Source organism: Bombina bombina, chromosome 5 (assembly GCF_027579735.1).
Source record: "Bombina bombina isolate aBomBom1 chromosome 5, aBomBom1.pri, whole genome shotgun sequence".
Classification (NCBI taxonomy): domain Eukaryota; kingdom Metazoa; phylum Chordata; class Amphibia; order Anura; family Bombinatoridae; genus Bombina; species Bombina bombina.
The window spans coordinates 696,137,794-696,198,741 of NC_069503.1; the positions used below are offsets into that span (position 1 = coordinate 696,137,794).

Here is a 60,948-nt window from a genome sequence, read left to right on the forward strand (position 1 = left end):
CTAAATTACAAAAAATAAAAAAATATTACAAGAATTTTAAACTAATTACACCTAATCTAAGCCCCCTAATAAAATAACAAAGCCCCCCAAAATAAAAAAATGCCCTACCCTATACTAAATTACAAAAGTTAACAGCTCTATTACCTTACCAGCCCTTAAAAGGGCCTTTTGCGGGGCATGCCCCAAAGAAAACAGCTCTTTTGCCTGTAAAAAAAACACAATACCCCCCCCACATTACAACCCACCACCCACATACCCCTACTCTAACCCAAATCCCCCTTAAATAAACCTAACACTACCCCCCTGAAGATCTCCCTACCTTGAGTCGTGTTCACCCAGCCGGGCCGAAGTCTTCATCCGATGGGGCAGAAGAGGACATCCAGACCGGCAATTTTAAACTAATTACAGCTAATCTAAGCCCCCTAATAAAATAACAAAGCCCCCAAAATAAAAAAATGCCCTACCCAATACTAAATTACAAAAGTTAACAGCTCTATTACCTTACCAGCCCTTAAAAGGGCCTTTTGCGGGGCATGCCCCAAAGAAAACAGCTCTTTTGCCTGTAAAAAAAAACACCACCCCCCAACATTACAACCCACCACCCACATACCCCTACTCTAACCCAAACCCCCCTTAAATAAACCTAACACTACCCCCCTGAAGATCTCCCTACCTTGAGTCGTGTTCACCCAGCCGGGCCGAAGTCTTCATCCGATGGGGCAGAAGAGGACATCCAGACCGGCAGAAGTCTTCATCCAAGCGGGGCAAGAAGAGGTCTTCCATCCATCAGAAAAGTACCAAAATACAAACAAACACTAAATTACCAAAAATAATAAAATATTACAAGAATTTTAAACTAATTACACCTAATCTAAGCCCCCTACTAGCTATTAATATAGCTACAATATAACTAATAGTTACATTGTAGCTATTTTAGGATTTATATTTATTTTACAGGCAACTTTGTATTTATTTTAACTAGGTACAATAGTTATTAAATAGTTAATAACTATTTATTAACTACCTAGCTAAAATAAATACAAATTTACCTGTAAAATAATCCTAACCTAAGTTACAATTACACCTAACACTACACTATCATTAAATTAATTAAATAAATGAATCCTATTTAAAACTAAATACTTACCTGTAAAATAAACTCTAATATAGCTGCAATATAACTAATAGTTACATTGTAGCTATTTTAGGATTTATATTTATTTTACAGGCAACTTTGTATTTATTTTAACTAGGTACAATAGCTATTGAATAGTTATTGATTATTTAATAGCTACCTAGTTAAAATAATTACAAAATTACCTGTAAAATAAATCCTAACCTAAGTTACAATTAAACCTAACACTACACTATCATTAAATAAATTAACTACAAGTACCTACAATTAAATACAATTAAATAAACTAAACTAAAGTACAAAACCCCCCCCACTAAATTAAAAAAAAATAAAAAAATATTACAAGAATTTTAAACTAATTACACCTAATCTAAGCCCCCTAATAAAATAACAAAGCCCCCCAAAATAAAAAAATGCCATACCCTATACTAAATTACAAAAGTTAACAGCTCTATTACCTTACCAGCCCTTAAAAGGGCCTTTTGCGGGGCATGCCCCAAAGAAAACAGCTCTTTTGCCTGTAAAAAAAAACACAATACCCCACCCCCCACATTACAACCCACCACCCACATACCCCTACTCTAACCCAAACCCCCCTTAAATAAACCTAACACTACCCCCCTGAAGATCTCCCTACCTTGAGTCGTGTTCACCCAGCCGGGCCGAAGTCTTCATCCGATGGGGTAGAAGAGGACATCCAGACCGGCAGAAGTCTTCATCCAAGCGGGGCAATAAGAGGTCTTCCATCCATCAGAAAAGTACCAAAAAACAAACAAACACTAAATTACCAAAAATATTAAAATATTACAATAATTTTAAACTAATTACACCTAATCTAAGCCCCCTACTAGCTATTAATATAGCTACAATATAACTAATAGTTACATTGTAGCTATTTTAGGATTTATATTTATTTTACAGGCAACTTTGTATTTATTTTAACTAGGTACAATAGTTATTAAATAGTTAATAACTATTTAATAACTACCTAGCTAAAATAAATAAAAATTTACCTGTAAAATAAATCCTAACCTAAGTTACAGTTACACCTAACACTACACTATCATTAAATTAATTAAATAAATGAATCCTATTTAAAACTAAATACTTACCTGTAAAATAAACCCTAATATAGCTACAATATAACTAATAGTTACATTGTAGCTATTTTAGGATTTATAATTATTTTACAGGCAACTTTGTATTTATTTTCACTAGGTAAAATAGCTATTAAATAGATATTTACTGTTTAATAGCTACCTAGTTAAAATAATTACAAAATTACCTGTAAAATAAATCCTAACCTAAGTTACAATTAATCCTAACACTACACTATCATTAAATAAATTAAATAAATTAACTACAAGTACCTACAATTAAATACAATTAAATAAACTAAACTAAAGTACAAAAAAACAAACACTAAATTACAAAAAATAAAAAAATATTACAAGAATTTTAAACTAATTACACCTAATCTAAGCCCCCTAATAAAATAACAAAACCCCCCAAAATAAAAAAATGCCCTACCCTATACTAAATTACAAAAGTTAACAGCTCTATTACCTTACCAGCCCTTAAAAGGGCCTTTTGCGGGGGCATGCCCCAAAGAAAACAGCTCTTTTGCCTGTAAAAAAAAACACAATACCCCCCTCACATTACAACCCACCACCCACATACCCCTACTCTAACCCAAACCCCCCTTAAATAAACCTAACACTACCCCCCTGAAGATCTCCCTACCTTGAGTCGTGTTCACCCAGCCGGGCCGAAGTCTTCATCCGATGGGGCAGAAGAGGACATCCAGACCGGCAGAAGTCAGATTCTTCATCCAAGCGGGGCAAGAAGAGGTCTTCCATCCATCAGAAGTCTTGATCCAGGCGGCATCTTCTATGTTCATCCATCCGGAGCGGAGCGGCAGCATCCTGAAGACATCCGACGCGGAGCATCCTCTTCTTTCTTGATCCGACGACTAAATGACTGTACCTTTAAGTGACGTCATCCAAGATGGCGTCCCTTGAATTCCGATTGGCTGATAGGATTCTATCAGCCAATTGGAATTAAGGTAGGAAAAATCTGATTGGCTGATTCAATCAGCCAATCAGATTCAAGTTCAATCCGATTGGCTGATCCAATCAGCCAATCAGATTGACCTCGCATTCTATTGGCTGATCAGAACATAGGGGTATGTGGGTGGTGGGTTGTAATGTGAGGGGGGGGGGTATTGTGGGGTTTTTTTACAGGCAAAAGAGCTGTTTTCTTTGGGGCATGCCCCCGCAAAAGGCCCTTTTAAGGGCTGGTAAGGTAATAGAGCTGTTAACTTTTGTAATTTAGTATAGGGTAGGGCATTTTTTTATTTTGGGGGGCTTTGTTATTTTATTAGGGGGCTTAGATTACGTGTAATTAGTTTAAAATTCTTGTAATATTTTTTTATTTTTTGTAATTTAGTGTTTGTTTTTTTGTACTTTAGTTTAGTTTATTTAATTGTATTTAATTGTAGGTACTTGTAGTTAATTTATTTAATTTATTTAATGATAGTGTAGTGTTAGGTTTAATTGTAACTTAGGTTAGGATTTATTTTACAGGTAATTTTGTAATTATTTTAACTAGGTAGCTATTAAACAGTAAATATCTATTTAATAGCTATTTTACCTAGTTAAAATAAATACAAAGTTGCCTGTAAAATAAATATAAATCCTAAAATAGCTACAATGTAACTATTAGTTATATTGTAGCTATGTTAGGGTTTATTTTACAGGTAAGTATTTAGTTTTAAATAGGATTCATTTATTTAACTAATTTAATGATAGTGTAGTGTTAGGTGTAATTGTAACTTAGGTTAGGATTTATTTTACAGTTAAATTTGTATTTATTTTAGCTAGGTAGTTATTAAATAGTTATTAACTATTTAATAACTATTGTACCTAGTTAAAATAAATACAAAGTTGCCTGTAAAATAAATATAAATCCTAAAATAGCTACATTGTAACTATTAGTTATATTGTAGCTATATTAATAGCTAGTAGGGGGCTTAGATTAGGTGTAATTAGTTTAAAATTATTGTAATATTTTATTATTTTTGGTAATTTAGTGTTTGTTTGTTTTTTGGTACTTTTCTGATGGATGGAAGACCTCTTCTTGCCCCGCTTGGATGAAGACTTCTGCCGGTCTGGATGTCCTCTTCTGCCCCATCGAATGAAGACTTCGGCCCGGCTGGGTGAACACAACTCAAGGTAGGGAGATCTTCAGGGGGGTAGTGTTAGGTTTATTTAAGGGGGGTTTGAGTTAGAGTAGGGGTATGTGGGTGGTGGGTTGTAATGTGGGGGGGGGTATTGTGTATTTTTTTTACAGGCAAAAGAGCTGTTTTCTTTGGGGCATGCCCCGCAAAAGGCCCTTTTAAGGGCTGGTAAGGTAATAGAGCTGTTAACTTTTGTAATTTAGTATAGGGTAGGGCATTTTTTTTTATTTTGGGGGGCTTTCTTATTTTATTAGGGGGCTTAGATTAGGTGTAATTAGTTTAAAATTCTTGTAATTTTTTTATTTTTTGTAATTTAGTGTTTGTTTTTTTGTACTTTAGTTTAGTTTATTTAATTGTAGGTACTTGTAGTTAATTTATTTAATGATAGTGTAGTGTTAGGTTTAATTGTAACTTAGGTTAGGATTTATTTTACAGGTAAATTTGTATTTATTTTAGCTAGGTAGTTATTAAATAGTTAATAACTATTTAATAGCTATTGTACCTAGTTAAAATAAATGCAAAGTTGCCTGTAAAATAAATATAAATCCTAAATAAGCTACAATGTAACTATTAGTTATATTGTAGCTATATTAATAGCTAGTAGGGGGCTTAGATTAGGTGTAATTAGTTTAAAATTCTTGTAATATTTTATTATTTTTGGTAATTTAGTGTTTGTTTGTTTTTTGGTACTTTTCTGATGGATGGAAGACCTCTTATTGCCCCGCTTGGATGAAGACTTCTGCCGGTATGGATGTCCTCTTCTGCCCCATCGGATGAAGACTTTGGCCCGGCTGGGTGAACACAACTTAAGGTAGGGAGATCTTCAGGGGGGTAGTGTTAGGTTTATTTAAGGGGGGTTTTCATTAGAGTAGGGGTATGTGGGTGGTGGGTTGTAATGTTGGGGGTGGTGGGTTTTTTTTACAGCTGTTTTCTTTGGGGCATGCCCCGCAAAAGGCCCTTTTAAGGGCTGGTAAGGTAATAGAGCTGTTAACTTTTGTAATTTAGTATAGGGTAGGGCATTTTTTTTATTTTGGGGGGCTTTGTTATTTTATTAGGGGGCTTAGATTAGCTGTAATTAGTTTAAAATTGCCGGTCTGGATGTCCTCTTCTGCCCCATCGGATGAAGACTTCGGCCCGGCTGGGTGAACACGACTCAAGGTAGGGAGATCTTCAGGGGGGTAGTGTTAGGTTTATTTAAGGGGGTTTGGGTTAGAGTAGGGGTATGTGGGTGGTGGGTTGTAATGTTGGGGGGTGGTATTGTGGGTTTTTTTTACAGGCAAAAGAGCTGTTTTCTTTGGGGCATGCCCCGCAAAAGGCCCTTTTAAGAGCTGGTAAGGTAATAGAGCTGTTAACTTTTGTAATTTAGTATAGGGTAGGGCATTTTTTTATTTTGGGGGGCTTTGTTATTTTATTAGGGGGCTTAGATTAGGTGTAATTAGTTTAAAATTCTTGTAATATTTTTTTATTTTTGTAATTTAGTGTTTGTTTTTTTGTTGTAATTTAGTGGGGGGGGTTTTTGTACTTTAGTTTAGTTTATTTAATTGTAAATAATTGTAGGTACTTGTAGTTAATTAATTTAATGATAGTGTAGTGTTAGGTTTAATTGTAACTTAGGTTAGGATTTATTTTATAGGTAATTTTGTAATTATTTTAACTAGGTAGCTATTAAACAGTAAATATCTATTTAATAGCTATTGTACCTAGTTAAAATAAATACAAAGTTGCCTGTAAAATAAATATAAATCCTAAAATAGCTACAATGTAACTATTAGTTATATTGTAGCTATATTAGGGTTTATTTTACAGGTAAGTATTTAGTTTTAAATAGGATTCATTTATTTAATTAATTTAATGATAGTGTAGTGTTAGGTGTAATTGTAACTTAGGTTAGGATTTATTTTACAGGTAAATTTGTATTTATTTTAGGTAGGTAGTTATTAAATAGTTATTAACTATTTAATAGCTATTGTACCTAGTTAAAATAAATACAAACTTGCCTGTAAAATAAAAATAAACCCTAAGAGAGCTACAATGTAACTATTAGTTATATTATAGCTATCTTAGGGTTTATTTTACAGGTAAGTATTTAGTTTTAAATAGGATTCATTTATTTAATTATAGTAAATTTATTTAGTTTTATTTAAATTATATTTAAGTTAGGGGGTGTTAGGGTTAGGGTTAGACTTAGGTTTAGGGGTTAATAACCTTATTATAGTAGCGGCGACGTTGGGGTCGGGAGATTAGGGGTTAATAATTGTAGGTAGGTGGCGGCGATGTTAGGGAGGGCAGATTAGGGGTTAATAAAATTTATTATAGTGTTTGCGAGGCGGGAGTGCGGCGGTTTAGGGGTTAATACATTTATTATAGTGGCGGCGATATCCAGTCGGCAGATTAGGGGTTAATACTTGTAGTTAGATTGCGGCGACGTTGGGGGGGGCAGATTAGGGGTTAATAACTATAATGTAGGGGTCGGTGATGTTAGGGACAGCAGATTAGGGGTTAATAGCTATAATGTAGGCGGCGGCGATATCCGGTCGGCAGATTAGGGGTTAATACTTGTAGTTAGATTGCGGCGACGTTGGGGGGGGGGCAGATTAGGGGTTAATAACTATAATGTAGGGGTCTGCGATGTTAGGGACAGCAGATTAGGGGTTAATAGCTATAATGTAGGTGGCGGCGATATCCGGTCGGCAGATTAGGGGTTAATACTTGTAGTTAGATTGCGGTGACGTTGGGGGGGGGGCAGATTAGGGGTTAATAACTATAATGTAGGGGTTGGCGATGTTAGGGACAGCAGATTAGGGGTTAATAGCTATAATGTATGCGGTGGCGATATCCGGTCGGCAGATTAGGGGTTAATACTTGTAGTTAGATTGCGGTGACGTTGGGGGGGGCAGATTAGGGGTTAATAACTATAATGTAGGGGTTGGCGATGTTAGGGACAGCAGATTAGGGGTTAATAGCTATAATTTATGCGGCGGCGATATCCGGTCGGCAGATTAGGGGTTAATACTTGTAGTTAGATTGCGGCGATGTTGGGGGGGGCAGATTAGGGGTTAATAACTATAATGTAGGGGTCGGCGATGTTAGGGACAGCAGATTAGGGGTTCATAGGGATAATGTAGGTTGCGGCGATATCCGGTCGGCAGATTAGGGGTTAAATAATGTTATTATAGGGTTTGCGATGTGGGGGGGCCTCGGTTTAGTGGTTCATAGGTAGTTTATGGGTGTTAGTGACTTAGTGTACTAAATGGGTGTTAGTGTACTAAAACATACCGAATTTCAGAACCGAATAGAACCGAATTCAGCCGAATTTATTCGAATCCGAATAAATCCGAAACAAATTTATTCGAATCCGAATAAATCCAAAACAAATTCATTCAAATTTTGCCGAATTCGATTCGATCCGAACCGAAATTCGAAAAGTCCGAATCGATCCGAACCGAAAACAAACCAAATTTTTTAGCCATGCACATGTCTAATATTTATACAGTACATACATATACATATATTGACATGTATATTTATACAGTACATACATATACATATATAGACATATATATTTATACAGTACATACATATACATATATAGACATATATATTTATACAGTACATACATATATAGACATATATATTTATACAGTACATACATATATAGACATATATATTTATACAGTACATACATATATAGACATATATATTTATACAGTACATACATATACATATATAGACATATATATTTATACAGTACATACATATACATATATAGACATATATATTTATACAGTACATACATATACATATATAGACATATATATATTTATACAGTACATACATATACATATATAGACATATATATGTATACAGTACAAACATATACATATATAGACATATATATGTATACAGTACATACATATACATATATAGACATATATATTTATACAGTACATACATATACATATATAGACATGTATATTTATACAGTACATACATATACATATATAGACATATATATTTATACAGTACATACATATACATATATAGACATATATATTTATACAGTACATACATATACATATATAGACATATATATTTATACAGTACATACATATACATATATAGACATATATATTTATACAGTACATACATATACATATATAGACATATATATTTATACAGTACATACATATACATATATAGACATATATATTTATACAGTACATACATATACATATATAGACATATATATTTATACAGTACATACATATACATATATAGACATATATATTTATACAGTACATACATATACAGACATATATATTTATACAGTACATACATATACATATATAGACATATATATTTATACAGTACATACATATACATATATAGACATATATATTTATACAGTACATACATATACATATATAGACATATATATTTATACAGTAGATACATATATAGACATATATATTTATACAGTACATGCATATACATATATAGACATATATATTTATACAGTACATACATATATAGACATATATATTTATACAGTACATACATATACATATATAGACATATATATTTATACAGTACATACATATACATATATAGACATATATATTTATACAGTACATAGATATACATATATAGACATATATATTTATACAGTACATACATATACATATATAGACATATATATTTATACAGTACATACATATACATATATAGACATATATATTTATACAGTACATACATATACATATATAGACATATATATTTATACAGTACATACATATATAGACATATATATTTATACAGTACATACATATACATATATAGACATATATATTTATACAGTACATACATATACATATATAGACATATATATTTATACAGTACATGCATATACATGTATAGACATATATATTTATACAGTATATACATATACATATATAGACATATATATTTATACAGTAAATACATATACATATATAGACATATATATTTATACAGTACATACATATACATATATAGACATATATATTTATACAGTACATACATATACATATATACAAACACTCTGCTAATCCGCATCTCCAGACCATATGAAAAAGAAAAAAGTGTATCTCAAATTGTTAAAAGTTGAAATATACAGCTTTATTTGATACAAAAAATGTTAAAATCAGTTGCATGTAAAAACATGAAAGAAAAAACAAAAGGGAAAATCAGCTACAGTCCTGTAACTGACATAGAGCAACAGCAGCCAAACATGTTTCGGGCCTGATGTCAGCCCTTGTTCACTGGCATAACTAGTGCTGGGAAACGCCTTAATTTAAAGGTAAAGTTAATTATCAATTACATGCATCTGTTGAATTAACCCATGACTACCTAGATAGTCATGGTTAAAGGTAAATTTTCATTAATTGTTTTTTTGTTTCTTATATTAAATATTTTCATTTTAAAGCAAACATAAATGTTAAGTGTGTTTATTTAAAACTGTCAGATGGCTAGATATATATGAATTTTTTTTTTTATTTTTTATATTACTCTGATTTGATCCTAAATGGATGTAGAACTCAATCTCCACTTAAAGATATTTTTTACTTAAAGATATTTATTTTATACTTTAATTCATTTTCTTTTTTGTTAAAAAAGAGAGAAAATGAAAAAACCAATCATTAATCTATTAGTAAAATAAATCAACATCCATTATGGAATTTAGACCAAAGGGGTGCTTTGTTTTGAGATGGAAAATCCAAAACACTTCCCTTTGGTCCAAAAGTCTCTCTCTATCGCCCCCTCTCCTGTGTCTAGGGACATGGTCAATGCCTTGTACTGTCAAGAGGGTATCATTAGAATTATGTTCCTCTCTAAAGTGCTTAGCTATTGGTGTATTGCAATCCGGGTTGCCAATATCTCTGAGATGTTGTAAGAACCTGTCACGCAGGGCACGTTTAGTGCGCCCCACGTACTGTTTTTTACATCCTTGGCATGTAAGTAAATAAATGACAAATTTGGTGTTACATGAAATGCTGAAGCGTATGTCAAACTCCCTATTTGTTGTACTTGATACAAATTTGGGACCCTGTTGGATGTGTTTGCAGGTTTTACAAATATTTCCTTGACATTTCATGGAACCTATTCTTCTCTTTAACCAAGATTGGTTAGTTTGTGACGGTAGCATTGAGGGAGCTAATAAGCTTCCTAAGGTCTTTGCTTTACGTGCTGAAAAATAACAGCCGTGTTGAACTATTTTACTTAACTTGACATCACTTTTTAAAATTGGCAAACAGTTACGAATAATGTCACAAATTTTGTTGTAGTCTTTACTGTAATTTGTTGTAAAATATGGTTTATTGTTATATCTCTTATTCTGTGTTTTACTCACACATTTGGTAGTAAGAAGATCATCTCTGTTTAATTTATCCACTCTATTCTTGGTTTCCTTTAATAATTTCATATCATAACCTCGGGCTTCCAATCTGTGGCCGGTATTGGCTGCATGTGATTGAAATTTGTCCTCAGTGGTGCAATTCCTTTTAGTCCTAATTATTTGGCCATAGGGTATAGAATTAATGGTGTGTTTTGGGTGACAGGAGGAAGAGTGAAGAATGGTATTACCCGCTGAACTCTTTCTGTATAACTCTACCTCCAAAGAATGTGTGTCAGTATGTGAAGTGAGTGTGATATCCAAAAAATTTAGGCAATCACTACTTTCAAACATGGTGAATTTAAGGTTTAGATTATTGCTGTTGGCGTGTTCAAGGAACAGTTGAACCGAATGACTGTCCCCATCCAACACCAAAAGCAAATCATCTATATACCTACCAAAATACATATATATTTATACAGTACATACATATACATATATAGACATATATATTTATACAGTACATACATATACATATATAGACATATATATTTATACAGTACATACATATACATATATAGACATTTATATTTATACAGTACATACATATACATATATAGACATATATATGTATACAGTACATACATATACATATATAGACATGTATATTTATACAGTACATACATATACATATATAGACATATATATTTATACAGTACATACATATATAGACATATATATTTATACAGTACATACATATACATATATAGACATATATATTTATACAGTACATACATATACATATATAGACATATATATTTATACAGTACATACATATACATATATAGACATATATATTTATACAGTACATACATATACATATATAGACATATATATTTATACAGTACATACATATACATATATAGACATATATATTTATACAGTACATACATATACAGACATATATATTTATACAGTACATACATATACATATATAGACATATATATTTATACAGTACATACATATACATATATAGACATATATATTTATACAGTACATACATATACATATATAGACATATATATTTATACAGTAGATACATATATAGACATATATATTTATACAGTACATGCATATACATATATAGACATATATATTTATACAGTACATACATATATAGACATATATATTTATACAGTACATACATATACATATATAGACATATATATTTATACAGTACATACATATACATATATAGACATATATATTTATACAGTACATAGATATACATATATAGACATATATATTTATACAGTACATACATATACATATATAGACATATATATTTATACAGTACATACATATACATATATAGACATATATATTTATACAGTACATACATATACATATATAGACATATATATTTATACAGTACATACATATATAGACATATATATTTATACAGTACATACATATACATATATAGACATATATATTTATACAGTACATACATATACATATATAGACATATATATTTATACAGTACATGCATATACATGTATAGACATATATATTTATACAGTATATACATATACATATATAGACATATATATTTATACAGTAAATACATATACATATATAGACATATATATTTATACAGTACATACATATACATATATAGACATATATATTTATACAGTACATACATATACATATATACAAACACTCTGCTAATCCGCATCTCCAGACCATATGAAAAAGAAAAAAGTGTATCTCAAATTGTTAAAAGTTGAAATATACAGCTTTATTTGATACAAAAAATGTTAAAATCAGTTGCATGTAAAAACATGAAAGAAAAAACAAAAGGGAAAATCAGCTACAGTCCTGTAACTGACATAGAGCAACAGCAGCCAAACATGTTTCGGGCCTGATGTCAGCCCTTGTTCACTGGCATAACTAGTGCTGGGAAACGCCTTAATTTAAAGGTAAAGTTAATTATCAATTACATGCATCTGTTGAATTAACCCATGACTACCTAGATAGTCATGGTTAAAGGTAAATTTTCATTAATTGTTTTTTTGTTTCTTATATTAAATATTTTCATTTTAAAGCAAACATAAATGTTAAGTGTGTTTATTTAAAACTGTCAGATGGCTAGATATATATGAATTTTTTTTTTTATTTTTTATATTACTCTGATTTGATCCTAAATGGATGTAGAACTCAATCTCCACTTAAAGATATTTTTTACTTAAAGATATTTATTTTATACTTTAATTCATTTTCTTTTTTGTTAAAAAAGAGAGAAAATGAAAAAACCAATCATTAATCTATTAGTAAAATAAATCAACATCCATTATGGAATTTAGACCAAAGGGGTGCTTTGTTTTGAGATGGAAAATCCAAAACACTTCCCTTTGGTCCAAAAGTCTCTCTCTATCGCCCCCTCTCCTGTGTCTAGGGACATGGTCAATGCCTTGTACTGTCAAGAGGGTATCATTAGAATTATGTTCCTCTCTAAAGTGCTTAGCTATTGGTGTATTGCAATCCGGGTTGCCAATATCTCTGAGATGTTGTAAGAACCTGTCACGCAGGGCACGTTTAGTGCGCCCCACGTACTGTTTTTTACATCCTTGGCATGTAAGTAAATAAATGACAAATTTGGTGTTACATGAAATGCTGAAGCGTATGTCAAACTCCCTATTTGTTGTACTTGATACAAATTTGGGACCCTGTTGGATGTGTTTGCAGGTTTTACAAATATTTCCTTGACATTTCATGGAACCTATTCTTCTCTTTAACCAAGATTGGTTAGTTTGTGACGGTAGCATTGAGGGAGCTAATAAGCTTCCTAAGGTCTTTGCTTTACGTGCTGAAAAATAACAGCCGTGTTGAACTATTTTACTTAACTTGACATCACTTTTTAAAATTGGCAAACAGTTACGAATAATGTCACAAATTTTGTTGTAGTCTTTACTGTAATTTGTTGTAAAATATGGTTTATTGTTATATCTCTTATTCTGTGTTTTACTCACACATTTGGTAGTAAGAAGATCATCTCTGTTTAATTTATCCACTCTATTCTTGGTTTCCTTTAATAATTTCATATCATAACCTCGGGCTTCCAATCTGTGGCCGGTATTGGCTGCATGTGATTGAAATTTGTCCTCAGTGGTGCAATTCCTTTTAGTCCTAATTATTTGGCCATAGGGTATAGAATTAATGGTGTGTTTTGGGTGACAGGAGGAAGAGTGAAGAATGGTATTACCCGCTGAACTCTTTCTGTATAACTCTACCTCCAAAGAATGTGTGTCAGTATGTGAAGTGAGTGTGATATCCAAAAAATTTAGGCAATCACTACTTTCAAACATGGTGAATTTAAGGTTTAGATTATTGCTGTTGGCGTGTTCAAGGAACAGTTGAACCGAATGACTGTCCCCATCCAACACCAAAAGCAAATCATCTATATACCTACCAAAATACATATATATTTATACAGTACATACATATACATATATAGACATATATATTTATACAGTACATACATATACATATATAGACATATATATTTATACAGTACATACATATACATATATAGACATTTATATTTATACAGTACATACATATACATATATAGACATATATATGTATACAGTACATACATATACATATATAGACATGTATATTTATACAGTACATACATATACATATATAGACATATATATTTATACAGTACATACATATATAGACATATATATTTATACAGTACATACATATACATATATAGACATATATATTTATACAGTACATACATATACATATATAGACATATATATTTATACAGTACATACATATACATATATAGACATATATATTTATACAGTACATACATATACATATATAGACATATATATTTATACAGTACATACATATACATATATAGACATATATATTTATACAGTACATACATATACAGACATATATATTTATACAGTACATACATATACATATATAGACATATATATTTATACAGTACATACATATACATATATAGACATATATATTTATACAGTACATACATATACATATATAGACATATATATTTATACAGTAGATACATATATAGACATATATATTTATACAGTACATGCATATACATATATAGACATATATATTTATACAGTACATACATATATAGACATATATATTTATACAGTACATACATATACATATATAGACATATATATTTATACAGTACATACATATACATATATAGACATATATATTTATACAGTACATAGATATACATATATAGACATATATATTTATACAGTACATACATATACATATATAGACATATATATTTATACAGTACATACATATACATATATAGACATATATATTTATACAGTACATACATATACATATATAGACATATATATTTATACAGTACATACATATATAGACATATATATTTATACAGTACATACATATACATATATAGACATATATATTTATACAGTACATACATATACATATATAGACATATATATTTATACAGTACATGCATATACATGTATAGACATATATATTTATACAGTATATACATATACATATATAGACATATATATTTATACAGTAAATACATATACATATATAGACATATATATTTATACAGTACATACATATACATATATAGACATATATATTTATACAGTACATACATATACATATATACAAACACTCTGCTAATCCGCATCTCCAGACCATATGAAAAAGAAAAAAGTGTATCTCAAATTGTTAAAAGTTGAAATATACAGCTTTATTTGATACAAAAAATGTTAAAATCAGTTGCATGTAAAAACATGAAAGAAAAAACAAAAGGGAAAATCAGCTACAGTCCTGTAACTGACATAGAGCAACAGCAGCCAAACATGTTTCGGGCCTGATGTCAGCCCTTGTTCACTGGCATAACTAGTGCTGGGAAACGCCTTAATTTAAAGGTAAAGTTAATTATCAATTACATGCATCTGTTGAATTAACCCATGACTACCTAGATAGTCATGGTTAAAGGTAAATTTTCATTAATTGTTTTTTTGTTTCTTATATTAAATATTTTCATTTTAAAGCAAACATAAATGTTAAGTGTGTTTATTTAAAACTGTCAGATGGCTAGATATATATGAATTTTTTTTTTTATTTTTTATATTACTCTGATTTGATCCTAAATGGATGTAGAACTCAATCTCCACTTAAAGATATTTTTTACTTAAAGATATTTATTTTATACTTTAATTCATTTTCTTTTTTGTTAAAAAAGAGAGAAAATGAAAAAACCAATCATTAATCTATTAGTAAAATAAATCAACATCCATTATGGAATTTAGACCAAAGGGGTGCTTTGTTTTGAGATGGAAAATCCAAAACACTTCCCTTTGGTCCAAAAGTCTCTCTCTATCGCCCCCTCTCCTGTGTCTAGGGACATGGTCAATGCCTTGTACTGTCAAGAGGGTATCATTAGAATTATGTTCCTCTCTAAAGTGCTTAGCTATTGGTGTATTGCAATCCGGGTTGCCAATATCTCTGAGATGTTGTAAGAACCTGTCACGCAGGGCACGTTTAGTGCGCCCCACGTACTGTTTTTTACATCCTTGGCATGTAAGTAAATAAATGACAAATTTGGTGTTACATGAAATGCTGAAGCGTATGTCAAACTCCCTATTTGTTGTACTTGATACAAATTTGGGACCCTGTTGGATGTGTTTGCAGGTTTTACAAATATTTCCTTGACATTTCATGGAACCTATTCTTCTCTTTAACCAAGATTGGTTAGTTTGTGACGGTAGCATTGAGGGAGCTAATAAGCTTCCTAAGGTCTTTGCTTTACGTGCTGAAAAATAACAGCCGTGTTGAACTATTTTACTTAACTTGACATCACTTTTTAAAATTGGCAAACAGTTACGAATAATGTCACAAATTTTGTTGTAGTCTTTACTGTAATTTGTTGTAAAATATGGTTTATTGTTATATCTCTTATTCTGTGTTTTACTCACACATTTGGTAGTAAGAAGATCATCTCTGTTTAATTTATCCACTCTATTCTTGGTTTCCTTTAATAATTTCATATCATAACCTCGGGCTTCCAATCTGTGGCCGGTATTGGCTGCATGTGATTGAAATTTGTCCTCAGTGGTGCAATTCCTTTTAGTCCTAATTATTTGGCCATAGGGTATAGAATTAATGGTGTGTTTTGGGTGACAGGAGGAAGAGTGAAGAATGGTATTACCCGCTGAACTCTTTCTGTATAACTCTACCTCCAAAGAATGTGTGTCAGTATGTGAAGTGAGTGTGATATCCAAAAAATTTAGGCAATCACTACTTTCAAACATGGTGAATTTAAGGTTTAGATTATTGCTGTTGGCGTGTTCAAGGAACAGTTGAACCGAATGACTGTCCCCATCCAACACCAAAAGCAAATCATCTATATACCTACCAAAATACATATATATTTATACAGTACATACATATACATATATAGACATATATATTTATACAGTACATACATATACATATATAGACATATATATTTATACAGTACATACATATACATATATAGACATTTATATTTATACAGTACATACATATACATATATAGACATATATATGTATACAGTACATACATATACATATATAGACATGTATATTTATACAGTACATACATATACATATATAGACATATATATTTATACAGTACATACATATATAGACATATATATTTATACAGTACATACATATACATATATAGACATATATATTTATACAGTACATACATATACATATATAGACATATATATTTATACAGTACATACATATACATATATAGACATATATATTTATACAGTACATACATATACATATATAGACATATATATTTATACAGTACATACATATACATATATAGACATATATATTTATACAGTACATACATATACATATATAGACATATATATTTATACAGTACATACATATACATATATAGACATATATATGTATACAGTACATACATATACATATATAGACATGTATATTTATACAGTACATACATATACATATATAGACATATATATTTATACAGTACATACATATATAGACATATATATTTATACAGTACATACATATACATATATAGACATATATATTTTTACAGTACAAACATATACATATATAGACATATATATTTATACAGTACATACATATACATATATAGACATATATATTTATACAGTACATACATATACATATATAGACATGTATATTTATACAGTACATACATATACATATATAGACATGTATATTTATACAGTACATACATATACATATATAGACATGTATATTTATACAGTACATACATATACATATATAGACATGTATATTTATACAGTACATACATATACATATATAGACATATATATTTATACAGTACATACATATATAGACATATATATTTATACAGTACATACATATACATATATAGACATATATATTTTTACAGTACAAACATATACATATATAGACATATATATTTATACAGTACATACATATACATATATAGACATGTATATTTATGTATCTCTATGTTAAAGCCCTTTGCAGCTTTTGTTTCTAACACCTGAGACCTCATATATTTGAGCCCTTATAACTTTTGTGTGCAATATTTTATTTTAATACATTTTATTATTATGATTGTAACTGTACTGTGCAATGTATTCCTGATGTGTTTTGTGACACTATTTTGTTTCGTGAAACAATTAACCAGAGCTCTGAGGTTGCAGTAATCATTCTAGAGTAAATTGCGGTTGTGCTCATGCTTTCGCGTTTACTTTAAACTTGTAATACGAGCGGTAAACGCAATGTGCACAAACTTCCACGATAAACCCCTTTTCACTCGCGTGTAACTGTTAACTTGCCATTTGTTATCTAACCCATAATTGGGATATTTGCAAGCTCTACAGTTGACATGGGTAAATGTATTTATATTAAACACAGCATGCTTATAGCTTTTGACTATATCTAGTGACCTTTTAAGTTGTAAGTTTATAGCTTTAATGGTTCTTGACCTGTCCCTTAAAAACAAACAAGGTAGTAAACAATTGTATAGGTTTTTTTCTAAACTACATAGTAAAGAAGAAGGAGTTATCCTCATTTAAATAAGGGCCTTTGGGTATATTTATATAACTTTGATGTGCACATAAGGGCATGAGTCTACTCAAAGAAATGCACATTAATTCACGCCAGGTGATCACAATTACCACTGTGATCTCTTGGCTAATTAAACTAATTTAGGGGATTTACTTTAAAGAAGTGCTTCTGGGATTTATAACAAAGGCCATGGGGGTCTCTAGGCTTTTTCTGTTGGCCTATTATAAGTGCATATATGTGTTAAAGGCACATTGTGCTCTAAAATGTTCTTCCCTTTAATGTGTTCCCAATGTTCCATTTTACCTGCTGGATCGTATTTAAATGTTTGCAATCTTTTGTTATTTGAAATAGCTGATTTTGCCTGTAGAAATCCTTACCTACACTGAAAATATGAACACCAAACATATTCTTAAAGGGACACTGAACCCAAATTTTTTCTTCCGTGATTCAGATAGAGAATGCAATTTTAAGCAACTTTCTAATTTACTCCTATTATCAATTTTGATTCAATCTCTTGCCATCTTTATTTGAAAAAGAAGATATCTAAGCTTTTTTCCTAGTTCAGAACTCTGGACAGCAATTTTTTATTGGTGGATGAATTTATCCACCAATCAACAAGGACAACCCAGGTTGTTCACCAAAAATGGGCCGGCATCTAAACTTACATTCTTGCATTTCAAATAAAGATACCAAGAGAATAAAGAAAATTTGATAATAGGAGTAAATTAGAAAGTTGCTTCAAATTTCATGCTCTATCTGAATCACGGAAGAAAAGATGTGGGTTCAGTGTCCCTTTATGTAAAGCATGTAAACAGAAGACAATAGCACCAATTAATATTTATGTGGGGGTAGGATTTTTTTGTATGTGAAATAGCCGGCTGTGTTCATTAAACCCCTCAGCTATAATCAACTACATCAATTACATCACTAGTGGAACACTTATGACATTGTCAATGACATCAATAGTGACATCACACATGACATCATCCTACAGAGATTGAGGGACAGAGGTTCTGACAGAGTGAGCAGGGGCTGGTACATGAGGGATATATATAAATATATATCAGAGATGTGGACGTGAGTCGCATGACTTAGACTTGACTTGGACTCAAGTCACAAATTTGATGACTTGTGACTCGACTTGTGACTCAATTCGACATAATCAAGAAAGACTTGTGACTTGACTTAGACTTTGACAGAAATGACTCAAGACCACATCGTGCACAAATGTCGGATAGACTTTTGGCCAATTTAATCTTTTGCAAGTGCAATGCCAATAGGGTTCAAAGAAAAGAACCCTCACTCACACATTGACACTCTCTCAATCAAAGTATGACAACACAGCATTTTTTAATTACTTGGGTTTGATCACCAATCTGATCATATACCTACCTAGGTTGATGAGTTTCAACTTTCATCCCAAATATGATGCAGATACTGGACCAATGCTAAGCTATTAGCTAGTTTTGTTTTATTATATTATTCTTTATTTAAGTTAACCCCTTCATGCCGCCACCAAGTGTTTAACATTAGAACAATGGGGGACTGCCTACAATGCTGGGCACGCCCCCAGTCCAATTTACCAGGCGTTTGCAGGATGCCAAAAAAGATAGGACGTTCCATGCAGTCCTAACAGCATTAAAGCCCAGAATCGTTAGGACGCATGGAACGTACTAACTGCGTGAAGTTGTTAAAAGGGAAGCACAAACATGGATCGCATTTACGCTCTTTCACAAAATGAATTTTTATTGTCTCTGAGGACCTCTAGTGGTCATTTGTAGTATCTCCTCTCTGTCAGCAATTTTTATGGTTAGTGATTAGGGATGGGCGAATGTGTAAATTTTCGATTTTCGAATGTTAGAACGAATGTTATCTAAATTCGAATTATAAATCCGAATGTTGATAAGAACGAATATTCTTAAAAATTCTATAATCGAATGCTATTTACAGTTTTCAAATGTCACTTTCGAATTCGAATGTTTATAATTATATTGAATGTCCACATTCGAAATTTCGAATTTAACATTCTATTTAACAAATACTATTCAGAAGTTCAATAGTTCATGTGGTAGGGAGGGAATCTAGTAAATTGATACATAATAGATACAAATATATCATTTTGAATGTTTCTATATAGAATATTGCATAATTCACATATTACATTTAAAGAAAGCATTAGAAATACTATTACAAATATAAATTCGAATTTTTCAAAAAGAATATTTTCGAATGTAATCATAAAATTCGAAACCGAACATTTGAAAATCGAATGTTAGAATGTTATGTATACATTCGAAATTCGATTCGAACGAACGAATGTGTTAAAATTCGTTTTGTTTTTCGACTGTTGCGAAACATTCGCCCATCCCTATTAGTGATACTAATTAATAACAGTTTGCTCTTAACATTTGTTACTATCCTGTTTTGTTTTTGTTTGTTTGTTTAAAAAAATAAAGAATCTCACAAACTGTAACCTGTTTTCTTTTTTTTTTTTTGCTTTTCTGTCAATCTGTTTCTTTGCAATAAGAAGAATTGGAAGAGGGGGAAAAAAAGAATGTGCTTCAAAAAAAGAGCTCTGTTTAATTCTTAACCCTTAATTTGTTTTACACTGAGCAATTCTCTGGTTTAGTGTGATTTTGATGGTTATGTTTATCAGTTTGAAAGTAAACGTGTTGAAAGTAAACATTGATAGTAAACATGTTCGCTTGAGCACAATTTATTTTAACACGCATTTGGGTTAGCGCAACCACACTTGAATAAAAAGTCACCTAAAAAAACTTTCAAAATACATTACAAAGTACAGTTACACTCATAATAGCACGGTCTAATAAAAAAATGTTTTTTTAAATTGCAATAAAAAGTTATAAGGGCTCAAAGATATGAGGTCTCAGGTGTTAGAAAAAAAAGGCATGCAAAGGACATTAACACAGAGATAAATACATACACCTGTCTTAATATGTATATGTGTGTATATATATACCGTATATATATATATATTTATATATATATATATGAGAACAAAGTGATGGGATAGCGCTATCAGAATTCTCTTATTGCAGATACAGCTGGTTCGATGTAAATACAAATGTAGTACCCCAAAGAAAACCCCTGGAGAAAGGGGGTAGCTCAGAAATCACTATGTTTTGCCAATATCACAAGGTCTGGATAGGCGCAAATCCTAAATCTCAACAGTCCCAAATAAATAGATTTAAGAATCAAATGTAGAAATAAAAAAATGAAACAAAACACAATTCAAAAACGATGAAACATCACTTTAAAAAATAAAATTCAAAGCTAAAAACAATTAAATATGAATGAAGGAGCCATTAGAAAATGTTTCCATTAGTGGTAGAAATTCCTACTCACAGGATCCAACCTCAATCAATATGAGGTAGGTAGACAGCTTGATTGGAGAGCTCTGATCCGGCACTATACGTAACACGTCGCAAGGTCTGTGTCTTTATATGATGCTTTCAGTGCTTGTTGCAGTGTGGTAGAAGCGATCAGAGATCCTCGAGTCAGAGTTGAGTCAGACAGACAGCTGCCAGTACCTAAGATGGCAGAAATAGTTAGAGGGGGTGGGTTAGACAGCTGTTTAAGGGGGGATTAGTGAGGTTAGAGGGATCCTATACTGCAGAAAAATATAGGGATAGAGTGATAGGGATAGAGGGATAGGAATAGTTGGATATAGGGATAGAGATATAGGGATATAGGGATAGATGGATAGAGATAAAGGGATAGAGATTGAGAGATTGAGGGATATGGATTGGGGATAAGGACAGGGGATAAGGATAGAGGGAGAGGGCTAGAGGAATAGGGTTGAAAGGATTAAGGGATAGATGATTAGAGGGATAGATAAATAGAGGGATAGATGGATAGATGAATAGAGGGATAGATGGATAGAGGGATAGGTATTTTTTGGCATACATTTTGGCCGTGTACACAGGCTTTAACACTAATATTTAATAAAGTGTTTATGTATTTACTGTAAATATTTCACATTCCAATGTTCTTCACTTATAGGTGAATATGTTCTAAGTATTGTAAAATAGATAATAGTATGTATATATATATAGAGAGAAAATAACTCATTGTGTAAACTATTTACAAATCTAGACAAGTTAGAAGATTTGTTTTTCCCACAGAAACTCTCTGATTACACTGTTTCCAATGCAGTAAAAAATTCTGGGTAAGATATGCAAATAAGGTTCACAATGACTCACCTTTTTACTTTTAGCCTGCTTTTTAAGGCAGACTTCCCTTTACGCCATAGCATCGCCGCATTACACAGCTTTTACGCTTAGCTAGGGAATCCTTTGCTGCATTGGAAACAGTGTAATCAGAGAGTTTCTGTGGGAAAAACAAGTCTTCTGACTTGGTCTAGATTTGTAAATAGTTTACACAATGAGTTATTTTCTCTACATTTTGTATTTAGTGGAGGATTTTAAACTAAATTTTCACCTCCCCATTATTTTAATTGTTGTTGTATTTACCCCAAAAATGAACTTTACCAAGCAGTGATTCAGCCTACTCCCAGCTGATGAGTGGCAAAAACCACGAAACAGCTGTCCTGGGATTGGTCTGAATCACTGTACTAACCCTAGCTAAGCGTAAAAGCTGTGTAATGCGGCGATGCTATGGCGTAAAGGGAAGTCTGCCTTAAAAAGCAGGCTAAAAGTTAAAAGGTGAGTAATTGTGAACCTCATTTGCATATCTTACCCAGAATCCTTCGCTGCATTGGAAACAGTGTAATCGGAGAGTTTCTGTGGGAAAAACAAGTCTTCTGACTTGTCTAGATTTGTAAATAGTTTACACAATGAGTTATTTTCTCTACATTTTGTATTTAGTGGAGGATTTTAAACTCACTTTTCGCCTCCCCATAATTTTAATTGTTGTTGTATTTCCTCCAGAAATTAACTTTACCAAGCAGTGATTCAACCTACTCCCAGCTGATGAGTGGTAAAAACCATGAAACAGCTGTCCTGGGATTGGTCTGAATCACTGTACTAACCCTAGCTAACCGTAAAAGCTGTGTAATGCAGAGATTCTATGGCGTAAAGGGAAGTCTGCCTTAAAAAGCAGGCTAAAAGTAAAAAAGGTGAGTCATTGTGAACCTCATTTGCATATCTTACCCAGAATACTTTGCTGCATTGGAAACAGTGTAATCGGAGAGTTTCTTTGCGAAAAACAAGTCTTCTGACTTGTCTAGATTTGTAAATAGTTTACACAATGAGTTATTTTCTCTACATTTTGTATTTAGTGGAGTATTTTAAACTCAATTTTCGCCTCCCCATAATTTTAATTGTTGTTGTATTTCTCCCAGAAATGAACTTTACCAAGCAGTGATTCAACCTACTCCCAGCTGATGAGTGGCAAAAACCACGAAACAGCTGTCCTGGGATTGGTCTAAATCACTGTACTAACCCTAGCTAAATCTAAAAGCTGTGTAATGTGGCAATGCTTTGGCGTAAAGGGAAGTCTGCCTTAAAAAGCAGGTTAAAAGTAAAAAGGTGAGTCATTGTGAACCTCATTTGCATATCTTACCAAGAATCCTTTGCTGCATTGGAAACAGTGTAATCGGAGAGTTTCTGTGGGAAAAACAAGTCTTCTGACTTGTCTAGATTTGTAAATAGTTTACACAATGAGTTATTTTCTCTACATTTTATATTTAGTGGAGTATTTTAAACTCACTTTTCACCTCCCCATAATTTTAATTGTTTTTGTATATATATATATATATATATATATATATATATATATATATATATATATATATATATATACCACACTATGTGAATCTGCCCTCCATGAGACAACCACCTGAAGGTTCTGTGAAATAAACAATCTTCAGCAAAAACAGGAACCAGACAGAATTTCTTCAAAAACAGGGGTCAAATTTATTGATGTTTCGGGAGTAATCCTCCCCTTCCTCAGAACATGTTCTGAGGAAGAGGAGGTTTACTCCCCGAAACGTCAATAAATTTGTTTTTCTTTTTGAAGAAATCCTGTCTGGTTCCTGTTTTTGCTGAAGATTATATATATATATATATATATATATATATATATATATCTGTACATATATATATATACCTATATAAAATCTACAGTATATATAGGTATAGATATATATTCTACCAAGAAATAATCATATATATATAGAAATGTGTATTTATGAAAAATAGAGCATATTCCTCTATGTGAAGAACATTGAATGTGAAATATTAATATTTTATGTCAGGTTAGCGCCCTTAAAAAATTTTGATCGACTTGTTGAGTTTTTTCCCACTTTTCGCGCTCCATTGAAGTCTATGGGAGAATACATTAACGCAGTGGCAATATTGTAACTTTGACTTTTTGCACGTGTCAGGTTAGCGCTCGTACGAAAACATTTTACTTTAAACTTGTAAAGCACGCGGTATCCAACGCACGCAAAAAAACTAATTTGAGCACAGTTAACAAGTTAGTGGGAGCAATAATTAGTCCTCCACTTTGAATCTAGCCTTATATCGTTTAACTTACAAATTTATATGCACAATTTTGTTTTTACAAAAGCATGCAGTTGTGGCAGTAGAGGAAATTCAAGAGAGCCTCAGGTGGGTATCATTTAGGTAATTCACTAAAATATTATCTAAAATTACGTAAGGATTGGCGTAAAGTAAGGGGCCATATTAGTCTCATTAGTATGAGAAAAAAAAACTTCTAAAGAAGGAAAACAACAAAAGCATATTGTAAAAATGCACTTTATACATAAACTGTGTCATTTTTATGTACAAGCTGATACGTTTATATGATAAATGTAAAATGCATTACACAACAAATTTGTAGTATAAAAATAATAACAACAAACATATGTAATTTACAGCAATTTATCCATTTCAGAATAAGTAATACAAATAATCTATTTATTTGTCCCTTACTAAGTGATTCACACCATAATGCAATATGTTTATTTATTTAGTAAGGATAATAAAAACTATTTTCTTCATTTGAAGTTGATACTACAGCATAATAAATGATTTAGGGTACACGTCTGCATCAACATATGTTTTCCTGTGTTGCTATGGTGTGCGTGTGTTTGTGTGTGTTGAGTGTGTGTGTGTTTGTCTATATATTTATATATATACAGTATATATATATATATATATATATATATATGCACACACACATTTATACATAAATTGCAAAATAGACATAAAAGGTTTTCATTTTAAATTCACAGATATATATATATATATATATATATACAGTATATATACAGTATATAATGTATTCAAGTATTGCATTGATTGTGTATCATTCTATGGAGTAAAACTATGTGATAATTATTTTCCTTTGCATAAATTAATAGTTACCTTAGTTAAAAACATTCCCTATGTTTATACCAGAGAAAGAAAGAAATGGTAAAGAGTTGGTAAAGTGTAAAAGACAATTAAAGATGTGGAAGATATGAAAACTTGTGAGGTAATCGAGGTTACAAAAACATCAGTAGTACTGTGACTGGCACTGGTAATGACAGATGTGTAAGCCAATTGTAACATGACATTAGTTGTATATATTCTAACATCAAGGGTTGAAGAAATTCTAAATGATGTAAAGGTTTAATCAAAATCAGTGAAATACTTTATAGGAACAGTAAACACCTTGAGATTTGTATATAAAATGTTCAGTTATGAGTAATTAAACAACTTTGCTTTATATTTTTATTATTTATTTTACCTCCTTTTCATGTAGATTAAAAATGTAACATTTTATAATACCTAGAAGTTAAACTACAACTTGCTGATTTCTCAAAGGCTAACTGTGCTCTATTTCTGTCCCTAATTGTCTTTAATTCATAACAACACCAAAACAAGGCACTCTATAGGAATATTATAGCAAACATTATGCCCCTAACATTAGGACCACAGCCCAGATTGGCTCCACTTACTAAGGCAAATGGTAGGTGTAGTTTGGTTATTGATAAATGATTGCAGAAAAATGATCATTATTTGTTTTAACAATGTTATGACTTGATTTGTATGTTATTCTATAGCAACATAACAGAAATGCCTTGTTATTACCTGGTGTTTACTGTTCCTTTAAGTGCAGTCACTAGTCACCAGCTAGCTCCCAGTAGTGTATTGCTTCTCCTGAGCCTACCTCGGTGAACTCTTCAACAAGAATACCAATAGAATAAAACATATTTGTATAGAAGTAACCAGGAAAGTTTCCTGTATCTGAATCATTAATTTTGACTTTACTGTCTGTTAGGTGTTATTTTCCTTGGGGGGGGGGGGGTAAAGAGATAAAGGGGCATCCAGGCACATCGCCAGGGACATTCACAAGGCCATTCTTGATATACAAGTTTTCCTAAAATCAGCATATTTCTTCACAACATAATAAGCTGTTATAATAAACTATAATAAACCATTCTAAACAAAATGGATGACTAAAGACAAAATGGCGTTAGTAATGCTAAATATATTCTAACACTGTCCCTTTAACTAGAATTAAAATCTTTTGTAGCATGCACTAATATTTACTTTATATTGATAGAATATTTTTTTTACAATTATGTATTGATGTTTTGAAGTCAGCTTTATGTCTCAGATTGTATATTTATTATTAATATTGTTATTACTTTAATATGTTTCCATTGACTAATAAAATTTATCTTTTAATCTACAGCCCCTTGACAGCAAGAGCTTATTTATTTTTCTTACAAATATGTTCATATATACAGCACACTGTAGCATTGTGGGATTTGTAGACACCAGTCTGTGATCACATGATATCCTGGCTGGCAGTACAGCAGAGACATCAGAATTGAAGATTCCATTTTAGTTGTATTAAAAAAATTATAAATTCATACGGTACAATATCCAAAGAAAATGTATTTTAGTTTTGTTTAATATTAATGCAAACATGGCTAACTCCATTACAGAAAGTAATGCAACTTGAGGCACTATTGACTTGATTCAGTATCCACTTCTTTGCTGATTATTTTTTCTCTCTGCCTCTTCTTCATGGAAAGCTCTCTGAAGAATCTCATGTATGGAGACTTTAGGTGTTGACTTCCTGTGTCTCCCAACAATGAAGTAAATGTAGGGATTCAGTGTGCTATTAAGCACTGTGCAGAACACGCTGGCATAAAATAAACTCACTATATGAACATCTAAAGGCAAAAGCTTAAAGTACATAAGAAACCACATAAAGCTGAATGGAGTAACTGATAAGATGAATACAAAGACTGTAGTAATAATAATGACATACAACCTTGGTGGGTACTGTTGTCGTAATGTTCTTTGTATCCTGAAGACCAGAATAAGACTTGAAGTCACCATTAATGGCAGACAAATACCAATACTTATAACAAATGTCATTATTGCAATTCCTGTACATGTATTGGTCTGGGCCATAAAATCCTTTGGTAAACAAGCTAAATTTTCAATTAGACTCATAGAGCAACCAAGAATCCAAAGACAGATACACACAATGGAAGACTGGTTCTTTCGTCGATTACATTGGTACCAAATGGGAAATAAGACAGCCAGACACCTTTCTACACTAATAGCTGTGAGGAAGAACATTCCAGAGTATTGTGCAAAATCATAAAATATCTCAGCAAACATACTGAATTGTTTTCTCCCTGTAAAATTATAATTTTTACCAATTAATTTAATAAGTTGGATTGCCATTAAAATAGCAGTGAACGTTAGAAAGAGGAAGTCAGCTGCTGTCAGGTTTATAATATAAACAGTATATTTGTTCTTTGGAATCCTAAAGCAGAGGTACCGGAACACTATTATATTTCCCACCATTCCAAATAAGCAAAGCGCTACGGCACACGAGGCTGCAATAGCAACATGTATGTTTGCATTTTTACCAAAACCGCTTTCATCCTCGCTTGTATTTACACTGTGTGCAGAATTATTAAGCAAATGAGTATTTTGACCACATCATCCTCTTTATGCATGTTGTCTTACTCCAAGCTGTATAGGCTCGAAAGCCTGCTACCAATTAAGCATATTAGGTGATGTGAATCTCTGTAATGAGAAGGGGCGTGGTCTAATGACATCAACACCCTATATCAGGTGTGCATAATTATTAGGCAACTTCCTTTCCTTTGGCAAAATGGGTCAAAAGAAGGACTTGACAGGCTCAGAAAAGTCAAAAATAGTGAGATATCTTGCAGAGGGATGCTGCACTCTTAAAATTGCAAAGCTTCTGAAGCGTGATCATCGAACAATCAAGCGTTTCATTCAAAATAGTCAACAGGGTCGCAAGAAGCGTGTGGAAAAACCAAGGCGCAAAATAACTGCCCATGAACTGAGAAAAGTCAAGCGTGCAGCTGCCAAGATGCCACTTGCCACCAGTTTGGCCATATTTCAGAGCTGCAACATCACTGGAGTGCCCAAAAGCACAAGGTGTGCAATACTCAGAGACATGGCCAAGGTAAGAAATGCTGAAAGACGACCACCACTGAACAAGACACACAAGCTGAAACGTCAAGACTGGGCCAAGAAATATCTCAAGACTGATTTTTCTAAGGTTTTATGGACTGATGAAATGAGTTGATGGGCCAGATGGATGGGCCCGTGACTGGATTGGTAAAGGGCAGAGAGCTCCAGTCCGACTCAGACGCCAGCAAGGTGGAGGTGGAGTACTGGTTTGGGCTGGTATCATCAAAGATGAGCTTGTGGGGCCTTTTCGGGTTGAGGATGGAGTCAAGCTCAACTCCCAGTCCTACTGCCAGTTTCTGGAAGACACCTTCTTCAAGCAGTGGTACAGGAAGAAGTCTGCATCCTTCAAGAAAAACATGATTTTCATGCAGGACAATGCTCCATCACACGCGTCCAAGTACTCCACAGCGTGGCTGGCAAGAAAGGGTATAAAAGAAGAAAATCTAATGACATGGCCTCTTTGTTCACCTGATCTGAACCCCATTGAGAACCTGTGGTCCATCATCAAATGTGAGATTTACAAGGAGGGAAAACAGTACACCTCTCTGAACAGTGTCTGGGAGGCTGTGGTTGCTGCTGCACGCAATGTTAATGGTGAACAGATCAAAACACTGACAGAATCCATGGATGGCAGGCTTTTGAGTGTCCTTGCAAAGAAAGGTGGCTATATTGTCACTGATTTGTTTTTGTTTTGTTTTTGAATGTCAGAAATGTATATTTGTGAATGTTGAGATGTTATATTGGTTTCACTGGTAAAAATAAATAATTGAAATGGGTATATATTTGTTTTTTGTTAAGTTGCCTAATAATTATGCACAGTAATAGTCACCTGCACACACAGATATCCCCCTAAAATAGCTATAACTAAAAACAAACTAAAAACTACTTCCAAAACTATTCAGCTTTGATATTAATGAGTTTTTTGGGTTCATTGAGAACATGGTTGTTGTTCAATAATAAAATTAATCCTCAAAAATACAACTTGCCTAATTATTCTGCACTCCCTGTAGACCCGCCTGACTTGTTCCATTGAATTCCATGTTTCTAGTTTGGTTGTTCAATTTGAGTCTTGTAAAAAGCCCTTGTGTACCCTATTAAAAACAATAAAAGAGATATTTTAGAAACAAATATATGACCCATTAAATTACTTGCATTAAAAATAATTTCACAAAGCAATGTTTTGAGCTGTTCATTAAGAATTTGTATGTTGATAGGTTGAGAGTTTAGTATGTCAGTCTCTGAGGGCAAAGATGAGGGGCTATGCAGTAGTTTAGTAATCTTTAATTTGCATTATCAAACTTTTGAGTTTAGTGTCCTCTGAAGATAAAGGGCTTAGTGTAGGTTTGTTGATGTAAGGCTGCTTACCACAAGCTAAGAAGTGGTGCACATCCAACTGCCACTTCTTAACCTCTCATCCACCGCAGAGGTAACAGAGTTTAACACAAACTTCTTAGTCTGTAATGATTGACAGGCTCTGCTCTTGCACGATTGGTAGCACATGAGCAGGGGCGGATTTCATTGTGCAATATAAAATGCAAGCAGTAAACGTATAGCTGCACGCTTACTGTGATCATGGGTGGACAGATTCCCTAGTTGAGAACCTTGTCCATCTTTGGTTTGATAAATGGGGGCCATGAAATCCATTAACTAAAATAAAATGTATGCATTAAAGAAGTATAAACTATACTAAATCTTTTTTCTGTGTAATATTACATTTATACATTGCACTTAACGGAATATTAAACTCAAATTGTAATTCCACATCAAAAATTTCATTATTTGGTAGTCAAAAATAAATTTGCAATGTACATTCAATATTTCTTTTGCCTGATTTTTTCTGTAATTTCTTCTTCTAATTCGGTAATTCTTTACATTTATATAATTTATGCATATGTATTGTGCACAGTTTAGGTGCTCTAAATGCCAGCTGCTTGTATATTGAGGTGTGGGTTTTTTTCACCATAGCATTGTGAAAAAAACTTTTGTTACCCCAGAAAAAACAAAGAAACTATAAAACTGTGCATTGTTTACACCAATAACACAACTGAGAGGTTTGTTTACAAACAGTTAAACCAAATTATTATAGAGACATTAGGCTAGATTACATTATTATTAAGTGGCAAGGTATTTTTTTTCCGCAATTGTGAAAACTCTGCTAGAGTTAAAGGGACATGAAACCCAAAGTTTTTCTTTTGTGATTCAGATAGAGCATACAATTTTAAACATCTTTCAAATTTACTTCTATTATTTAATTTGCTTCATTCTCTTGTTATTCTTTGCTGAAAGGTTTATCTAGGTAAGCTTAGGAGCAGCAAAAAACCTAGGTTCTAGCTGTTGATTGGTGGTTGCAAATATATACCGATTGTCATTTTAAATCACATGTTCTATTTGAATCATGAAAGAAAATATTTGGGTTTCTGGTCCCTTTAAGCTTTTGGCGCTAGCGGCAACCCGAATAGTGTGAAAATCATAGCTTAGGTTTTCATGTGCATGTATTCCCCCAAAGAAATCAATGGAGAGAAAAAAGTTGAAAAAAAAACCCTAACACCTGAGATTGCCCAAACACCATCACATTTTCACATTCTCCCTAGAAATTAATGGAGAGAAAAAAATTGTTGAAAAAAAACACCCTTCTCACAATCAACATAGCATATTCGCATTAGCAAATGTGAAATATTTACAGTAAATCATAATTAAAATCTTTATTAAATATGAATATTGCATAAATATGTTTTAGCATGTTTTCATCTACTTAATGGCAAATGACTCTAATGCACTTATATATATATGTCTATATGTGTGTACATATATATTAATGTTTTTATATGTGTATATATGACTGTAAATACATATATACACATATAAATACAGTAATATATATGTCCACATATATAAACATATCTCTCTCTCTCTCTCTATATATATATATATATATATATATATGTAAATATATATATATATATATATATTATTGTGTGTCTCGATGTTAAAGCCATTTGCCTGCCTTTTTTTTTTTCCCTAACATATCTCATATCTTTGAGCCCTTATAACTTTTTTGTGCAAATTTTTTTTAAAAATATTTTTTATTAGACAGTAGTGATGTCGTGAATAGTTCGCCGGCGAGCATGTTCGCGTTCGCGTCAGCGGGCGAACATATGCGATGTTCGATCTGCCCCCTATTCGTCATCATTGAGTAAACTTTGACCCTGTACCTCACAGTCAGAATACACATTACAGCCAATCAGCAGCAGACCCTCCCTCCCAGACCCTCCAACCTCCTGGACAGCATCCATTTTAGATTCATTTGGAAGCTGCATTCTTAGTGAGAGGAGGGACAGTGTAGCTGCTGCTGATTTAATAGGGAAATCGATAGCTAGGCTAGTGTATTCAGTGTCCACTACAATCCTGAAGGACTCATCTGATCTCTGCTGTAAGGACAGCACCCCAAAAAGCCCTTTTTAGGGCTAGAACATCAGTCTGCTTTTTTTCCCTGTGTAATCTAATTGCAGTTGCCTGCCTGCCTGCCAGCGTGTGTGTCAGGCTCACAGCGTATACTGTGCCCACTTGCCCAGTGCCACCAATCATATCTGGTGTAACAGTAGTGTACATTTAAAAAAAATATTTTTTTTTTGACTGTGAAATAATAGCAGACAGCTGCCAGTTCCCAAGATGGCTGCCAGTACTTAAGATGGCGGGGACAATTGTATGGTGGGGGAGGGAAGGGAGCTGTTTGGGAGGGATCAGGGGGTCTGATGTGTCAGGTGGGAGGCTGATCTCTTCACTAAAGCTAAAATTAACCCTGCAAGCTCCCTACAAACTACCTAATTAACCCCTTCACTGCTAGCCATAATACACGTGTGATGCGCAGCTGCATTTAGCAGCCTTCTAATTACCAGAAAGCAACGCCAAAGTCATATATGTCTGCTATTTCTGAACAAAGGGGACCCCAGAGAAGCATTTACAACCATTTGTGCCATAATTGCACAAGCTGTTTGTAAATAATTTCAGTGAGAAACCTAAAATTGCGAAAAAATGTAAGTTTTTTTTAAATTTGATCGCATTTGGCGGTGAAATGGTGGCATTAAATATACCAAAATGGGCCTAGATCAATACTATGGGTTGTCTACTACACTACACTTAAGCTAAAATTAACTCTACAAGCTGCCTACATGCTCCCTAATTAACCCCTTCACTGCTGGGCATAAAACACGTGTGGTGCGCAGTAGCATTTAGCAGCCTTCTAATTACCAAAAAGCAACGCCAAAGCCATATAAGTCTGCTATTTCTGAACAAAGGTGATCCCAGAGAAGCATTTACAACCATTTATGCCATAATTGCATAAGTTGTTTGTAAATAATTTCTATGAGAAACCTAAAGTTTGTGAAAAAGTGAACAATTTTTTTTTATTTGATCGCATTTGGCGGTGAAATGGTGGCATGAAATATACCAAAATGGGCCTAGATCAATACTTTGGGTTGTCTACTACACTACACTTAAGCTAAAATTAACTCTACAAGCTGCCTACATGCTCCCTAATTAACCCCTTCACTGCTGGGCATAAAACACGTGTGGTGCGCAGTGGCATTTAGCAGCCTTCTAATTACCAAAAAGCAACGCCAAAGCCATATAACTCTTCTATAATGGCATGTCTGGCACACAGTGTTGGGGCAAGGGTCCATCTGACCACTGATACCTGGTCTGCAAAGCATGGTCAGGGCAGGTATATCACCTACACTGCGCACTGTGAAGCGGGCGTAACCCTTACACTACCTGATCGATACAACATCATACCTGATGTTTTAAAGCACGTTATTCCAAACAATTTAGGAATGTTAGGTGATTTATGCCCTTTATGGATTAAAACCAGACTCTGCATCAACTATGTAATTTTCCATGGGAGTTTTTCCATGGATCCCCCTCCGGCATGCCACAGTCCAGGTGTTAGTGCCCTTGAAACAACTTTTCCATCACTATTGTGGCCAGAAAGAGTCCCTGTGGGTTTTAAAATTCACCTGCCTATTGAAGTCTATGGCAGTTTGCCCGGTTCGCCCGTTCGTGAACTTTTGTGGAAGTTCGCGTTCGCCGTTCACTAAACCCAATTTTTTAGGTTCGCGACATCACTATTAGACAGTGTTAATATGAGTGTAATGTATTTTTGAAGTGTTTTGTGTAACTTTTTTGTTTTGGAAAACAGTTAACCACAGATCTGAAATTGCGATAAGGATTTACGTGTAAATCAAGATTTCACTCAACTTTTAATATAAGCAGAATGAAAAAGGCTTGTGAAAACATGATATCGCTTGTGCAAAACCGTGTGTGCCTCACTTGTAATCTAGCCCATTATATTTTATATGTATGCACAGTGTATATAGACCTGCATGTAAAAAAAAATGTTTTAAGATATTTTTAAATGATTTGGTTGTGAGATGCACATTTTTACACAAAAGAAAGAGGTGCTTAATGTACCTTTTAAAATAGCTGGAATGAGAACATGCTGCCTTTAAATACATTTTGTTTTAAAGTTTAAAGTTACATAAGATTAGTATTATGTAATGCTGGAAATAATGCTCAGTTCCATTTAATTATTTAAATCATTAATATTTAAATTTGAAAAGCTTTCTTGCAGACATATTGACTAAACTGTTTCAAATCATATTAACATAGGTACAATACAATAACAGTTATAGTCAGATATTGAGATGCTTTGCCTAGAAATTGTACTTTACATACTGTACACAATGTTATCTATATGTCACCTATAAGCTAGCACTGTCTGGCTGTGAAAAGCTGATAAAATGTACTGAGATAAGAGGCGTCCTGCAGAGGTTTAAAAACTGAAATTTAGAGATAGTCTTTTTGCTAATTATAAATATAAATTCACCTATGCTGCAGCTCCAAACCCCCCTGGTCAGTGTACAAGGATTCAAGCAGGGCTGGCAGGTCAGGACCGCACGGGGGGTGGGGGGTGAAAGCAAATTAGAAAGTCCATGAGGTCCTAACAGTTTACAAAGTGCTGGCAGCTCAGCTACTGATTACATTATCTGGGTTCTATGCAGGGGACATTCTAGCACTAAACAAACAGGGGGCGAGCACCTGCATGATCTACTCACTGACACGCAGCATTTCAGGCTCCTTACCTTTCTCTGTCAATGAACAGCTGGAAGAATGACCATACTTTCTATTGAGAATAATGCACAGGCAATGCAAACACTAGCTCCTCTGTACGGTCTTCTTAACAGAAAAAATAATTCATATTGAAAGGACAGAGCCCTGCAAAGAGTTAGATTAAATGTAAAATATACACACAAAAGCAAATACAGAATGTAAAGAAAATGATAGTTATGTATACTATAGCAACAGGACTGTTAATGATGTATTGGACTTGATGCACCATTTCAGCTCTTCATAGAAAGAACGTTGTTAATAATTTGAAAACATTTTCAGCATTTTGAAAATCTAATTGTTATCTTTGGAGACAAAATGACAAACCAGAAACATATTACATAAATGCCAACTGACCTATAACTTTCTTGATGTTGTACCTCAGATCCTCAGTTCTGCACTGCTCGTTCATTTCATACAGGGTTTAGCCATAAACTACATAAGGTGACAATTTATTAAATATAATTTGCATAGAAATAAGGGTGTGTCTACTATGAGTATTATGAAATCATCAGGAATTACTGGAAAGCATATTTAAATTAGATCAGTATAAAGGTATTTCCCAGTATTCACAGAATAAAAATCTGGTACAACTAGTATATTTTCCTATGCCGTAAGATCTGCAAATCTTAGTCTGTATTCTATACTGGTCATTAAAAATGAACCAGTATATATTAAAAAAATCTAGGAAGCAAATTTTTTCCTAGCACGTCAATTTTAGTAGCAACATCATACTCACATCACTATTATTTAGTGAAAGCAAACTATATGCAGCTCACTAAATAATGTCAGCTCAATAAAGCTATTTACTATTACCAGGAGCAATAGAATTTCAGTCCCAACTGCTATAACACTAACGCATATTATATAGACAGCATTGCTATCAGTGTTTAACCCTAACTGTGTCAGGCACCAGGACACAATTGCAAGTCCCAGTCCTTGCTAGAAAGAGGATGTTTAACGTGGCTAGTAGTTTGGGGTGCATTGCCTGGTGCCTAATTTTGTATTCTGAGAAGGGGTTTAGCACTAAGGAGAGCAAGGCACCTGAAGAGGAGTGCACTAAGGTTAGCACATAGGGGGCCCATGTTGATGTAAATATTAGCTTTCATGTGTTTAACTGTGCTAATGATTATTTATGCTAGTCAATCAAAAATGACCTTGCAGCAGAATCAGCATCAGAATTCACACAGGAAGTGCTAAAATGCCTCTGAAAACATCATTCTGAGCTTTCTTTTTTTCATAGTGGTTAGCAATAGCAAGTACTTAACCATTTAGGCATTAATATCTCAAATAATCTGTATAAATGGTATAATAATAACTTTGACTAGATTCTTTTGTCTATAGAGCAAGATCTTAAATGATGAAATAATTTACCCATCTCTTTGATGGGTAAAGCACATCTCATTAAAATGATGATTCTTCCCAAACTACTTTACACGATTAATATGTTGCCAATTTTAATACCAAAGAAAGATATTTAGAATCTGAATAAGATATTTAATGATTTTCTCTGGGGAGGGGAAACAAATGTATGAGCTAAGCTACAACAGCCCTTTTTACGTGGAGGTTTGGGAGTTTCAGATATATATTTATATAATCTTGTCTCGTTGGCGCAAGTAGCCGTAGATTGTTTACTAGGGACAGAACATTTCCATGAGAAATCTATGGATAACTTGCGTTTGTCTGATCTCTCAAAGGTATTTTTATTGCACTTGGATTGGAGGGAGCTACCTTTTTCAGTTAGGAATAATATAGTGTATGGAGGAATACTAAAGGCTTGGTTTAAGTTATATAAATTGTTAAAGCTTCCCCATCAGTGGACGGTTTATCTGCCCATCATAGAGAACCTACATTTTGAGCCTGGTTTGAGCTCACATATTTTTAAAGATTGGGAGAAAGTAAAAATTAAAAAGATTGGAGATTTGGAGGCGGGGCGTAGCCATGCAGGGAAATGGCTGCATTGCTGTGAAGCTCCGTAGCCTTTTCCACTCAATTGGCCTCTTACCAGCTCAAAATTGGGTGAATAACTTTATGATCTGAGGAGAAGTCCAGTTGCCATCTTTAATTGCAGCCTACAACTTAACAGCCCTCACAAACCTGCAAATCAACTTGTCACCTCATGACTCCCTAATATCGGTTGGGAGACACATCACTACACACAACGGGACAGCATCTTTCAGGGTGAGACCCGCTTCATGCGCTCAATCAATACATACCTCAGCAAGCCACATGGCCAAATATAACAGCAATACACCTCCTAAATAAGAGACAACACGGTCATGCTGAACTCACTACTATCATACGCTCACCTTTTCTATTGAGTCACATAGACTACAATCTCCAATGCTCCTTAAGCCAACATGAGTTTCAGTCCCCCTTAGAGAGCTATTAACCATTCTTACTGCAGCGGAGCATACTGATAAATAAAGGAACATGTGTGTCTTGTACACCTCCAGAGACTAAATGAGCTACCATGCAAGCAAGGGATAGCTAACTCATATAGTATAAAGCTGTCAGAGTAATACAGGCCCTGACAAATTATCCTACTTGTGGAAGTACCAGAAGCAAGTAAAACAAAAAAAAGCTCTCCTGTGAATATTAAGGTGCCAAATATAAAGCATGCACAGAGAGAACACATCATTAACCCATAAAAGTAACTCGCTTAAATATCCAATAAAATACCCCTGCTTCTTCTCTGCATATGGCAGCTAGGAAATCTAACAGAACGACCAGAAAACTGTTAAATCCAAAGATGCCAACTGTGAGCTCCTTCTTCTCCCTACAAGAACCACATCTAACATTAAAAGGTGAAAAGCAATCTGACAACATGGCAACTCAAGCTTCTACACTACTACCCCAATACTCTCTAGAATAACTAACACAAATTCAGAGCACAGTAGATGCTCTCGTATCAAAATCAGACATTGCTTATCTAAAATCCTTCATAAAGTCTGAAATATCTTCTATACGAAAAGATATTAATGAATTGGGATCCAGGATTGAATGTATAGAAGAAGGCCAAGAAAACTTGGAATCAATAGTCAGTAATAACACTCACCATCTCAATTGCCAGGATTCTGTGATCCAGGACCTACAATTGAAAGTGGAAGACCTTGATAACCGGAATCGGTGCAGCAACTTAAGGATAAGAAGAATTCCTGAGGACATTACTCATGAAAATATAACCACATACCTCCTGCAATTCTTTAAGCATCTAGTCCCCTTATTGGAATTAACAGAATCTTCTCTAGAAAGAGCTCACAGAGCCTTACGCCCGAGACCTAATCCGGAATTTCCCCCAACGGGACATAATCATAAAATTTGCTTTCTACCAACATAAGTAAGCCATTTGGAAACAGGCAAGAACCCAAGAATCCGTATCCTTCCAAGGACAAACTCTCCATATCTTCCAGGATCTATGTCCAACAACAATTGAAAAAAGACGCTCTCTCAAATTTATAACCACCATTCTACAAGAAAACAAATAGGATACAGATGGGGATTCCCATTTAGCCTCCTAATTCAAAAAGATGGACAAACGTTTGTATACAGAACCTTGGAGGACCTTGAGGCCTTGTCTAAAGGTCTCAGCTTGACTTTTCCACAATCACAGCAACAGAGGCAAGACACCCACAATACAACCGGAAGTCCTCTCAAAATAACATGACTCACAATGGACTCTAGTCTCAAAAAAAAGAACTAAGGACCCTCCAATTAAATGAATTGACGTTTAGCTTAATCTGAGATGAGTCCTTGCTTGAGAAGGCGGTTATCCAAGTAAAAGCAGGTCATATATTCAATAATTATGTAAAAAGTTGTAAATGTTTATGTAGTGTTATAACTTAAGTTGTTAGCAAATATGATCCATATAAATATTGGTTAGTGGTATGGATAACAGCCAAAAATGATAATCAGGAGATACAGGTTTTCAGAATCCTGCTACTCTAGTAAAATTCTACCTAACTCACACGACTTGAAAAGGTTATCAAGTCAGCTCAACTTGTAACTTGGTGTGGGCATTACTGGTCCTACTACTGGGGGGTGGTCTGTCTCATTACATATATTTCCACATGTTGGACTAAAAATATACTTCGTGGAGTGATCCATCTCACAGTGGCAACAGCCAGACTAACTATTAGGTAAATGATGGCATCAATTGGCAAAAATAGTATAGAAATAAGATACAAAATTGAACCTAGCCAAAAGTTTAAAAATAAAATATATTAAGTTATATTACAGCCTTTAAATGTGACAAGAAATGGGAGGCCTCTGGAACTCGGGGTTACATAAGTTTACTTTGGTTTCTTATTATCATATGTATAATCCGTTCACCTTATATGACATACAAGTTAAATATTGATTCTGTTTGTCACTCAGTGGGCCTGGCTGCGCCCGCAGGGGGCCAACATCACCAGTGTAAAACCAGTGTAAAACCCAATAAGCAAATAACTAAACACTTGGGCTGGTGGATGGGGGTTCCATGTCAGGGCGGTCATGTCGGCGCATTTCGTTATATAAAGTAGTCTAAAATGTGGAGGGTTTGTTGGAGATTATCTTTTGCACATCCCTAAAGGTTTTCAAATACTATTAGCAAATAATAATGGAATTGTTGGGCATATCAGCCTAGTTATTTTGTTCACCCTTCAATATTTTAATAAGGGCCATAGAGTGGAAAACGCATCCTCGCGGAAGTCACTCTCGACAAAATTAATGTTATTGTTTTATATTAAATGTTTTACATCTGCCTCTCTCTCTTCTTTCTCGCTGCTCTACTTGTCCAGAATCATCACATCACAAACAAAAATACACATACATCTACCCGTTACCACATACATGTCGGTACTACTCATAATAAACACTACTCCACCCTTGCATGGTTAATTCTCAACAAAACAAAAAACCATTAGATTCCATAAGATCATACAATAAACACCAAAGGACTCAACATCTCATCTAAAAGATCTCAAGCATTGAGAGACCTCAACAGGCACAAAACAGACTTAGCATTTGTCCAAGAAACCCATTTTATCAAAAACAGGGAACCATTAACCTTCACAATCAAATTTGGCACATGTTATTACGCTTCCCACCCTAAATCCAAAAAAACATGTGGTTGGGATTCTAATTAGGAAAAATATCCCATTCACAGCATTCAAATCAATCAAGGACAGAGAGGATAGATATATTATTACTGGTAGGCCTACTTTATGGCCGTCCAGTTACATTGGTTTTCATATACTCTCCAAACTCCAAACAATCTCATTTTGTCAAAGTAGTAACTAACCTAATTTTGGAACAACAAAAAGGAACTCTAATCATTTGTGGAGATCTGAATATGCCATTATCTCCTGCTAGACTGCTCGTCCACATATTCTTCGATTCCAACCTTACATATTAACCGCAATAACGCTTACCTTAAAAAGCTAGTTTTTCATGTAGAAAAGGAACTACACATTGTATTCATACCCTCATAAACTCTATACCAGAATCGATTATATCTTTACCAACATCATGGGCCTATCATAATTTAACTCTTCACAAATATCCCCCTTAACCTGGTCAGATCACGCATCAGTTTTAGGTACATTAACTTGGCCAACCAAACCAATTCAAGATTATTTATGGAGATTAGATGACCACCTGTTATCAGACCTCTCTGTGTTGCAACAGATCTCACAATCCATCAAAGAATACTTTACCCACAACAACACTCCAGACATATCCCAATCAAATGTCTGGGAAGCCCACAAATGCGTGATAAGAGGGGAACTCATAGGCATAAAAGCCTTACTAGTTGACATAGAATCACTAGAACAATGCCATAAAAATACCCTTCTAACCACTCATTACTAATTGCACTACAATTGGAACGAGAAAAACTAGTGTCTTATTATAACAAAGAACACAAAAGACAAACATTAAGACTACAACAAACACATTATGAAGGTTGTAATAAATCAGGCAGATCCCTAGCAAGATACTTAAAGCAAAAAGCACATACATCATATATCTTATGCATAAAAGACGACCAGAATAAAGAACATTTCTCCTCCAAATCCATAGCAAAAACCTTCAGAGAATACTATCAAAAACTATATAACTTGAATAGTCCATCCAGCCTAACACCCCTAGAACAAGAAACAAAAACTAATGCAATAACCACATTTCTATCCTCCCTTCATCTCCCCCAAATTTCCTCCCTCCAAAAAGAACAACTAGAGGAACCCATAACATCAGAGGAAATTAAATCGGTAATTAAAGATCTTCCTACTGGCAAGGCACCGGGTCCTGATGGACTTAGTAATAGATACTATAAACAATTCCAAGAGGAATAAATACCCCAACTCACACATTTTTTTAATTATGTTGACGAATCCAAAGCACTATCCCCTAGATCATTAGAGGCTCACATTATACTATTGCCAAAACCTAACAAACCCTTAGATCACCCATCACATTATAGACTAATTTCTCTCCTAAATATTTACACAAAGGTGCTAGCAAACCGCATGAATTGCATGGTACCAGATATAATCCATCAGGACCAGGTGGGATTTATCCCAAAATGTGAAGCTAAAGACAACACGGTCAGGGCCTTAAACCTTATTCACTTCCCACAAGATAGAGGAATCCCAGGAATCCTACTGTCTATAGATGCAGATAAGGCCTTTGACCGTGTTGACTGGGTACTCTTACGTTCTACATTGGAATACATGGGTTTCGGGCCTAGAATGCTAGACAGAATATTCTCCCTTTATTCCCAACCTAACGCTAAATTGTTAATAAATGGAACCTTACCCTATCAAACCCCTTTGCAATAACTAATGGTACCCGACAGGGTATGTTGGAGCACGGAGAAGCCAAAACATAAACTAATACATAACTCCCCACTGATAATAGAAACTTACATTACATGGGAACATATCCTGTCCAAAAATACTATAATTTAATCAAAACTATCCCCTCTCACCTCACTCATAGAAAACGGTCAATTAACGATAGGTCATAAAGCTATAGTAAACATACCAGACAAAAATATTCGCAATCTCTCTATTCACATGATAACATCTGGAAAAGAAAATTATTTCTCAGTCAGACCTTATAGACAAGGGCTATACCTATTTTCACAACTGGTTCAATTACCATTGAGTACACTGATACATCTCTCTACATGAACAAAGCAGAAACATGGTTAGACCACTAACAAATTTTTAATCCTTATGTATCCAAACACCACCGCTCTCTCATACCCTTTCATTGATATGTAGAATACTAACCACTAAACCACCTGGCTACATACCACTGTACCTTGAGAACTAGGAAGATGACTTGGGAATAATTATTCTACCACAAACGAGCATAGCCATTTTCCAAAACATAACAAAAATGTCTGTATCACTATCCTTAGTTGAAATCAATTTAAAATTCTTACACAGATGGTACCTTACTCCTAAGAAAATCTACCGCCTATTCCACCACAGGTCAAATCAGTGTTGGAGATGTGGTCATAGAGGCAGCAACATGGCTCACATGTGGTGGTGGTGCAATACAATCCAAAACTTCTGGAGAATAATATCATAATTAGGGTTTATAAAACTACACATGTATTTTCCTGATACTGTTATTAATATGAATATTTCTCTACAAGAAATGAATGTTGTTAAACTAGCTTGGCCTGTTATTTGTGTAATGTTGCTACATAATTATAAACCTTATTATAGATTTTTATTTAAATATCCCCAATGGGAAATTTGACACAAAAAAATATTCCTACGATGTTCCCCATACCAGGGAATTTTCTGCTGAGGCTGCTAAATATATTCTGATCTACAGAATACTATAGCCTAAGAGGTGTCAAAGTTGGGAGTCTGGATAATATGATTTGTAGATGCTCCTCATTACAGTCACAAATAGAGACTCCATAAATATTGTTTTAGAAAAGCAAATTTTAGCTTGAGAACTATTTATCTATTTACGAGGAATTCTGGGTATGAATGAGAGGCCCATTCAGTGTAATTACAAGGCTCAAAAAAGCCAACAAATATTTTGGGTGATTTCTCTCCACACAGGGGAGTTTTTAATCATTAGGCCCTCACTCTCTGTTATAATCAAAGGAGACACATCTACATTGTAACTGTTCAGCACTCGCCACATAGTTCTACTGTGAAGGATATCAGCATCAAAAATGCTTTCTAAACCTTACAGAACAAATGAATTAAAATGAAAAAACTTCCTCTATAAAAATTTGCAAAAAAAGAAAACTTAAAGACAGTTAAAGAGGAATAAAATAAAAATAAAAGTGAGACATAAGACTAGATACATCACAGGGGCAATATAGTCTTTAGGAATGCTGCGTGAATTTCCCATGCTGGGCTTAGATGTAAGCAACAAAATCCCAATTCTGGGATGCCCATGGCAAGTCCATCTGGAAAACTTTTATTCTATCCAGCAAGACTGCTTTACCATAAGAAAACAGACCTGAATACTTTACAATAACTAACATTTACTTAAAGGTACAGTCTACATCAGAATTTGTATTGTTTTAAAAGATAGATAATCCCTTTATTACCCATTCCCCAGTTTTGCATAACCAACACAGTTATATTTATATACTTTTAACCTCTGTGATTATCTTGTATCTAAGCCTCTGCAAACTGCCCTTTTTGTTTCAGTTCTTTTGACAGACTTGCAGTATAGCCAATCAGTGCCTGCTCCCAGATAACTTCACGTGCATGAGCACAGTGTTAGCTATATGAAAAACATGAACTAACACCCTCTAGTGGTGAAAAACTGTTAAAATGCATTCTGAAAAGAGGTGGCCTTCAAGGTCTAAGAAATTAGCATATGAACCTCCTAGGTTAAGCTTTCAACTAAGAATACCAAGAGAACAAAGCAAATTTGGTGATAAAAGTAAATTGGAATTTTTTTTTAAAATTACATGCCCTATCTGAATCATGAAAGTTTATTTTGGACTTGACTGTCCCTTCAAACCATTTTCAAGTCTGTTTTCTACGTGTTCTGGTAATAATGATTGTTTTTCTGCATTGCAAGCAGTTCTTATTTGTTTGTGAGATATCATGTGTGCACCCCACCATACAACAATACAGGGTTCATGGCACGAACCCCCAATAACAAATCGTGGAACATGATCTTGCCTTTACAAGAGGTAATTCCCCCTGTGTCTATAAATCTAGGCCAATATTCATCAACACTTTAAATCTGTAGATAATTGTAAATCCTAATAGTTACCAGTCGTTATATAATTTCAAGTAAAGCAACCATGAATGCGTTAATTAGTAAATATGAGGTTTTTGGAAAAAAATAAATATGTATAAAGAGATCTAATCACCATTTCATCCACCGAACATAGAATACACTTTCTTTTCTAGAAGCAATGGTATTTATGAAGGGCCAGATTACAAGTGGAGCACAAACGTTTGCGAGCAAGTGATAATAGGTATATCACAGGTGATTGCGCTCGTCAGGTTTACTGCTGGTATTATGAGTTGAAAGTTTATTACTTTCCTCAGAACTCTGGTTAGCTGTTTCGTGAAACAAAAAAGTGTCACAAAACACATAAAAAATACATTACAAAGTACAGTTACACCATCTAATACAAATTATTAGAAAAAATATTGCACACAAAAGTTATAAAGGCTCAAAGATATGAGGTCTCAGGTGTTAAAAAAAGGCAGCCAAAGGGCTTTAACACAGATATATATATACACATATAAACACATAAATACATATGTATACATATATAGACATAAGTGCATTGGAGTCCTCTGTAGTTAAGTAGATGAAAACATAAAAAAAAAAAAAATATTTATGCAATATCCATTTTTATTAAAAGTTTCAACTATGTATTTACTATAATATTTAACATTCCAATGGTCTGCACATAGCAGAATATTTTATAAGTATTTTTAAATAGATATACCTCTATATATTAATATACAGTATATATATATATATATATATATATATATATATATATATATATATATATATCTCAAAAGTCAAATAGCCTGTAGCCCAGCACTCCAACCAGGTGGAGCAGCCACGACCTGGGTGCAATCCTTATGGGTAATAAATGTAGATATCGGTGTAGAAGAAGGGCACTCTCAGGATCATTAATACATGGTCAACGTTTCGGCCCTCAGTTGGGCCTTCATCAGGACAGGTATAATCTGAAAGACATACATAGAGACAAATACTAGAAACATAAATCAAATGAAACAACACACAGAGTGAAAAAAACAACCTATATCACCATCACCAACACATATAAAAACAGACTTTGCAGTCAGAAAAGGGAATCATCCAACTTTCAACAAAGGATACCCAAAGAACAAACCAAGTAACAACAAGGCAGAAATACACAAAAGAAAGCTCTGTACAGAAATAACAAAAATAGCCAAGGACTAGCAGAAATAGTGTGGTAAAAACCACACAAATAATATATATCTATATGTGTCACAGAGCATTTGGGTATAGAAAAAACTTAGTAATACAAATATGCATATAGATATTAGTCAATTTAAATTATGCAAACGCTAAAGAGTACTGGGAACCAGGCTAGAAATGGGAAAAAAAGGAATATATACAATTATCAGAATAAGCCAGCTGGACATGGGAACAAAATATAGAAAGGGCAACAACAGCGGATGCGTGGAACGCCTGATATATATGTACCCCAGCAAGTAAAACAGATAACGGCAGAACGCTACAGGCATTCCTATTTTCAGGATTATACCTAGAGTCATAGTGGGTGAATATAATCAGTACTGTACTTTCGCTAGATGGAGAACAAGTGAGGACCGGGTCCCACATACTCAAATAACAAAAGCATAAACTAGCATGCATGGCAAACAATAACAGAGGTACCAGCAAACAAAAACGCCTAGATTCACATAGCCAATTAGCGTGTGGCTCAAAAATGCACACAGCAATGTATGCAATAAGTCAAGTGGATACAAAAATGGTAATGACACAAATCCGGGCCGTGTTATTCAAAATCGGTAAAAATGCTAACCAGAAAATTAAATACCTTGAAACTGCCGAGTGGCAAAGATCACAGATCCATACAGACGAGTAATGTTAGATCTAGATATGTGCATGGCGAAAAAATTCGGTTTGGTTTGGATCGATTCGGAATTTTTCGAATTTCGGTTCGGACCGATTCGAATTTGGAGCAATTTGAATCGATTCGGTTCGGATTAGTTTCAGATTAATTCGGATTTGAAGAAATTCGGCTGGATTCGGTTCGGAAATTCGGAATTTCGGTAAGTGTTAGGTGGGATTAGACTAGTATTATGTACAGTATATTAGGTGTAACCCATAGCAGAGTGATATAACCTAATATACTGTACAATACTAGTGTAATCCATGGCCAGCCGAATCTACCGAATAAATCCGAATAAATCTGAACTAATTCGGATTTATTCGGTAGATTCGGCAGTATTTTAATTCGGAAATTCGGATCGATCCGAATCCCGAATTTTATGAATTCGGCCGAATTTCCGAATCGATCCAAAACGAATCGCACATGTCTAGGCTACGCCTTAAATAGGGGAGCCATAGAGGTAATTAGAAAGTGATAGGGTGAGCTCAGCCACCACCTAACGTTGTTATGACAACCAAACAGCTGTTCGTATAGAGCATTGCAATACACCTAACACCTGGTCTATCAGGGGAGCGAGACACAGCAACCAGATGAATGTAGTGAACAGACACAGTGTCAGCATACACTGACGGACAATATGGTAACCAAACCTTCATAGGAAACATACTCTCAAATCACGCCGCAAATTGTAACAGCATACATAATACAGATACTGCAGAGATTTAGGTGCAGACATATGAAAATATAAGAACACCGTCCTCCACTGTCTATACAAACACACCCAAGAATATTGAGTGCGAGTATGTACAGATCAGCACAAAGGGGGCTCTGCAAAGCACATAGCTCAGACAAAGGCAGCATTAATGAATGCACAAAATAGGGGGTTCCAACATCATGTAACCGCTGTATGTCCAAAGGGCACACTCAGTATATATAAACATATTTATATATATATATATAGGTATAGATATATATTGTACAAAAATACTCTCAGATATATGTAGAAATATTTATGAATAAACAGAACATATTCTGCTATGTGAAGAACATTGGAATGTGAAATATTCATATCTTCGATCTTCATGTTGGGTTAGCGCACATGAGAATATGCGATTCGGTTTGCGCAAGAGTGGGGTGTTAGTTTTTTTCCCTTTTTTTTACTCCATTGACTTCTTTTGGGAATACGTGAACGTGCATGTGATATTCTAAGTTTGGCTTTTTGCACTCATTGGGTTAGCGCACATTTATTAGCGTTTATTAGCACTCCACTTGTAATATGGCCCAAAATTGGCATTCAATGAATAGAGTTCTTATTATATTAAATGTATGCTGATACTTATAAATAGGGTTGTACATAGCTAAAACATTACTATAAAGGTAAAAACAGTACTGAGATTCAAGGTAAAGTGTCATGGAAACAACAGCTCTATATAAAGGTTTCTGATGGTATAAATGAACAAAGAGGTAGATCACAATATATCTTCTGATTTGTTTTTGGTTTCGCCACAAAAAAGGGAACTTTTCATTTAGAAATGATAACAATAGAGGGTATTCTCCTATTTCTCTGAGCTGCTAGTTCATTTTCAGCTCACTCATAAAATCCTTATTTTTAACAAGAAACCAAAATGTTATCGGCAAACGCAATCCATTTTCCTGAAACTTTTCAACAGATTTTTGATGAAATTTTTGATGAAATTTTACACTTCGAATTTGACATCTAAAGGCACTTGATAACTTGTTTTTTTTTTTTTTAAATATTCCAAGACAATTTGTAATAACTCCATTATGTTGCCAGAAACAGCAGTTATGAAGCAGCGGTCACAAAGACCGCTGCTCCATAACCCTGTCCGCCTGCTCAGAGCACAATCAAGTTAATTGACACCCCCCTGCTGGCGTCCAATTGGCCGCAAGTCTGCAGGGGGCGGCTTTGCACCAGCAGCTCTTGTGAGCTGCTGGTGCAATGCTAAATACGAGGTCTTGCGCACTGTCGGATCAGGTCCGCAAGACCTTTGATAAATAGGCCCCAATGTCTAAATTCATTAAAGCTCTTTTCAACTCTATTGTATAGTCCATCTCTAGTGGGTAGGGCACACATTTACATATGTATATATATTGACTATGCAATATCCCTTTAGGAAAAGTGAGATCAGGATCCCAACATTTAGAAATTGTGCATAGCAAAGGCACCATCTCGTTTGCACAACATTTGTGTGGTTACAATATTGCAATAGAGATGTTTTGTAGTTTACAAGAGCTGTTCAAATCCCATTTTAGAAGATACAATAAGTTGTGGCCTCCTGTTTCTAATAAAAACATGTAGTGTTCTTCTTGATTGCAGATTTATACCTCAACAAACCAGAAAAAGTTTTTTTAATCAATAATTAGAAGAATTGAAAAAAATAATAATTTTAATATATTAAAAGTGTCAATGCAGTTGAGCAAACATGCCAGTATGCCTATCATGACTATACCCAAATGTAATTCTTATTATTTAGCAGTGATTAGCATTGATTCAGATTACAATAGGTAAATGAGTTTTTAATTACACACTGGATGAATGGGTTTGTTCAGAAGAATTGTATTGCAACCTTAAAAGGTGTGAAAGGGCCATTGTATATGCCAGTGGGATTCCCAGGTTCTATTCTGATAACAGGTACTCAAAGGACCATTAAATGCAGCAGAATTTAATAACTATCAAATACACAATAATTAGATAATGCAATAGCACATATTTGAATTTGAAAGGAGCACTGTAATATTTTCTGGCAAATTTTAACAGTAATCCACTTTCCCTCCCTATGTATCATGTAACAGCCATCACAAAATGCATATACTTTTGCACATGCCCAGTAGGAGCTGTAGCCTCAGAAAGTGTGCATATAAAAAGAATGTGCACATTTTGATAATGGAAGTATATTGGAAAGTCTTTTTAAATTGCATGCTTTATCTGGATTATGAAATTTTCCTTTTGTCTTAAGTGGCCCTTTAACAACTGAAAAACATGTTGGTGGCTGTGGGCTTTTAGTGGCAAAATTAATTTTGGATTGTGATCGCTCAAAAAACTTTCTTCTATTATCAACAGAATTGTGATTGACCCCAAAACTTGGAAATCTGCAAAATAATATTACTTCTGTACTTATTATTAGGATTATGCATAAGAACAACCTAACAAACCACATTTTTTTATAACGTTATACATAGCAAAAATATAATTATCATACGGCTAGATTTAGAGTTTTGTCGGTAACGACACGCGTAGCTAACGCTGGTTGTTTTTGCCCCCGCACCTTTTAAATACCGCTGTGATTTAGAGTTCACAGAAGGGCTGCGTTAGGCTCCAAAAAGGGAGTGTATAGCATAATTTACCGCCACTGCAATTCTCAATACCAGCGGTGCTTACGGACGCGGCCAGCTTAAAAAACGTGCTCGTGTACGATTCCCCCATAGGAAACAATGGGGCAGTTTGAGCTGAAAATAAACCTAACACCTGCAAAAAAGCAGCGTTCAGCTCCTAACGCAGCCCCATTGTTTCCTATGGGGAAACACTTCCTAAGTCTGCACCTAACACCCTAACATGTACCCCGAGTCTAAACACCCCTAACCTTACACTTATTAACCCCTAATCTGCCGACCCCGCTATCGCTGACCACTGCATATTATTTTTAACCCCTAATCTGCCGCTCCGTACACCGCTGCCAACTATATTATCCCTATGTACCCCTAATCTGCTGCCCCTAACACCGCCGACCCCTATATTATATTTATTAACCCCTAATCTGCAGCCCCCAACGTCGCCGCCACCTACCTACGCTTAACACTAACACCGCCCTAAATTAAATATAATTTTTATCTAACAAAATAAATTAACTCTTATTAAATAAATTAATCCTATTTAAAGCTAAATACTTACCTATAAAATAAACCCTAATATAGCTACAATATAAATTATAATTATATTGTAGCTATTTTAGGATTTATATTTATTTTACAGGTAACTCTGTATTTATTTTAACCAGGTACAATAGCTATTAAATAGTTAATAACTATTTAATAGCTACCTAGTTAAAATAAATACAAAATTAACTGTAAAATAAATCCTAACCTAAGTTACAATTAAACCTAACACTACACTATCAATAAATTAATTGAATAAAATACCTACAATTATCTACAATTAAACCTAACACTAAGAAAGCAGTAATCTGAGCACTCTGGGGCAAGGTAAAATCCAGAAATCTTTATTGAGCAAAAGGTAAAAGCTGCATCATTATGCAGGTGAGCAGGAATAGCAGTCCTGACGCGTTTTCATAGGAACTAGTGCTAAACATGTCTGTAGTGTACTTAAAGGGATGACTGTCCAATCACTAGCCTGTAATAGGTGCAACTGGACGTCACCCTGAAAGAAACACTGACAGCATGTAAAAAAAGGGAGTTAAAAAACAATTGATGTAATAAAACTGAAGGTACAAAAAATCCTTGTGTGCATACTAACAGGCTGTTTTAGATGTAAACACATAAAACATGTTAATTTATGTCTATGTGTATATATCTAATAACTTGTCTAAACATTGTTAATAAAAATGCCTAATAGACAATATACTGAACAAATCCATGGCTATCAATTAAACCTAGGACGATATATTCAAATATTATTAACAAGCATTGTGGCATAATTACAATGTTAAGACTATACAGGATGTATGATTGATCCATAGAAGAATTTGAATGATATTTGAAAAATAGTATTATTTCAGGAACAAATTATTTGTGAATATGCTGTTCACACTATTAAGGTCAACAATCTGGAAAGGGAGAACGCTAATAACAAGAAAAAATGCTTATGTACATGTTCATAAATATTAATAATTATAAATTAAATGAAGGAGTGCATATTTAAGCATTAATCTATAAAGTAAGAAATATCCCATTCCAGATTGATACCCTTGGGGTGTCTAGTTTCTAATTTCAGAATCCAAAATAACTCCCTTTTTGTAAGAAGTTTATGTCTATCCCCTCCTCTGGTAGGTTTATGAACTACTTCAATAATCTGCGCTCCAAAATTGGGAACACCAGTTAAGTGCAGGCCATTGAAGTGTTTGGCGACTGCTGAGTTTTTATTGAAATTCTCAACGTCTCTCAAGTACTCCCTAACCCTGTCTCGGAATTCGCGAGAGGTTTGGCCTACATATTGATGTTGACAGATATTACAGCTCAGTACATATACTACCCATTTGGTTCTACAGGTAGCATAGAAGTGGATTTCAAAAGATTTAACTATCAATAAATTAATTAAATAAAATACCTACAAATAAATACAATTAAATAAACTAACTAAAGTACAAAAAATAAAAAAGAACTAAGTTACAAAAATAAATAAATAATTTACAAACATTAGAAAAATATTACAACAATTTTAAGCTAATTACACCTACTCTAAGCCCCCTAATAAAATTACAAAGCTATACAAAATAAAAAAATTCCCTACCCTATTCTAAAATAAAAATAGAAAAGCTCTTTTGCGGGGCATGCCCCAAAGAATTCAGATCTTTTGCCTGTAAAAAAAAACATACAATACCCCCCCCCAACATTACAACCCACCACCCACATACCCCTAATCTAACCCAAACCCCCCTTAAATAAACCTAACACTAAGCCCCTGGAGATCTCCCTACCTTATCTTCACCACGCCGGGTATCACCGATCGGTCCAGAAGAGGCTCCGAAGTCTTCATCCAAGCCCAAGCGGGGGCTGAAGAGATCCATCATCGGGCTGAAGAGGTCCATCATCGGGCAGAAGTCTTCATCCTATCCGGGCAGAAGAGGACATCCGGACCGGTAGACATCTTCATCCAAGCGGCATCTTCTATCTTCATCCATCCGGAGTGGAGCGGGGACATCTTCTTCCAGCCGACGCGGATCCATCCTCTTCTACCGACACCTACTCGCCGAATGATGGTTCCTTTAAATGACGTCATCCAAGATGATGTCCCTCGAATTCCGATTGGCTGATAGGATTCTATCAGCCAATCGGAATTAAGGTAGGAAAAATCTGATTGGCTGATGGAATCAGATTCAAGTTCAATCCGATTGGCTGATCCAATCAGCCAATCAGATTGAGCTTGCATTCTATTGGCTGATCGGAAAGTATATTTAACTTAGGGGGGTGTTAGTGTTAGGGTTAGACTTAGCTTTAGGGGTTAATAAATTTATTAGAGTAGCGGTGGGGTCCGGTCGGCAGATTAGGGGTTAATACTTGAAGTTAGGTGTCGGCGATGTTAGGGAGGGCAGATTAGGAGTTAATACTATTTATTATAGGGTTATTGAGGCGGGAGGAAGGCGGATTAGGGGTTAATAACTTTATTATAGTAGCGGTGAGGTCCAGTCGGCAGATTAGGGGTTAATTAGTGTAGGTAGGTAGTGGCGACGTTGGGGGGCAGATTAGGGGTTAATAAATATAATGTAGTGGTCGGCGGTATTAGGGGCAGCAGATTAGGGGTACATAGGGATAACGTAGGTTGCGGCGGTGTGCGGTCGGCAGATTAGGGGTTAAAAATTTTTATTAGAGTGGCGGCGATGTGGGGGGACCTCGGTTTAGGGTACATAGGAAGTTTATGGGTGTTAGTGTACTTTAGAGCACAGTAGTTAAGAGCTTTATGAACCGGCGTTAGCCCAGAAAGCTCTTAACTCCTGGCTTTTTGCTGCAGCTGGAGTTTTGTCGTTAGATTTCTAACGCTCACTTCAGCCAAGACTCTAAATACCAGCGTTAGAAAGATCCCATTAAAATGATAGGATATTCAAATGGCGTAGGGGGATCTGCGGTATGGAAAAGTCGCGGTTGCAAAGTGAGCGTTAGACCTTTACCTACACGACTCTAAATACCAGCGGTAGCCCAAAACCAGCGTTAGGAGCCCCTAATGCTGGTTTTGACGGCTAACGCCAAACTCTAAATCTAGCCGATAAAGACTTAAAATAAGTGTCACTGTGCACCTCATTTGCATTAGTAGAAATATATTATTTCTTTATTAATATATTATTACATTACATAAATCAATGGCTTTAAGCTAGTGATGAAATACAGATTCTTCAAAACGATTTGTGGAAATTTTAATCTACTGAAGAATACCTAAAATTGAACAAAGAGGTCCTGTCAAAGATTGACAGTTTTCAGAGTAAATTAGCTTCAAATAAAATTGAAAAATTGGTTGGGATGAGGGGGATTATAAAGATGGAATGGTTTACAAGTTTAACAAGAAATGTAGGACATCTTCTGATCCAAATAATAAGATGGACATTATAAGAGGAAGTAAGGATAAGATAGATGGTGGAGACAATTGGGTGAAGGAAAAAAAACAATAATAATAATAACAACAATGGTTACAAACAAATTGATCAGCCCACCGATCGATCTTCCAAAATAGAGAGATCTAGAGTTCCTTATAGAGAAAGACATAATAATTTCGCCTTGACAAGTAGTGATTTATATATCATTTGGAACATCAGATTTCAAATATCAATATGAAACAGCTCTTGATTGTGCAAGTAGCGCCAATAAAAATAGATAGGGACTCCCAAGAAGTGGTACAGATTTTTCAGGAAAATCAAAACCTTAGGGCTGTCAAGCAGAAATCACACCCCCTAAAACTAAAACAGAAGGAGAGAAGGGACAAAGAGAACCACATTTCTACTATACCACGAGAGGCAAAAGGTCCTACGCAAACATGGCTGCAGAGGGCGAGGCAAGAATGCCAAAAAGGCAAAATTTGAAAGATTAAAGAGGGGTATATTTAATATCTCCAATTATAAGTTAACGCATGAAGAATTATCAGTACTTTATAGGGGTCTATCTTTTAGTCCATCAAATAGTCATAATATCTTAGATCTGTTCGTTGACCTGAATAGGTTTATTCGGAAATTATTGCTGCAAAAGTATTTTAGTGGCAAGAAATTGAATTATGAACAGAAAAGGCCCATACTTACTGATAATATGGACATTAAGATTAGATCTGAAAAGGTGATTTATATGGACCCGGAGGATCTATGTGATCACTTGTAGAATGATTATGTACATACGGATTTACATCTTCCTTCCACCTTTTATCCCCCTAACAATTACCCAAGCCTGCAGTTATACAAAAGTCTAGTTTTAGAATAATTTAATAAGATTCCCACTTTTGATAACAATAAGTCGAATCTAAATATATTTGAGAGGAGAGCAACTCAACAAGTTAACACTGAATTCAGAATTAGTGATTAGACAAGATGAAAAGATTGGTATTGCAGGATAAAGTAGCCTACCTTAAAGAAGCAGATAGGATATTACATGATAAGAATTATAATAGGAGATTATCCTTTGACCCCTCTAAAGAATATTTAAGAAATCTGATTTGTTTGATTGATGGAGCTTACATGGGGGTTATTATCATTAAGAAAGAACACGATTTTCTTATACTACAGCAGCCAAATTTGGCTTATTATTACCATCTTCCCAAGAGCCATAAGTCTTTGATTGACCGCCCAGGAAGACCCATCATCTCTGGTATAGGCAATTTAACATGTAATATTTCACGGTATATTGATAAGTTCCTCAAGAAAATAGTGATTATGCTCCAATCTTATCTGAGGAACACTTCAGACCTTTTATCAAAATTGGAGAATGTTAATAAAGGTCAACATAAATTGATACTGCTATCCTGTGATGTGACAGCACTTTATTCTAATATCAAACATTCATTGGGTTTAGAAGCTGTCAGGTACTTTCTCGAACAGGATATGTACCTTCCTGAGAAACAGAAATAATTTCTACTAAAGTCTATCTTGTTTGAATTGGAACACAATTATTTTATTTGTCAAGAACAATTTTTTATCCAAATCAAAGGAACGTGAATGTTTTCAACCTTTTTTATTAAATGTATGTGCATTTTAAGATATACTTGAGTCTATATGCTTAAGGTATTTGGGTCACTTTATTCCTTCTTATTTATGTTGAGTCCTCTTGTTCACTCACAGAGGCTCTTGTTCAGTTGAATTGCAGCCCTTTAGCACCTTTTAACAGATTTATGAGGATTTAGGTAATTTTTAAATCTGCATCTGAGTTGGTCATTTGGAGTTTGACTTACTGGAGACCTGGGATCCATTTCCCAGCAGACCAGTGTTTGTCCTTGCTGGACGGCATGATAAGGTCCAGACCGCTCGTATAGCACATATCAGTGCTTTATATCTTGTGGGTATATTTTTTCATCATCACCTATCACATCTATTGAAAGTACTACACCATTTGGGGATGCCCCTCTTTATATTTTTGTTCTAGACTGGATTCATTTGTTTGTGTTTGCATCAATAACTGTGAAAAGGTGGCAGCTGGAGGATTGTTAAAGATTACTCAGTATTAGTATTTCAGTGTTTTGTTTGGCCTGACGTTGGTATCGCCGATCCGTAACTATTTTACACATCTAGTTTTGGACGTTATGCCTATTGTTGCATATATATATATATATATATATATATATATAAAATGTACAAAAAATAGGAAAAAATGTAAAGGAATATTTATGCAATATTCATATTTAATAAAATGTTTAACTTTGTTTGTACTGTAACTATTTCACATTCCTATGTTCTTCACATAGGGAAGTTTTGCTGAAACACCTGAAGTATTTATTAATTTCAAAGTGCAGAACACAAAGATTTGGATGTACAAAGATATTTGTGTGTTGCAATTTAATACCCTTCAAATTGCAAATAGCTGTTAACCCTGGAGCATCATAGTTCTGATTGTTAGCAAGTATTTCACATCACTGCCATCTATTGGCACCTTCATGTGTGTTTGCTTTCCATACTAAGTATTCTTGCTATGCAATTTTACCAAAAACATATGATACAACCAGGTAAATCAAAAACATATAAACTTAATTGAAAAAATAACATAAATGAAATATTGTGTTTCCCACAGCTAACCAAACTTCTTCCCATATATATCACTTTATAGGAAACTAATAAATGAAAGATAAGTATTCAACCCCTTAGGGTGTTGTGTGTCTACATCCACCATCCAAAATGTTTCTTTTTGTAAGAGCAATTTTTTTGTGGTTACCCCCCCCCCCCCCCACACACACACACACACACACACTCTTTAATGAGGGAAAATTAAACTATTACAGGTGACACAACCATGACATTTATATAAAGCTGTTTTTTTTTTTAGGAAATGTGCTTTTTTATCCACATATTTATCATATGGGTCTGCTTGTACCAAGTAATCCTTCAAACTTCTCCCTTTTCTATAGGAGAATATTGGGGTTCCTGTGTGCAAGATTGTAACCTCCTCTCCACCTGTAATATTTTCCAGTTATCTAAAACTGCTTTTCTTAACTTCCACGTGTCTACTTGTATAATCTGTAGTGAAAAACATCCTGTTTTGAAAACTTTTGGTTGCCCTAATCTGTATTTCTTTTATTTAACTATGTTTTTTTCTAAGACCTTTTTAGGGTAACCCCTTGCGTGAAACTTTGCTCTCATCTCTTTTATTGTCCCTTCTGTCTCTGTCACCACTGATTTTGTTCTGTGTGCTCTTAACATTTGTGCTTTTAGCATTGAATTTATTAAATGTTTTGGGTGAAAACTTCCATACTGCACTAAAGTGTTCCTGCCTGTAGGTTTTTTTATAGTCTAGATTCTATACATCCATCATTTTTATAGAGTTCCAAATCTAAGAATTTGATTTCTTTTTTTGTTCCACTTACCCACTAATATAATGGGTCCCTGCAAATTATTTAGATCACAACAAAAGCTGTTTAAGGCTTTCCTCACTCCCTGTCCATAGAAAAAAACATTATCAATGAAGCAGCTGTAAAAACGACCATACATTTTAAAGAGAGGGTGTGTTTAAAACTGGTTCATAATCATGCATAAACGCATTGGGATAACTAGCGGCCAAATTTGACCCCCTAGCTGTGCCAAGGGGTTGCAAGAATATTTTCTTTTCAAATTTGAAGACATTTTTGTTTAATACAAAATGTAATAAGAGTATCGCATACTCTATTGGTGGCCCTTCATACTCATTCACCAACAAATTCCTAACCACATTAAGACCCTCTTTATGAGGAATACAAGTATATACGTTTGTAACATCACTTGTCACAAAGCAAGTATCTCCATCACAACTTCCTATTTCTTGTAATAGTTTCATTAATTCAAATGAATCTTTAAAGAATGAGGGTATTTTTTTTAACACTACTTTGAATTAGGCTATCTACATATCTGGCTACTGGTTGATTTATTGGGGTATATTTATCATCGTGCAAGTGGACATGACCCAGATCATGTCTGCTGCACATTGATAAATGCCGACAGCATATGCTCTCGGCATTTATCATTGCACCAGCAGTTCTGGCGAACTGCTGATGCAATACCGCCCCCTGCAGATTTGCGGCCAACCGGCCATTAGCAGGGGGTGTCAATCAGCCCGATCGCAGATGGACAGGTTATGGAGCAGCGGTCTTCAGACTTCTAATTCCTTCAGTTTCTAGTGAGCCTGAAGACTCGCAGAAACACGGGGTATCAAGCTCCATATGGAGCTTGATAAATATGCCCCATTGACTCCATTTATTAAATTATAGACCTGCCAGGGAAAGAGGGCAATGACTTATGCACCGTGGATAGAACATAAAACACTGGGGTTTTAGGGTATTCTGTTGTCATGTATTGCTAAAAACTCTCAGGTATTTTGGGCAAGTTTTCTCTGAGTCCCAGTAGGGAAAGGGTTAAAGTATGTAAACTTTCTGTATTAGTGCGAACAGGTATGTGTGGTCTTCTGTAACAATAGAGCCTTGTTTTTCTTTTAATATACCTGTCAAAACTATATATATATATTTATTTATTTATTTTTATTTTTTATTAAGTAGACAATCCAAGGTATTGATCTAGTCCTATTTTGGTGTATTTCATGCCACTATTTCTCTGCCAAATGCGATCAAATAAAATAAACAAATTGTTAACTTTCTCACAAACTCTGGGTTTCCCACTGAAATTATTTACATACTGCTTGTGCAATCATCCTGTAAGGTTCATTTTAGCTTTAGTGTAGAGATTAACCTCCCACCTGACACTTCCCACCGCCTGATCCCTCCCAAACAGCTTTCTTCCCTCTCCCCCCCCCCCCACTTAGGTACTGTCAGACAGTCTGCCAATATTACATTTAAAGGGATACTGAACCCTAATTTTTCTTTCTTTCATGATTCAGATAGAGGATGCCATTTTAAGCAACTTTCTAATTTACTCCTATTTTCAATTTTTCTTTGTTCCATTTGCATCTTTTTTGAAAAAGCAGGAATGTAAGCTTATGAGTCGGCTAAATGTAGTCAACAATAAGCAAGCTTTAACCAGAGTGCTGAACCTAAAATGGGCCGGCTCCTATGCTTGGATTCCTGCTTTTTCAAATAAAGATACCAAGAGAACGAAGAAAAATAATTGGAGTAAATTAGAAAGTTGATAAATTGCATGCTCTATCTATAGTTTTGCTTATTTTTAAATAACATTGCACTGATTTTCAGATTTCTTACCAAACCCCAAAGTTTTAGGAGAATATTGATGTATCCAGCTTGCTCCTGTTTGTGTTAAGAGTATTTTCATATGCAGAGGAAGGGAGAGGGGGCTGTCTGCTTTTCAGTGGGTGTTCCAGCTAACCTTTTCAACAGTGCTAAACTGGGAGCTTTTAAGTAACGGCTAGATTACGAGTTTTGTGGTATGGGTGAAAAAGCAGCGTTATGGCTCTTTTTCACTACCGCTGGTATTACGAGTCTTGCAGGTTTAGCTTAGCTGCACCACACACTTTTCTTGGCCGCAACGTAACTACCGCAGCTTTCAAGACGTCCTTTTTCAATGGGACTCCCATAGCACTGGTATTACGAGTTTGCCTGGAAGGCCAAAAAGTGAGCAGTACAGCCTAAGATCCATACCGTAAACTGAAAGTCAGTAGTTATGGGTTTTACGCTACAAAGCTGCAACATAAAATTCATAACTAAAGTGCTAAAAAGTACACTAACACCCATAAACTACATATTAACCTCCCGCATCACAAACACTAAAATAAAAATATTAACCCCTAATCGCCGCCACTATGATAAACATATTAACCCCTAAACCGCCACACTCCCGCATCATAAACACTAGTTAAATATAATTAACCCCTAATCTGATGTCTCTAACATCGCCGCAACCTACATTACTGTTATTAACCCCTAATCTGCTGCCACCAAAATCGCCGCCACTATACTAAAGTTATTAACCCCTAAACCTAACCCTAAGTCTAACCCTAACACCCACTAACTTTAATATAATTAAAATAAATCTAAATAAAAATTACTATCATTACCTAACTAATTCCTATTTAAAACTAAATACTTACCTATAAAATAAACCCTAAGCTTGCTACAATATAACTAAGAGTTACATCGTATCTATCTTAGGTTTTATTTTTATTTCACAGCTAAGTTTGTATTTATTTTAACTAGGTAGACTAGTTAGTCAATAGTTATTAACTATTTACTAACTACCTAGCTAAAATAAACACAGATTACACTAACAATTAACCTTACAGTACGATTAAATAAATTACATTAAATAAATACAATTAACTAAATTACAATAAAAAAAAACACTAAATTACTCAAAATAAAAAATAAATTATTGCTTGTTGCTGTGAGGTCTTCAAATGTTTGTTTACAGAAATGGATCTTTAAATGTATGATTGCAGAGAGTCTGTAGGATTGCTTGTTGCTGTGAGGTCTTTAAATGTATGATTGCAGAGAGTCTGTAGGATTGCTTGTTGCTGTGAGGTCTTTAAATGTATGATTGCAGAGAGTCTGTAGGATTGCTTGTTGCTGTGAGGTCTTTAAATGTATGTTTGCAGAGAGTCTGTAGGATTGCTTGTTGCTGTGAGGTCTTTAAATGTATGATTGCAGAGAGTCTGTAGGATTGCTTGTTGCTGTGAGGTCTTTAAATGTATGATTGCAGAGAGTCTGTAGGATTGCTTGTTGCTGTGAGGTCTTTAAATGTATGATTGCAGAGAGTCTGTAGGATTGCTTGTTGCTGTGAGGTCTTTAAATGTATGTTTGCAGAGAGTCTGTAGGATTGCTTGTTGCTGTGAGGTCTTTAAATGTATGATTGCAGAGAGTCTGTAGGATTGCTTGTTGCTGTGAGGTCTTTAAATGTATGATTGCAGAGAGTCTGTAGGATTGCTTGTTGCTGTGAGGTCTTTAAATGTATGTTTGCAGAGAGTCT

General features: G+C 34.2%; 1 protein-coding gene across 1 annotated transcript; it reads right to left on the bottom strand.

Annotated features, from left to right (window-relative positions):
• Nucleotides 1-27,900: 27,900 nt before the first annotated feature.
• On the bottom strand, nucleotides 27,901-55,843 carry LOC128661597 (mas-related G-protein coupled receptor member H-like). Its single transcript, XM_053715832.1, has 2 exons — nucleotides 55,788-55,843; nucleotides 27,901-28,840 (listed from the first exon to the last, which is right to left on the bottom strand). The coding sequence occupies exons 1-2, from the start codon at nucleotides 55,841-55,843 to the stop codon at nucleotides 27,901-27,903; spliced, it is 996 nt and encodes a 331-aa protein (XP_053571807.1).
• Nucleotides 55,844-60,948: the final 5,105 nt, after the last annotated feature.

Excerpts from the sequence above, each read along its gene's own strand:
- LOC128661597 (XM_053715832.1), bottom strand. The coding sequence starts at position 55,843 with ATGCCGTCCAGCAAGGACAAACACTGGTCTGCTGGGAAATGGATCCCA. Across the intron at positions 28,841-55,787 it reads AAATGGATCCCAGGTCTCCA|TGTAAATACAAGCGAGGATG; the intron begins GTAAGTCAAACT and ends TTCTGCACACAG.